This window comes from Tauraco erythrolophus, chromosome 10 (assembly GCF_009769465.1).
Source record: "Tauraco erythrolophus isolate bTauEry1 chromosome 10, bTauEry1.pri, whole genome shotgun sequence".
NCBI lineage: Eukaryota > Metazoa > Chordata > Aves > Musophagiformes > Musophagidae > Tauraco > Tauraco erythrolophus.
In genome coordinates this window covers 20052416-20124504 of record NC_141474.1, presented here as the reverse complement: position 1 = coordinate 20124504, position 72089 = coordinate 20052416, and the positions used below count along the sequence as shown (strand labels likewise).

At 36.7% G+C, this 72089-nt stretch overlaps 1 protein-coding gene across 1 annotated transcript; it reads right to left on the bottom strand.

Annotated features, from left to right (window-relative positions):
* Window positions 1–19957: 19957 nt before the first annotated feature.
* On the bottom strand, window positions 19958–71239 carry TTLL7 (tubulin tyrosine ligase like 7). Its single transcript, XM_086617598.1, is given in 21 exon segments — window positions 19958–20078; window positions 23316–23460; window positions 23463–23488; window positions 27472–27632; window positions 32219–32299; window positions 34063–34197; window positions 37237–37517; window positions 38561–38756; window positions 43732–43818; window positions 44627–44762; window positions 48179–48252; window positions 48338–48485; window positions 48786–48880; window positions 58329–58487; window positions 59342–59506; window positions 62077–62293; window positions 63945–64103; window positions 69129–69196; window positions 69884–70005; window positions 70932–71060; window positions 71215–71239. Coding segments are annotated over 21 exon segments (2730 nt in total).
* Window positions 71240–72089: the final 850 nt, after the last annotated feature.

Sequence of the window (72089 nt, the reverse complement as noted above, 5' to 3'; positions counted from 1 at the left end):
ACACATGCTATAGGATAAGGTAATATTAAGCCCAAGTGTTAAAACGTTAATTTGAGGCAACTAGCTGCCCTCAATAGACAAACAGTAATAAAATAAAATTTAAAAAATAATTAAAAAAAAAGACAGAGAGGTAGTAATTTGAAAATCATCAATTCTCCACAAGAAAAACAGAGGAAGCCTGACCACATGAGACAGGATGTGCAATGAATGGAGGCCATCCTTAGATAGCACTGTAATCTACACAATGAAAGGCTCTTGTCCATAATGCAACATGTGCCACTTAAATAACCAAAGACTTTTTTTTAACCTTGTATTTCACATTTGCTAGACTGGCAGAACCACTTTAACCTAGATGTCTTTCTGTATAATCTTCATTTCTTGTCTGTCCTCTTTTGTTTTTATCTTACATTTTATGTGTGTACAGCTGGTATATAAAGAACCTTAGCCTGAACAGAACTAAAAATCACTGAGAAATCCTCACTGAAAGAGAAATCACTGCATTATAGGATTAGTCTGTTGAAAAAATGTTTTTTTTTCTAAAGCTGAAAAAAACATGGAAACTGACCATGTGTAAAGTCAAGGTCAGCTGCTGCATTCATGAAAAAGACAGACCGGTTTGTGTCATCAAAGAAGAGATTATTAGTTTCTCGGTCCCAGAGTGTCTGCCATTTCACAAATCTTTGATAACCTCATCAGGTGAGATATCTCAAGTCAGTTCATATTTCAAAGAAAAAGCCCTAAAATAATTGCATTGCTAATAATAATAAGGTTTATAAAAACTAGAAAGTTATGCTTTTATCAAAACAAACATTAACATTTTTGAAAGAAATTCTACATGTTCTTATATATTTTAGAGCACTGTTTTTAATCTACACATTTAACACCATACTGCACTTTTGCAAGCATCAAAAATCCCAAATAAGTCAGTTTTTCTTTCTAAACCTTTGCTTCTCTCAAATTTGGATACAAGTTCAGATCCAACTCCCACATAACAGTACATTATATGATTTTTTAAATTATGTAGAACACAAATTTATGGCAAACGAAGTGGTAGTCACATGTATTGCAATGTTGATTACCCGAACCTCAGTTATCCAAAATTCCTGGTGGCTGAAATAAGGTCGTATGCTGCTGTGTCTAACTATCAGGGGAACTTATTTAACGTGATTAACTGAAACCCTGATCCTCTGAATTCATGTTCCCACTGACATTTGGATTATTAAAGCTATAACCACTCTGAAAAATAAAAGGCTAAAAGGAGCTAAGAGGCAAAGACTATTCTAAGGACTCTGTTATTTTAGAAAGCACACCAGGTGCTTACCCAGGCAAGTAGGAAGACAGAGTCCCCCACTTTGAATGGCCAACAGCGTACTCAGACATGATGCTCTAAGGCACAGAAAGGCCCGAGACGAAAGAGTACAAGAGTTACAGTAATATGATTACACGGTTGCATAGTTAAGGAATGTGAAAATCTTGATGGTTCAGTTGCAAGTCTGCTGGTCATCTTGTGTGCGTAATTATTATTGATTTACTTCTTGATAGAATCTCAGAGAAAGCAAGGAAAAAAGATTTGAATGAGAAGATCCAGATGTAAATGCAGATTTTTAAATGATGTTTTCCCTTGGTGTTAATTATTTTAACGGTATTTTTAATTCTGTTTTCTAAGATACAATTTTTTTTTCTTGACTTCAAGTTATCACATGCTCTGCTTTAGCAAAATAAAGCGATCGAGTGCGGAATGGGCACTGAAGGCAAAACCTCAATAAAAGAGCAGCATGCTTTTCAATCTGGCCTTTTAAAACATCCACTATCAGAGGGCTTTGGAGGTTTAAGGGATTAGATACCATGACACATCTGTCAGATTATTATGTAAGAAAACTCTCCTGCTGTTTTCTGTGGGTAGAATGTCTGCTGTGGAATATTTAAAAATAGTTTTCAAAACAAAACCACACAAAATAGGCAATATTTCAGTTGCTTCAAAGTGTGTTTTCATGGGAAAAAAATGATAACTTATTTTTCCTGGCCTAAAAACAAGTTATATTTAGTGCTCTGACTGCAGGCTTGTATTTGAATATGGATTAGCAGAATACAAATGCTTTTACTGTTCACAACAGAGATTATGCAAAAACATCAGGATTTGTATATTGGCCTAACTTAGCTATAATTTACAGTCAGAAGTCACCGACAGCACACAAAGAACAGCAATGAAATATGAAATGATAATTCATGTTACATTTCAGTTATATGCTTAAAAGCATTTTAAATGATGCTGAACTTAGGAAGATTTTCTGTATAAAACAAAAGCTAAAATAATTTCATGAAAATACCTAATATCATCCTACTGCTCACATGCTTTGTTTCACCATCACAGTTACATCTTGTCAGTGGGGTGGCAGCAGTGTCCACATCCTGTTGCTGAAGGCACTGCAGAGCAACGACCAATCTCCAAATTCATATCATACATGGCTGGAAAGCTGCAGCTTCATTAAAATTATTACGAGAAGCAGAAGTCTGAAGCCATCAGCCACCACCAGATGACAATACAGATTTAAACAATTATTATAAGTTCTGTATTGCTCAATTCTGATCTTCAAGTTCTGTAATTCTCATGCCCCCGCTGTGCATTTTTAGATATCTCACCCTTACAGCAGGGGACCAGATGACGCAAGGCTGTTTAGGTGGCAAGAACTAGAGTACACAAACAAATCACAGAAGCAAACACAGCAAGAGTAGAACTGGAAGCTTCTCCTATTCCAATAATTTCTCTCTCTTAGCAGCTGAAATCTACCTTTGCCAGAAATTCCATTACCAACTGCAGAAACCATTTTAGGCTCTGCTTTGCATAGACAGATGAGCAGAAAATAGTTCTCAGTAGATGGAAACTAGAAAGAGGCAGAGTGAAAATCAGCAAAGATCTGGAACTCTACAGATTTGAATGACTAACAAGTATGGCCAAAATATGGAGGAACAGATGGCAGATTATTTTTTTTTTAATAAACACACATACGTATATATATAAAATTGCTCCCAAACCTGACCTTCACAGGAGCACAGTATGACCATCAAAAGCATTCCTTGCTCAAGGATCAACCCTAACTGTTTTTTTAAGCTGACATGATGACAATTTGGAGCAACAGGGCTCTGGTCGTGAGCGCTAGCCCGTTACTCTCAAAGGGTGCAGGCTAAAGCGAGAAACTTGGATGCAGCTGCAGTGTGTATTAGGGCGCTTCCTGACACATGAAGCTCACAGCAGAGCTTACCACTTCAGAAACATCATCTCACATACACAGTAGCCCTCATTTTTTTAACATTTCTCCCACTTTCAGTGAGTGGAAACCTAAAGGCAGCATGTTCTCAGCCACACAAGCTCCTTTCACCAAAACTTCCCACACCTTTTGGTCTAGGACTGGTTGTTTCACTGTTTGCATTCCTGCAAACCAGAGCATCACGAGTGGAAGGTTTCTACTGACAAAAAGAACAGAGCAGCAACCGTCATGAAAATTACAGACCTTGCTCTAAATAAGAATGGTTCAATAACAACATTGCAGATTATATTGACCAATACATAACTTGCTAGTAAAGGAATACTACAAACTTTGTCCGAAAACATTAAGTCCTATTTTGTCTCTGTGTGCACCACTGGCACTCACATGGAAGTCAGTTTAAAATTCATATTGATAAGTCTATATAATTTAATAGTTAAAATACCATTCCTGATTGATTGTGTACATACACAGACAATTACTATGGTGAGTTAAAAGAACAGTCACTTCAATAATTCAACGTTTTTCACAAAAAAAAAAAAAAGTGCCATTCTAGGAGATATCGTTTTTTTTTTAGTCCAGAACTATACAAGAAAATGTAGATTCAGAAATCCATGAGGGACTCTCGTTTAGATGCTTCTTGTGCAAATGCTACTCCCTGAGCTGGGTTCCCTAGCCCGGCTGTATAACCCGTGATAAAAAGAGGGAATACTCTTGTCACATATTGGAAGCCAGAATTAGAAAAGCAAGTTCAGTCTATAAAATCAAGTGATTCATAAAGTCCTAAAGCAGCATTTCCGAATTCAGCTTTTTAAACTACATTAAACACCTCTCATTTGGACAGAATCAGTTTAGCCCTACTCTGCTCAAAATTAGCCAAGATTATTTCGCAAGAGCTCAACCTTTGAAACAGGAGTTTCAGAAATGCTCTATTTCATTCTTGGACATGGAGTATCCAGAGTCCTAAGTCTTGAAAGTTTCAGCAGCCTCAGAATTCTTAGTCTATGCTTCTTTCAAGTGCTTATTTGATCTGAAAATATTTGGAAAAAGGATGATGTGTTGGCTAGAAAACAGAAAAACATATTTTTATTAAACAATCTATTCTTCTAGCATTCTGAATTTAAATATTTTGAGCAAAATTCATGTGTGTGCATGCTGAATTCATGTGATTTGTGTGTGATCGGTAAATATATACAGACATTTTGTCTCATTTACATGCAGTCCCTACATTGAGACTTTGGGCAGCTTATGTAGACATCTCTTCTATCGGGAGTGAAAAACAGGTTCAATCTAATGCTTATGCGCAGCTGGCAAAGAGATGTGAGAGTGGCTCTTCAGGGGCAGAGTCTGCCTGGCACACACAGGGTCACTCTCTGTGCACGGAGGTCTCCGATGAAGAGCTACTTATTCCAACAGACACATCACAACAAACAAACACAGGCTCAAAGCCTCCGGCACAGCCAAATCTTGCTGTATCTTTGCTTAGCTCTCTAGAGCCCAACATACTCTCACTCCCACACCGAGCATCTATCAGAGCTACCCTTTTGTTCTTTGCAGGGAACTTTCACAGAATACTCAACTCTGAAATTAACATCTTTTTATTTTTAAACAGAAGTAAATAGAAGCATATACATTCAAAAATCCAGGCTATAGAAGAACATAATTTTCTTTCCAGTGACCCACACACCTAGCACTTCCTGGCTTCAGCAAGCCTTTCACTGAGGTTTCTAACTATTAAAAACATACTATCATTTGCATTGCCTCTGGCCACATTTAGATTCAAACTCACTCCTATTTTACACACATCTCATGTTTCATTTCTGTTACTATGCATCATCCGCTTTCCTAATAAACATGATGGGATGCTGGTTTTGCTACAGCCATTCTTCACCATCTCCATTTTTCCTGCTGTGTGACCCCCTCCATCCTTCCAAGGGCCTGAAGATATCATTCAGCTGACATTTTGTTGGAACCCCCTTAAGCGAATCCTAGTAAAGCCATTTGGACTACAGGATCTTTTCAAGAGTCTTTGCAGAGTTCGGGACTCGCCTGAGGGCATTCATGCTGTTGAGCTGCAGGGTCCCTGGCACAAGCTGCGCATCAGAGGACCTCCGGCACCACCACCGCCCGAGGGCCCCAGCTCACAGCATGTCCTCCCAAACAGGTCTACTGTGTGCAGTCAGTGTCACTGTACTAAAGAAACATCTATTATTGGGACATTGGAAACAACTGAAAAGTTTACAGTGCTTCGTTTCTACCAGCTTAGCAGAAAAAATAGCTGCAACAAACTTGGATCTGTTTTATTTCAACCTCTAGACGACACAGAAAATAAAACAAGGAGAAAGGAGTCAAATTCTCTCCTGCATACAAGAGGGAGGAGAAAACTGCCCTTTTCAGCCTGGTAGGGGACAGATTTTGTTGCTCATCTCTCCCTTCCCCTTGTCTGCTGCAGTAACAGATACCCTTGTTTCAGTCTACACAGATCCTAGGATGAGATCTAGTGGTGTTCTAAATGAGCTCACAAGACCAACACCTTCACGTCAGCTAAAGACCACAGAGTGTAGTAATATATAGACAGTGTAAACAACCAACTTGCTAGTAACCATTCCCAAGTCCAAGTTACAAGAAATGAGACAGGTTTTGGACACTGCAGATAAGTACTTGCTGGAAAATAACCTGTGCATTACAAATCTCCTGTCCTTTTTTTTTTTTTTTCCGAGATCACATATCTTGAGTTTTGCTTTAAAAAAAATTCACAGTTACTAACTTAAGACGGACATAATATTGAGGAAAGAGACTTCAAGGAACCTCCACATGCTTACCTAAATAAGTATCTTGACATATCTACGTGCATTTAATAGCTTTGGAGCTAAAAGGATTATTTGGCAGAATGAAAACGAATGTAAAATAAAACAATCTCTACGCACTCAGGATGGTTATAATCATTAATACAAAAAAAAAGACATTTCTAGGCTTATAAGATTTTTTTTCAAGTCAATCAAAAATATAGCTGATACCATGCCAAAACATTTAAGAAAACTAAAAATGTTGAGTACATTTTAATGACTTTAGCCGAAGAAAATTCAGGAATGCAGTCTGCTGTTGAAAAAAGTTTCTAAGAGGAAAAAAAGCAGCAATGTTTCAGCAAATATATAAACATGCATTCTAAATGCAATCACAGGGAATGAGGAAACATATTGTACATAAACATCTGAAAGACAAAAATATGATCCATAAAACATATATCATCAATAGCCATAAACCTAACTAATAATTGCACCACATCCATCACATTCAGAGGCAGGTAACATACAGACTCTAAAACAGCGGACAATATGTTCCTGATTACAATGTAAAATGGCCACTTGCCTTAATCACGTACAGCGTGCCTATGCTGCTCTCTTTTGGTGAATGTGCAGTACTGACACAAATTTCTGTGCAACTATTCCAGCTCTTAAAAAATATTTATTTAACTCTAATTCAAAAACTGATCTCACAAATAACCCTTAGCTTCTGATTTTAAATACTTTTTAAAAGCTGATTATTTTTTCATTGTTATTTCAGCTAAGAAATGGCTAATGATGCAAAAGGTTAGCTGCTTTTGTCCCTAGCTCTTTCATGAGGCTGAAGTCTTATATGCTACAGGCTACTTTACCAAAGTGATCAACACCATATCTACATGCACAAAAAACATGTTAATGAAAATATATATGTTGAAAGAGAAGAATAATTTTGGAAAAAAAAAAAAAAGGTTATAAGTTGTTTTGGTTTTTTCAGATGTCAATGGCAGCCGTGCTTTACTGCTCTGGAGGTTAAGGCAGGAAGAACAAAGACCAGCAAACAGTAAAGCATTCACTGTAAATTTCAGTGTCAATACCGTTATTTGTGCATAGTGGCAGAATAAACAGGATATGACTATTAAAACCAACTGATCCATTCACTTCATGCTCTAGCTCATTAAGAGAACCTCATCACTGTTCATACAGAAGAGACCCAGCACAGCATTTTAACACAGCCCTTCCCACTTTGTACTCTACTGCATCTTGCCCTCAGTGGGCATTCCTACCCTCACAAACCACCTGGTTTAAATTCTCTCTTACCTGACACCTTCTCACCAGTGCTATCGTTACATCTTTGTTTTCCTCAGCTGTTGTCCTATTTTGTCTTCTCTGTTACACTGTTTGCGTGTGCATCTGTTGTGCTATAAAAATGTTTAATAATAATCCCTGTCCTTTCCACCTGGGCTGCACAGAACTGCAGTAATAATGTTTATAATCAATTCCATGTGGTAGTTATACAGGGCCAAGTAACCTTCAGGCTATTTCTCATTCGGGGCAAATAATCTAAATTAAAGAGATTAATCCCTAGGGTACGCATGGGTTTACAACTACTAAAGGAGAAAAAATACTTTTCTCTATTCATTTTTGTGAATAAGTCTAATCAACAGAGGACAATCTTCTTAAAATGAGCACCTAAAATAAAGCATTCAAACCTACATGTGTAAAAATAGATGCGAATTATTCTTTATTAACATAGGAAAACATTTACAGTTCTCTTGGATTTCAGTGGCACAAAATGAAATGCTCAGCACCTTTAAATCCCTTCTCTTTTACTAAGATGAATTAATATGTTTTTGGCATATAATTTTAGCCACCATTTGAAAGCTCTGTCCTCCTTTTTCTGTGAACAACAAACAAAGAAATACATAGATTTTGCATAAGCTTAAAAAAAAAAAAAAAGTAGCTACTGAAGAACTTACTGATATTTAGAAAAATCTTATATTTCAAAAAGCTGTTTATCCTGCATGATCCAGATGTACTCACCTAATCTGTAAATCAAAGGAAATCACACCAGGAAGTGAGAGAGTTAAATCTGACAAGCGTTTCTGAACATCTTTAGCTACACAAGTTTCCTCCCAGTTTTTTAGGCAAGTTTTAAATTTCTGCATCCTTACACAGAACACAGCAACAGCAGGAGAATTGTTGTGACCATGCCAATTGATTAGTATTCCCACTACAGCTGCTGCCCCAGGAGTAACTAGAAGATGTTATACTTAATACAGCTATCCTGATGAGAGAAATTTTAAACTAATTATTACACATAAATAGTGAAGAGAGAGATTAATGGAGCCATACTTCAGTCAAATGATTCTGCCACAGTCATGAATGGTAAGAACATAAACTGAGCAATTCATAAACAGCACTACACTTCTAGAGCAGAAATTTAGCTGTTTTAACTAACTGCACTACAGATAGCTTCCCAACACACAACAAAATTAAAACAATACTATATTTCAGGGGAAAGGATATCAGATAAGCTGTAACAACTGAAACCGATATCAAGTGCACCAGAATGAAAATCTGCTTATATGAAAAATTGAAGTTATAACATTATAGAAGACAAAAGATGATTACCAGAGAAATGATCACAGTGCAAAAAACAATTTTAAAATAAGACCTACCTATTGCTTATTTAAAGTATTACCTGCATTAAATAAAAATAACAAAACAAATTACTGATAATTCAAGTTTGAATCAGATATCAAACAAGCACATCTAACCTGAAACTTAAACTGTCCCCAAACCAAAGATGCGAAGAGTTATGGGAAGACTGAGAAACAGCCTCTGCTGCAGCTCTTCTCCAGATCCCTTCCCCTACAGGTGGTTTCAAAACTCTGTCCTGGGGCACCAGTCTGTACACGAGGATGCAGTCACTGGACTACATCTCAGATAAGTAAATGTAAAGAGGAAACATTCAACTCAACCCTAGTATCAAATCACTATGGCTTCAGAGTACCTCAGAGCAAAAACCAAGGAGATGCATGTGCTCAGTGCAAGGACGAATCTTGTGGATCACAGCTCAGGTGTTTTGGTATCTACCCTCGCTGCTCCTATGCTTTCACAGGGTACTCATGCAATTTGCTATACTCCCATAATTCTTTGTTTCTCACTTGAATAGTGCCTGCCAGCACCTCGACAGGGCTGTGCAATCACTTGAATCAGGCAGAAGACAGTGTTGCTCTACAGGAAAACTATAAGAATTCCCACAACTAATTGCAGACAAACATTTTTAGCTTTCTGTGACCTCCTTTGTCTCTTGTGACTGCAACACGTAAGAGCTTGATCTTTCAAACACTGGACACAAGTATAGGTCTAATACTAGCCAACCTGGGAAGAGTCACAGTGACGTCTGCACATCCCACCCCAAGTTTGTAAAATGATTTGTTCCATGAATACCACCAGTGCTGCATCTCTCTGGAAACTAGCCCTGATGAACTGCAATGCAATTTTCAATTTTCTACTCAACACTATTAATTGTCTCTTGATGCCCTGGAAGGACCACCCCGTACAGCTCAACATCTCATCCTCTTTCATTTCTGTCACCACGCAGGCCAGCTCTAAAGAGCAGGACAGAAGCTGTCGCAGCCTGGAGACCAAGGGGAAAGGAAAATTAAGGCTCCCTTCGCTCCTTCAGGTTGGAGCTCTCCGCAGCTGGCAGGATGCAGCCTGTTACATCCACGACCCTTCACAGTTCAGACCAGTTAATACACTATTCTTGATCTGAACCATACCTTAACTGAAAGAATTTCAGTTACAGTTGAGCCCAAACATGAAGAGAAGGCAGAAATTTGCTGGTTACAGTCCCTCGACATAGCTGATATATCTGAGAGCAACTTTCTACCACTGAGGTTTATTAAGGGTCACCCAGACTATTAGCCGTTTAATTTACATCTTACGGAATAAATGCAAGGTTAAATACTAAATCCCAATAACCCATAGTAAGCAGGGGAAAAAAATCCTGAAATATTGAGCTTTAAAAATTCAATTAAAAATATAAATAAATAAATAGCCAATCACTGTTTTTGTAATCATTTTAACTTGATCTTTAAAATCTGCAAGTTGACTTATATCCTACTGCTATGGAATTCAAATCATTTTTTACAGTTGATAAACACTCAAGTTTACTAGTTAATTAATCCTTTTGGATTTTTTTTTCCCCCTCTTTCAATTTTACTGGAGAAAAAGTTTAAGCTTTTAATAGTAAAATGAAGCAGCATTATAAAATTCTTTTACTTGATGTTCTTAATTGCAATTACTGGTTTAAATTAGAGAACTCCTTTGGGGGAACTTGAGAAGAGTTTGGGTTTTTCTTTCCTATCGACAGTAGCAATTAGAAATACTTGGCTTTTCTATACCTCTGATAATCTGCCTTTCTCTCTTCCAAACAACTGCAAGTTTCCCATATCACTAAGATTACATGAATTAGGTTTCCAAGTTAATCCTCAAATTATTTGTGACATACATAGTTCACACAAGTTACACGTTAGTGACATTTTGGACTCCGGAGTAACACTAATATTTTATGTTGCATTATAAAAAGATATTAAAAATGTAACTTTCATGTGATGCCACACAACTCAAAATATCTAGGAAAAGCAAACTGCTTTTAAAAATGAGTAAACTTAAGGATGCCACCTTTAACTTGTATTTTTGTATGTGACAATTACAGGCTTGATCATGAAAGCATTTTTTACTCAGTGCCACTCACTGTGCTTTGAAAAGAAGCCCTTGCATTAACAACTACTCAGCCTGAGAAATATTACAACCCAGTGGAGCTTGACTGAACTCGATTCAAAGCATACAGTTTTTCTAGAAACCATCATGAGAGATTTCCTTGCAGCCTGACAGTCTAACACTGATAGCTCAAACCCATTCACTCTTGCTGCCCAAGCCCATCTCCTCAGCAGCTGGAGTGCCCTCAGCTCTCACAGCCACCCGTTGCTCCCAGGAAGGGACAGTGGGGCAGTTGCAGAGCAGGGCTGGGTTGGTTTGCCTTTGGTTACCCGTGAGGGCAGAGACCACCAACCCTGAAGGACTTGGTGCATGCCTAGTTGTCCTGTAGTTCTTGTAGTTGAATGCTTATCAAACTACTGTCTGACAATATCTGGTTGCACAAATGCTGCTGGCTCTTATATTCCACCTGCTAAAATAACAAGATTAAAAAAAAACAAAAACAACAAAAAAAAACCCACAAAAACTACTTACTTGAGATTAACTTGTAGAAAACTACTGTTATCTTAAGAATTGTTCCTCAGTTAAGCAGGAGTAGAGTTGTTTGTGCCATTTAATTAAAAAGGAAGAGTGTCCACAGGAATTAAAGCTTCCAGATGAAATTTTTACCAGTAACCAATAATTACTGGTACAAAAGGCTGGAATAACTGTTTCTAGACTGCTCTCTCACTTGACCTCGGCAACAAGAAAAATTTAAGCTGGGAAAAAAATCTTTCTCCCTCCCCTAACGATTTTGCAGAAAACAGTAACAATAATAATAGTTGAGAAAAATCATAATCAGTAGTGCAAAAGTAATTCCTTTATTGCCATGGCACCATGAAACCTCAGTCCTTTGTGCTGAAGGGCTTGTGGTTAGAAATTATTTTGCCAGTGTTTTGAACAAGCATATCCTGCAGGCTGAGACAGGCCTCCTTCCTTAGAAAGGAGAATCATTTTTTACAAGCTTGCCCATGCAGACTTACAGAACCCAAGTACAAAGCATCAGCAGGACTGGGGGAAGGCAACGTCCTGCAGATGACAGACTCTGCCTGACGCAGGCCCTGCTATCAGCACCTTTGCTTTTGGAAACACTGGCTACCGCTTGCAGGGTAAATGGTGACATTCCTGACATCTGCTGAGGACCAGAGGTGAGACAGAATGCTGCGTAGGCAGTATGACAGCACGCAATGTGCAGTACATTAGCGCTTTGTCGTATGGCTCAGCTACTTTCAGATTTCCACCTACAGTTCCCAGAATTAGAAATAATCTCAGCACTCAGTAGCCTAAGACCAACACAACCAACCTGTGAGACTATTTCTCCCCACCAGAAGAGCGAAACTTAGTATTAATTTTTATACGGGTATGAACACAAGAAGAGAGCATCGCTAGACTCCAATTACTACACTATATTGAGGAGTGATAGTTCACCAGCAGATGTGCAGTGAAAGCAAAGTTGCTTCTGAAAGATACAATGTTTTCTTTAAAAAGAGTAAAGCACAATGGCACAACACAGTAAAGTACAATTTATTGTTGATTAATAATTACAATGCAGTGCTATACTTCCTGCTGAGACTCTGTAAGCTAAACTGCAACTCAGGTGAGATACAAATTCCTAAATAACAAAAATGCTGACACAACAATATGCATATTAGCATTACTGGATGTTGTTTTATCATTGTTGATACAAAAAAAAAAAAAATACAGTTCTCCTCCTAGAATTGTAGAACAGGTTTTACAGCAGTCAACTAAAATAAAAGTATACACCAATTTTATTTACTTAACTTCACTGTAATGGTCAGTAAAGCTATCCCCACTGTGTTGTTGTAGTCTGTACAGGAGAAAAAAAAAATCACCGTGAAATAGATCCTATCATTCAAAAAGCTCATCTGGGAGCCAAGCTTCTTCCAACCGAGGGTGTTTTTCAAGTAAGAGTAGCCATTCAATTACTTCAGCTTTCTAATCTTATCACTAATAATACATGTAGCTGTGTACTTGGAAGAAGATACATAACAGACAGAGATGTTACAAAGTATACTAACCGGATGGTGTTTGAGCAATTCAAACATTTTCTATGAAAACATTTGCATTCAAACACAGTTAAGAACATACACTAGGATAGTTTGAACACTGATTCACATTAGATGATCATTCACATTGTTATTAAAACTTTTACCTCAAACACAGATTTGTTAACATTTCAAAGTTTTTACGACGCACAACAATCACTGTTTCCTCCACCTGAGCAGGCTAGGGGTGGGGGGAAGAAAAGGAAGAAAAACTGCAAACTTTCACAGTTCAGAAAGAACAGTCGGCCTTAGCGGCACCTTCCTCTACCACGGTAAACAGCCACACTACTCTGACAGCTGTAACGATGCACACAAGCAAGGTACCAACAGCTTGTAAGCTGCTAAGTATCAACCACTGCACTGTACACTGCTTTTCCAAAAAAAAAAATTCTCCTTGCCTATGTTGCCTTATTCACCAATTGTGACCAGTACTGTCATACTCAGCAGCACACCTGCTGAGCAAAGCATTTAGTTTCTCAGTATGTCTAAAGGCATGTCACAGCTGAAGGAAGTTAGGGAGCCATCTCTGGTTCATGTCTCACGTTTCAAAACAAAACCAGAGGATGTGGTGACAGGAGAGGAACACACACTCCGAAACCACTGCAGACAAAAATAAAGGTATGCATAAACTCTACACTTGGTGTGTGACATAGTGAAGTTTAGTCACCCTGACTATAACCCAGCCACACAGCTGCAGGCAATCATGCTGATTAATCTGGCAAATCATCCCACAAATTAAGTAAATTAAAGATTGGAAAGATGCTGTCAGGTCCATCTTCCCAGTGCTGCTAGAAATTATTTTAAGTGCCAGAGGAACTTATTTTTCAACACGCCAGTAAGCTTTGTCCATCGCTTCTGGTTGCATAATGCATTACACTCCAAAGCAACCAACAATGCGACTGAACTTAAACCGCCCCACAGCACGTTTGTCTGGTACTATGTCATTTTCATGCAGCTACTTTATTTATTCTTTATTGATATATTATACAAAAGAAATCAGATGGCTTGAATCCTGCATGATTGCAAAATGAAGCTCAGCCCCACGCACAGCACAAGCCCCGCACAGGAGGGAAGAGGCCGTGTGCCCAACGACCTTACTCAGCAGAATGCCCGCAGTCACCTAACAGGGCTGAACAGAAGAGAGTAGCTGGGCTGGGAGACAGTCCAGCTCTTCCAAGCCTGACATGTCTCTGAAATTGCAGACCATTTATCCACATGGTCAGTTACTAAAAATACTTTTACACTGCACAATGCCCCCTAATTCATTAAGTACCAAAAAAAGCACAGATCTCCACACAGGACAATTTACCCTATTTCTCATTACCAATGCCTAGTTGTTTGACTAATTTACTGCCTTTGTAAGGGATATTGCTTATCAGATATTTTACTAAACAAAACCTGGTACTAGCGAAAGCTGCAACTGTACGTGGCACACGTGTCTGGCAGCACAAGCAATGTCAGAGCTGCAAGGAAGAACCTTCAGCAAGAGCTGAGACCATTCAGCACTCAGCAGAGGTGCCTACGTGCAAGGGCTGCTCGGGGCACAGGTGCACACTCCTGGAAACACAAATGGAGTTCTCACCTTCGTCTGCTCCTGTGCCAGATGCACCACTGTTGAGTATTGCTGAGCCCACTCGTGTGGCATTCGCAGCTGTATTTCTCTCTACAAAGTAAATTAATCCCATCCCTCTTGTGCAATGACAACCAGACTGCTTCTGATACCAGAGCCAGATCAAGAAAATTGTGCACTACATAGAAATTTGCAATACAGGTATTGCATGACATTTTTTTATCTTGAAATGGAAAGCTTCTATTTAGAAAATAGGGTTGTCTATGTCCTTCTGAGAAGCTTCTAAGGCAGACAGTGGATTATGGGGAATTGTGGCAGGAACAACCAAGTGGGTATAATGCTACAGATGGTCAGAGACACTATGCCACTCAGTTAAAATCATACATAGCATTCAATGAAACAGTCTTTTGCTCTACTGCAAAAGAGGAGATCATTTCCCCAAGAACGGGCACAAGGAAAACCTTTAATGCAAAACCTACTCCAGGATATTGCATTTTCTTACCAGATGTCCCAACTTCTCATGGCCATTTCGGGCTCTGCTCTACTTCATGACTGCCACCCTCAGCCTTCAAAGCCACTGCTTTGCAGCAAGTGAACTGCCTGTGCTGCCAAACCCTGCTGCAGCAGCCGGCTGCAGGACAATGCTCAGCAAAACCACGTGGCAGCAGCTGTGAGTAGCTGTTTGATCAGGGCACAGCAGGGAAGGCAGGTATGGGTCACTTCCCTACCCTCTTCTACCCTTCATGATGCTGCTGATAACTCCTGACAGGGGCAGGCACAAAGGTTGACCGACTGCTGTGCAGCCACCTGAGCCAGCATGGCATACCGAGTACATTCTGGGCATCTGTGTCAGCCACCATTTCAGCCGGGTACAGGCTCCGCCTGGCTCTGTGGTGCTCAGAGCAAGCAGGCCTGTTCGGAGGGCACTTTGGGGCCACACACAGCAGTTTTTAACTGTATTTTTTATTATATGAGTAATATTATCTGTGGTGAAAGGCAGGAAGCTCTAAGTTCAGTATTAAGAGTTCTCCTTACTATGCAAACGTTTCCCATAGTAAGTTTCCTAGGTAAATATAAAGAAGAAACAAGGATACTATTTTTAAAAAACAAAAACAAAACAACAAAACCAAAAACATGAATGTATCTGTCTTGCTCCCCCACAAGCAGAATCTTCTGCTGTTCTGTACACGTAAATGGTAAAATTACCCCTAATTTTCTTAAGAGTCCAAAAGTGCTACAGGTATTTACACGCCAACCAAGACTCTTCTACGTTAACATGCAATTTCAACAACGTAGGGAACTGCACAGAGGTGGCTGACAGAGAACAAAGAACACAGACGCAGAACAACAACTAACACATGGGAATTTTGCCACACACAGAATTACAAATGTTTTTAGCAAATGCTAGAGTGAAAGATTTTCCAGTAAGTATACCATTTAACAGCAAATTATTTCCTCCCGAAAATAGGAATAAATGCAACAGCTTCAAGTTAACTGTTTTAACACTGCATGCAAAGCTAACTTGCAAATACTCACATTTGCTAACACCTAAATTAGATGTTATAACTGCCAATGCAATTCCGTCTTTTTACCTGAATACACAGGGAAAGTAAAAACCTGTGAACTTACGGGTTTCCATTTAAAAGTGAATTTGTTCTATACTCCTAACGAACCTAAGGAACATTCAGATGTAATTTAAAAGCTGATGAATTTGTTTGCTTTCTTGTACAGACAATCAACAATCAGAGACTAACTTTCCCGTAACGAGGACGAGACATTCTTTTCCAGACAGAACACTAACCCAAGGCAGAGGTTTACCAAACTAGTATCCTTATGAAGTATTTTAAGCAACATTTCCTTTAACATTACTTCAGCAAAGCAATGCTTTTGAAAATGTATTTTCCTTACGTTTTGGGCCGCGCATGAAGTGTCTGTAAGGTTTCATAACTGGCATTTCTGAGCCCACCCCTTCCCCTGCTCACCCTGCGCTGGCACTGCTGCAGTAAGGACCGGTGCGCAGGGCGGGGAACCGGCACCCACACGGCAGCGGCCGCGCCACAGCACGCTCCGTCTAAGCACCTACTGGGCACATGGGCTCGCCGTAACTGCGCCAGGAGCAACGGGAGGCTATTCCAAGACAGCAGACACGGGGGACAGGCAACTTCTGTGGCGGTGAGCGTTACCCGCAGCCCTGCACCTTGCATTTTCCTGCTGCGGTCAGAAGTTGCCACCACGGCAAGGAAGAGCAGTGCCCGCACCGCCCCGGCGCCTCGCCGCCGCCCCTCCCCAGCCGCCCCTCACCTCCTGCTGCTCCGCGCCGCCCTCCCTCGGAGGCGCCTCCCCGCAGCCAGGCGGCGGCCCGAGGGCCGGAGGGGAGTGCCCGAGCTCGGCACCGGGCTGCCGCCCTCCCGCAGCTGCCGGGCCCCGCTCCCGCCAGCGGGAGGGCGGCAGGAAGGGCAGGCGACGCCCGGCTGGCGGGACGCCGCTCCCTGCGCTTCCAGCCTGCTCTGAACGAAATAATTGTAACAATGTAACGGAAAGTAAAAATCTGCAGCGAAGGGCAATATTATTGACTGACCGCCGGCCAGGAGTCAGTTGCCAGACAAACCTAGCGAGGGAACCGCACCAGCCGCAGCGTTCCTCACGGCGCCGCGAGGAAACCCGCCGCCGCACGCGCGCTCGTGCTCCCGCGCCGGCCCCCGCGGGGTTCGTGAGCCCCAACCCGCACGGCTCCTACGTCACAGCTGCCCAGCGTCTCACTGCCGCGCCCGAAGGCTTCTTTTGACGTTACTCAGATTACCATACACCATTACAAATGCATTTCCTTATTTTATTGGTGTCTTAAATGGGTAAAGACCAACCTATGGTAAAAAAATTATCTATGTTCTTTTCCTTCTAATTGCAACTCTCATACAACTTGGAAATACACTTGAGATCCCGTTGTATCACGACAGGCGTTTAGGAGGTTGGTCACACCTCCACGTTTGATTGTTTTGTTGCTTCCCAAGTAAAGGTTTGATGGTGAGGCTGAGACAAGGGGTCAGCAGATCTGCTGCTCATCAGGCTGAAGGTTCAGCTGTAGTGATGCTTGCAAGAGCCCAAGGCCAGAACTGATTACTATTTAAAGACTCAGTTACAAGGACCACTTATCTGATCGCAAATGAAATGCTTCTCAGAAAGGAGTAGACGCTTCCACCTACAGCACTGTTTAGAGTCGCACTGTAGGTGCAGTCCATAATTCACCCATAGACCATATGCACTTGTTCGGAGAAGCTGGCAGGAAAGTGTAGCATTACATTTATTGAAAATATTGATTCACACATTATTAGGAACACAGTACCACTTTAGGAAATGTTATCAGAAATATGAGTATATTAAGTAATGTCAGACATAAACCAACCATCTGGTCCACTTTTGTACATGCTAAAAGTATTTTTTTTCTAGGTCTGTCCATACCACATAGGTATGGTTAGTAGCCCTCATTCTGCTGGCAGAGTATCCTATACAGATTAACCTGTCCCAGTACTGGCTTCTGAGAATAGAGATCATAATGTAGTTCAAAAGAATAAAAAAAAAAGAAAAACAACAACAACCAAAAAAAAGGCATGTGAACCTACTATCCTGAGGCTGTGTTGAGTCTGGCAAGCTAAGCTGGAAGCTGGTTTTATCCTTATGGCCAAAAGCAGAATATGATGGAAGCTTCCCCCAACAAGAAAGAATTTACAGCTTTTATTAGGTCCTACAGATAACCATAGTATGCTTTATCAGTAGTCACTGTATGGACCAAAAAATATATAGAATTAATGTGAACATACTATATTACTCAACTAGTATTTAAATTAGTGTTACCACAAAAATGAAGAAGACTTTACCACACTAGAAGACTGCTTATATCTGCCTAATCTCAAGAGGTGTCTTTAATTGTTAACAAATCGTCTTGTTATCATATATCCTGCAGTTCTAGAGGCACTACAGCACAGGCATCAAAAATCTGACCTGAATTCCCAGGTTTATATATGCTATGACTAACATTTAAAAAAAAAAAATTATTTCCAGACAAATTCAGTCTCATATCTCTTAAGTCTCTTAAAGCTGTCTTAAATCTCTGGATAGCAAAAACCTCTAATGCTCCTGAGGATAATTAGCCCTCAAATTAGTTTTTTAAGTATACCTGAAATATATCGATAATTTACAAACAAGTTTCAGGGTTATATGATTGGTAAATAAACAAGTCTTTGGTAAATAACGACTACTCTGTTCTTTACTCAGTTAAAAAACTTTATTCATTTTTAAATCTAGATTAACTGATTTTTAAATAATTATTTCTATAATGAATAAGGCTCACATGGCACAATGCTGAGTGGGATGAATGGGTGCATACAGCAAAACCTGAATGACGTTTTCAGGTATCAAACCCTCTTAGTACTAGGTTCCTGCTCTGGCTCATTTTATTTTTGTGCCCTTCAGCCAGGCCCAGGAAGCTGAATCTGAATGAGAGCTTTCTAATGAATTAGATTTCCAACATTTAAAGGTGTCAGCAATCTAGAAAATACTGTCCATTGCCAGGACATATTCTACAGTAGGTACTGGATTGTATGCTAAAAACTACAACAAACCAATTAGTTTAAGGTTGAAATAATACATTACAGCTGCAGTATTTCCTAAAAATGTCGTCTTTATTACTTGTATAGTAAAACAGAAAAACTACGCACTATGCATGCTTGTGCAACTTGGAGATGACTGCCTGCTCCCAAAGGAAACCTAAAGGCAGAAGACATAAGTAATGTGACTGAAAATCTGGTAACAACCACTGGCTTCTATTTTATTACAAGAATCCAATTACAAACTGAATGCCTAAACTGATACTTTTACTTTTTGTGTACCAGATGCCTTCACTTTGGCTAAAAGATACTATACCATGTCCTTTAAGAAAAACAACAGCATTAAATAGATCTTGTAATTTCAGAGGAGAAATAAAAAGACGTCTGCTTTAGATTTGGCTTACAGAGTTTTGGGGATTACATGTCCAAGAAATGATCAGATTATTTTCCATGACTGTTACAGGTTTACTGTTCAACTACAGTTTTTGAATCATCTTCCTTGTTAAAGGATCAATTACATTTGAGACAATAAATAGTATACTTTACAATAAATAATATTCAAGTCAAAGTATTGTACTTACAAAATAATATAACACTGTAATAGGATCTTCAAGATCAATTCCATTTTATATATTCTGCAGCAAAAATAACATTTCTAGTAGGAAGGAATTACTTATAAACCTAGCAAGATCTACACATTCACGTGTGTGTAAACAACTTAACAAGGTTTATTATGTTTACAGAAAAGCTATGCTTTTACAGTAGGTTTTCAGCTAAATGTTATTGTAATATGGTAGTAAATATATAACAGTGCTTATATTTAGCTCCATCACAAATTTTAATTTGAAAAAGAAAATTTAAAAATGGAGTGCTATTATTTACAAAGAACAGCAACTTTCCTTTTGCTTCACAGGTGACTGTATCTGTGTGTGAACAAAATGTTAGGGCGAGGCATTCCAGATGAACTGCAGCTAAAGTTGGACGAGGATGATTTTACGATGAACAGTGAAGGTCCTGGCAATAAACACCTAGAAAGGATATGAAAAATATAGCAGAGTTTACAGGCAAAGTGACATTAAAGAGCGAAAGAATCAGTTGTTCATCAGCCATACCTTATAATCATTGAAAGCAAGAAATTACGTACAATAAATACTACTTATAAAACATAGAGGGCATTAGACACTAGCTAACTCAGGAAACAGATCTCAACTCAGAGGAACTCTTAGAAAAATTTCAACGTGTTGTATAAGGATCAAACATCTTTCCAGACCTATATGTTTAAAGCAAGTAGATACATAAAACAACAGCATCCTGTGTTAACACTACTACCAAAAATTCATAATTCACTCAATGTTCTTTGTTATTATAGTACTATTTATTCAATTTAAACTGGGTAAAACTGCAATTGATGTTAATCAGCTAATAAAAAGTTAAGTTGTAAAAAGAGTTGATTAGGGAAAAAAACAGAAATTTTCAGCTTTGGTTTCCAGCTCATTCCCTAAAAATAGACATGCTATCATCACTACTCTAGTAAAGCAAGAAACACTGATACTACAACCTAGTAAGTCATATTAGCAACCATTTAATTTTAAATTCAGGCAACTATATAGCCTGTATTTTATGTAATACTACAAACAATAATGTATCATATGTCTACATGATGAGTACAGTAAGTGTGCAAAAATAACATCCACACTAAATTGGAATTTCATAACAAATAACACATTGTATAAATTATTGCTCAAAAATTGCTGCATCATTCTAGCAAATCATATTGATTACTGCCAAATAAGTGAAAAGACTAAACCTACTAATCACATGGATAGAGACAGCGTTACACTGTCAATGAGAGACAATCTATATAAGAAAGTGTACACATTTGGTTTGTTTAAGCTTTGAGAAAAACTGTTATTGTTAAAATATTATCACCAATACATTTCTTAAAACCATTTACAAAGTCTGACTTTGTATGGGTTAGTGGTGAGCTTGACAATTCACTATGTCACCAAACTGAGTCCTACCTTTGCTTGACAGTACAGTAAAACACTCTAATGTTTCCCAGAGAACATGTCATGTAATAGACAAGATTATTTAGTAAGCTGTAAGGATACAGCAGTAGATGGATTTTTTTTTAAATTTTGTGACACAGGTAAATTTATCAAAATATGAAAAGTCTAACTTTTTACACAGTTTGATTTTAGCTATTATTTTAAAGAGATTTTAGTATAGTTTTTGAGCTCTCCTATTGTTTTCCTTACGCTTAATTTTGTGAGGAGAAAAATGACATTAATACACATTTACATAGTAGATTTACAGTTAGGAGATAGGATTGAGAACAAATTCGAAAAGTGAAAGAACAACTCTGTGGCTGTTTTCATTATCTTTTTCTCTCTCCCTCTAGAGATAAATTTTCCCACCTAAAAGGAATCTATTTGTAATCTTTGGCAGCTTTAGTTTCACAAACATTTGTTTCATAAACACAAACCAAAAAATTAGTTTACGCTCAGAAAAGCAAAGTTCTTCAAATTAGATTTTATAAAGTCTTGAAAAAATTGACTTCTTGTACATGTATTAAATTATACTCTGATTTCTTTTTGCACTTCACACAATTTACAGAGAATCAAGAAAAGTATTATTGGTAGTGCAGATCCTTATATCATTTAAAAACAGAAACCTAGATGAAAAATGAAATAGTATTGTGGTTCTCCCATTTCTAGAAAAACAGTTCATTACCTTATAATTATGGGGCATAATGGGCAAGAGATTAATATAAAAACTGTAACTTTAATTAGTCAGCGTTTTCATGACACTCCATTGCTGAAGACACACTGATATTTAGGATTAGAGGGCGTAGATTCCTCTAGCCTGTGAAATTTATGAAAAAACTTCCATTCAGCTCCCAAGAAACACAGAAACTGGAAATGCGGAAGTTCTACTGGCCCATCCCTTTCGGTGCTTTCCAAATGCAAGCTTGTTAGCTGCAGTACATTAGAGTAATCCAATCAGTTTGAATAGTTTGTGGTTGATCATAATGAAAAATTTTCTGCAGTATTGACAGTAAAAGCAATAAAAACTTCAAGGTTGAAGATTTTCTAGTCTTTGCTAATCCAGATGGCTTTACCCTACCCCTGCTATAGCTCGATAGATGTTAATATTGAATATGATTTGTTTTGTGGCTAACATACTTCTGCTTTTGCTGCAACCAGACAAATTCAGTTTCTGGTTGGTTTTAAATTACGTTAGAGTGCCTTAAGATCCATATGGCAATAACAAATGGGTTCAGCGTATCAAATAACTAGACTGAGATATAGAGAGTAAGCAATTAAGTCATAAAATAAGCGTAACAGATAATATACCAAAGGTTTGCTTTTCATGTAATATTTAACTCATAAAGCCCTTCTATGAAATAATATCCGTAAGATGTTTTATATAAACAAAGCATTTGTGAGTTTATGTAGATAATAATTCAAATTGTCATTATGGATAGAATTTGGAACCTAAGTAATTTGAAACTTACATTTAATTCTCCACCTGTGACTGTTAAATGGCAGATCATTGACTCCCACAGTTGGAGCATTTTCAGTAATCCCTACACCGACAATAGTATAATCCCTATTGTATCCAGTTGGAGAACTACACCAGCCAACAGAGAATAAGGTAAGTGCCAAATAATTATTTTACTATATGATGCTGTTTTGCAAGGTTTGAAAATATATTTATGGTCTGTAAAATGAAATAATAAAACTTTCAATCTGTAGGTTTTGGAAATCAACTTTGCAAAACTGTGCAATACAGTAAATCAGATGGCACTTACCTGACCCTTGGCTGGAGCTGTGCCCCTATAGCATCCCACTGCGAATGTGAAGCCAGAACTATCATACATGTTAGGATACCTCTAGGAATGCAAATCTGGAATCAGTGACTTTGAGGGATCTGAGAAGGGGAAGAAAGGAAATTTTCAGTTCACTTTATGGAAAGCCTTTGCTGCAGCTACCTGAGCAGCAGGCAATCAAGACTTTACTAAGTGTAGTTTCACACAAAATGCGTATATCAAGTCTTTTAATAGCACTTCGTGAGTGGGCTGGAGAGACTAGAATGACAGAAACTCAGGATCAAGGGAAATGTTGAGGGGTTTGCCTTTTGTTTTTTTAATATATAGTGAACTAGGCTTAAAGAAAAGTGTAGTGGTAGCAACGTAGACTGAAACCTGTCCAAATATTATCCTTTATACTTACAATTTAGGGAGATAATATTGAAATGTATACCTTGTATCATCCCAGTGGGGGGTAATCCCAGCTGGGGATCCTCTTGAATCTGACGAATATTTGTAAACCACTAGCAAGCAGTGTTTACAAAGCTGCACTATTCGTTGGCAACACTGGAGTTGCTCAGGACTCACCACCTCTGTGCTTTACTGAATACGGTTTCCCAAGAGCTCCTGTTATGGAAAAAGACACAACTTCATGTTTTCTGTCACAAATTGCAAGCTGAGAGCTTACAGCTTTATATCAGATTTAACAATAGAGGGACAAGGGCAAAAGCATGACCTCGCCTGTTTACAGGAAAGGTCTATAGTATTTAACAGAAATGCTGGCAGATGCTGATTCCAAAACACAAATTAAGAAGTTAATCTTCATACATGAAATGTCCACAAGCCATTTTTCACTTGGTTTGTTCTCTAAAGCATTTATAGGGCTATTACTTAGGTTTAGCATATAAAGATTTACTGTCATGTAATTGTATGCGTGTCCTACAGCAGGGATAACAAAAAGCACTTACTATTTTTAACAGTCTACTACCTGAATGTGATTGTGATGTGATATTAAAGGAATTAATAAAAGTAATAAATTATTTCTAAATGTCTACCTACACAGCATAATAATACTCTTCTTCTAATTTAAGTACATGACACTAAGAAACAAACACAAAATTCATTTACATGTTATTAGTATATGCTCTGCTTCCTTAATCAAATAATCATATCAGGAGAATTTCTCAGTTTAGTCATTCAAATACTACTTATTATTCCATCTGGTCATACACAATTGGTCTTCTACAATTAAGTGCAACTTGCAAAGTGTATCTATAGAAGCATTCTTTTCTGAAATGCAAATCATCATGCTTTTGTTTTTTTTTCAAAAGCCATTTCTCTTTCCAAAAAACCCACTGAGATCAGCAGTAGATTTCCTAAGCCTGGTGCAGGAAGTTTGTCCTTAAAACAACTTCAAAGAACCAGCAAGCTTACTGCTGCTTAGGGAGATTTTTTAAATTACACTGTATTAGGATGGAATTATGAACATTAATAACTAAAAGATAAGCTGTATGTATAGCTAACTGATTTTTCAGCCTGGCTCCTCAGTCCAGATATGTTCTAGCTAAAATTGTTCAGTCCTACAGAATTTCCACCGCACACATAATTTTCAAGTGACACAAGCATTTCTCATTAATTATTATCCATATAATGAATTGTTTAAGAAATACTATTTATATAAGGCATCAAAACTGTTTCATTTCATAAACAGGATAGTTCTACTACTTGAAGAACAGCTATTGTCTTTAATATATTTTTTTCACTACTGTTTCCTGTCTGGGAACTTTCCACATGTATTTTCACATGGAAACTAATTTATTGTCTTCATTTTTTCCTCATGAATTCATTGATGTTTGGCAGAAAGCAGCAAGATGAAGTTCAACAGATTCACAGTGCTACACATAATTATATTCTAATTCAATTCATAAATCTCAAAAATCTTGTGGAAGAACCTCTCCTGATAAATTCCTAATTGAAGTTCTGGGCTTTGAGGTCTGTGATCCCTTTCCTACAGGGAAGAGGGATTTTATCAATGAAGAATAATATGTGGCCTGCTATAAGTATGGCTGATAATGAAAACAGTGCTATATGGTTACCCTAATAACAAAGATTGAGATTTGGAAATATATACATGAATTTTAAAGAGTTTCCATATAAATGTGCCTGTGCAACCTCCTCCACGTGCTACTCAGATAAAGTTCATACTCCATTACACTGCAGTCAACTGGGATCAGCATACTGTTACCTAAGGAAGCTTAATTTGTTACGCTGTAATTTTAGTTTCCATACATCAGTAAGAAATCATGGAGTCCTCACCAGATCCAGAAAAAGAGTATTATGCTTAATCATGCAGTATTGTCAATTACGACAGATTGCAATCTGTTATTCTTTTTATAACCATATGAAGTCAACTGGTTCTACCAGTTTTCTCTTAATTTTAATTGTTTATTATACAGTAAAACAAATGTAGCTTCCTGAAACCATCTCATCGACATCACGTTTTTTTCACTGAGGTTTTCTTTGTTTCTTTGTTTATTCGTTTTGCTAAAACAGCATATGCCTAGCAAAGCTCTTCTCCCAAGACTTATATCTTACAAACAGTCTAAGTATTATACTTCTTAATATATTTTCACATACTCATGTTTCTGAATTAGCAGATTAATACCCCTTCCCAACATGTTTCCCCAAATTCTACACATGCCCTATGTTTGTTCCAATCTGTTCTTTAAAATGACACAATGAATTCTAAGGAAGAGTAATGAGAAGTTCACCCTCTGCTACAGAGGTGCTGTCATGAGTTCTCTGTTGTGGATTACATGGCAAGAAGGATGCTTGTTAATACTGGGAAGGTACAAACAGCCTTTCTGTTTTCTTCCGTGTATTCTATATTAAGTATATTACATGCAGATTGATCTCTACACATACTGGATATCTGCATATTACTTTTACAGTATTTAGTTAGCAACTCCTCTTGTCAAAGAATTTAGCTCTACTTTGGAGTCAGCTGAGTCTTGTTCTGCATGAATGAAATTATTGCTAGATGAGAAATCCTACTCTTCACTGAACTTTTCTGCTGGCTCAAAGACTCTTCTCGTAAGCCAAGTGAGCAGCAGAGTTGCTCAAAGGTTTTCAACAAAAATAATTCTTTGTAGAGAAAAAAAATCTAAAATTAAATTTTTCATGCATATTAGAAGATTTAGAGACTAAAAGTAAAATTCAAAATAATAACAGCATTATTAAAAAGGAAGGTAATTATAATATTTTATGACAACAAAAATTGAGCTTCGACTCAAGACTTCACACGCCTCTGCTGGCGTGAAGAAAGGACCTTACAGCTGCTGAAGATTATACGAAAAAAATGTTTCAGACTGGAAACACAGAAATCTTTTCTCAGCCTACTTTAACTTTTGGAATGTGCTGCATTCCCAATACCTACCTCTAGCAAATCTTAAGGCTGACATTATCTGCATGTGCCCACTGCCCATCTCAGTGAAAAAAATGTGAAGACTCCTAACTGTTTGCACTACACCAAGCCTTCAGCAATGAGAAGATAATGGTAAAAAAGCAAAAAAAACTGATGACCTTTTGGATACTCTCAGATCCCTCTTCTTGTTATCCATTTTGTTGAGAAACAATGAACAAATGCATTTCATGTATTATCTACATATGACAAATTATTATATGTGAAGAACATATTGAACCTAATTCCTTTGTACATACAATATCCATCAGTATACTATTTGTTGTAGTTCATTTTCAATAAATCTCTTAGAATACCTTATGAAGCCCTCCCATTCTTTATATACATTGTATATACTTACAGATAAAATGTCTTTTTGTATGTAATATATTTTGTATTTAAACATAGGTACTCTTATTTTATGAAGAAATTGGGGAGGAGGGGATTATTTTATATCTATGTCTGATCCTCCAAACCTATCCTTACATGAATGACTGTGATTTCAAAGATTTTGAAGTGTAAGGTATTGAACTTTCAATATATGGCCTGTTCTTTTTTTTTCCCTATAGAAAACTTGTATTTGCTACCCAAATCAAAAACATCTGCTTACCTCAGTGTGGACATTTCCTATTCTACATATACTTAAATTCCCACCAGTGTGGAAAACAGTGAATGTAATCAAGAACAGAAATTTGAACTCATTATTTGTAAATCACAGAACTGACAGTGCATTTGGTATGAGATGTCAGCTGCACTTGTGACTGAATTCTTCCCTTTTAAGTGTTGAGCTCTAATAGGTATGACAATGATTTCTGTTGATGGTAAGTCCACCTTTGACACTTACAGTGGTCTTGTCTCAAAATTGTGCATTGTCCAATGAAAGAGTGACCTAAAGCTCAGATATTTTGAAAACTAGATTTTTTCCTTAGATTATTATATTTGTAAATACATTACTAAATGTCTGGTTCCATTACCGAAAATGGTTGGCCTAGATTATTAGATTTCTAATTATACTATATCTTTAGATGGTTGTAGAACAAGTTCAATGTATTACAGCATTCTCTTGAATGAAAACGAGGAACAAAGTATGCCAGCATTGATTGTAATGGTGATGTTATGAAGGAGACTAAAATAAGAAAAACAGGCCTACCCTGAATTGCAGAAACAGTTCCATAGACCTTGACCATGGCTCCAAAGTAAGCGATTAAATACACGGTTAAAGAGACGGTACAGATGTAAATTTTCAATGTCTGGAGCCTTCCAGACACGCTGTAGAACTGCACGAACACTTGTCTTGACTATATCCAAAACCTGGGAAAGAGTATTCCAAGCAAATCAAAGCAAAGGCATGTTGCAAAACCTAAAACCAACTGTTCGCTGATTCATTGCACACACACACAAACACACACGCAGATGACTGCATAGCTATAAATTCCCACAGATGTCTGTTTCATTTCTGTGCATTAATCAGCACACTTTTATGATACGCTTTTTCTGTCAGTAACATTTTGCAAAGCCAAATCAAAATATTTTATTTTTATTACAGAAAAGTTCATTTCTAATTTTTCAGTCTGTTCAATACTAGCTCATTTAAATAACAAAAAGTTTAAAAAGAAACAAAATGAACACAATTACAGACTAGAAGCAACATAATTAACAACCCAAATGTTATATATTTGAAGACTATCTCTTCTTTTCCCACCCTCTTTTAAATACTGTCTATTTTATAAGAACTAAACATCCTGAAAGGCTACAATCTGCTTTTGGCATAATGTCTGTTTAAGCTCAGTATTACCTTAGATCAAACCATTGTAGTTTACTTTTCATGCAGGAAACAGTGTAGTGAAATCAGTAAGAAAATAATCAGCAAGATATTTAAAATTGCAATGTTTATAGAAATGCAACAGATTTATTACATACGGACTACATTTAAATGCAAGTGTGCAAAGATGTGGGTGAAGAAAACACTAAGCTGCATTCAGTACAGCACCGAGAGTTTTACCCAGTAAGTCTTAGCTACTCAGTGCACACTCACACTTACAGGCAGCCACGCATCCAACTCAACAGAGTTCTCTTGGAAACACCTTTGCACATCCACTGAATTGGGACATGGACGGTGGGATTTATCTTGCCTGCTTTTAAACATCTACATCTTAAGTCAGGCCTCCAGGTTCCCTCCATAATCACTGGAGAGAAACAGACTCCAGAGTGTCTCAGCTTCTGTCTATTTAGATACTATTAATAAAATTACGCATAGTTTTGTGACCAAAGTAGTATTTAGGCCTCACAGTGGCACTCTGTAAAATCTGTCCTAAAACAAGGCTATGGTGCATGTAATCTATTAACAAAAGTGTCAGTTAAATCAACATAATTTCCTGTGAAGGAAACACCCTTAATGTCTCTTTCGCAAAACAGCACCTCGGAAAAAAACAGTTAGCCTCAAGTGTGTGGGGAACCAATACAGGTATTCACTTATTTGGTAAAAGATGTTGCAAATTCTAAGATTTAGAATGTACAAGACTTGCCCAGGAAACTTTCAGATGTGCATGACAAACTGATTCACACTGTTAAACATCTGATTCTCAATGTGGAGCTTTTTCTTTTACTTTAGCGCTCGAAGTTGAAATAAAAAGCTAAGGACTGAGCCTTGCATCTTAGAGAAAGCTTAGACTGCCAGGTAGTCTAGAAAAAAAATTCCTTGCTGTTTTCACTGCATTGATATTGCCAATACACCAGAGAGGAAAACATCTCAGTTAATTGTTCCTAATTTGCAAATATGGCCTCAATCATCCATTTAAAAAAAGAGACATAGCATTGCACAAGAGCTGGAACTTCATGAAACCTACATCCCCATTTTTCTAAGTTAATTTCCCTATTTTGCCTTCATCTTTCTGTTTACTTTAATTTACATCATTTAACATACCCAATTATCTAGGTGTAATAGGACAAGATCCTATGAAAGAGTGTATTCAAAACAAGATGTATAGACCCTCTGGTAATCATCAAAACGCTTTTAAAGAAATTACGTAAAGTGATGTAACACAAAGCAGTCACAACTCCTCCCATAGAAAAATCTCTTTTTCCTAAAAGTCTTGGGAGACTACATGTCATTTTAGTATGTATTGATTTCATCAGTTTACTCTCAACTTGCTTCTAAATGCCTCCTGTACCTCTGCTGTAATGCTGGAATATTAGACACTAAGAATACGAGCAGGCGTTTAGTTTTTCTACACCATATTGAATAATTCTTAAGAAAATATACCTGTCAGAGGTGAACACTGTGAAACCTAGCACATTGCCCAGGTATTTTCTTCTCATGTTTTAGAACTTCCCAGTAAGTATAGTGAAGGGGACTGAATTTCTGGTTTGTATTTCACAAAGTTGCAGAAGGTACCTCTGAGACAGATTCCTTACTTGCATAAATATTCTCCACCTTGAGTTCACTTCTCCTTTAACCACCCCATTGGAATATAAAACATACTTCTTTCAAATCAACAAAAGCTTACACATTTGGCAGTCCTCAACTGCAATGTCATTGTCAAAGTTAATCCGTTTTTATAAACTACCCTTTTAAGAATAACTATCTGATTGCTTGAAGGGATTGAGGTTAAAAGGAGGTGTTTTGTTTTTTTTTAAAAAGGCAAATCATTTTCAGTGCAAGCGAAGATGAAGGGCCCACTACTGCTTCAGGAATTATAAGTCTCCTAAGATGTAAAAGATGTCCTCACAAGACGAGCAAAGAAATCCACATTTCGTTTGTGCAGTTTTTGCTAATAATGATCTGGCATATCAACCTGTATCATCCTGACTTTGTATACATGCCCTTGGTTTTACATGACTGTCAGTCATGTAAAGGTCGGAACCACCCTTATTGTAGGCTTTCTGAAATAATGCTTACAGGAGAAAATTCTGACTAGATTGAAAAGAAAATTTTAAAAAATCCAGACACACACACGTATGTTAAGCCAGATTTCCAAAAGGAGCTTAGGAAGGGCAACTGAAGAATGTATAGTAAACAGCTTCAGTCCCTCAAAGAGTAGATTTATCACTCTCCCTATGGCAATTCCTTCCTACAGTTTTGGGGAATGACCTATGGGGAAGGGTTGAAAGAAACACCTTAACCAGTCTCGTGTGAAAGCCCTTTATCTCAGTTGCAATGATGGGCCCAGTCTGGTGACTTCTTTCCAGGCTTGTGGCATCATAGATTAAAGAAAGCAATTCTAGCAACACATCCCCCACCAATTTCAACTGTCCCAAAGATTCTTTGCTGAGAAATGAGATCTCCATTGCAGCAGCAGTGTGAATTTTGGGCCCTGTTAACTATGTATATATGTATCTATCTCCCTCCCTCCTAGAACTACTTCTTCCATATCACCATTTTCTACAAGCCCTCACTAAGGTTCTCTCTGGTTTTGGGCAAAAGGCTACAACTGCCATATGCACAAGACTGAAAAGACCCATGTGCATGTATAGCGGGATTGCAGCACACTGTCCTGTAATTAAAAAGAAATAAGAGATCATTTTAAGCGAAGGATTATTCAGTAGAACAGCTGCAGATATCAAACAAAAAATGACACAATTTCAGCCCATGAAGTTGGTTGCTCTACTGATTCCTGTCAATGGCACAAGAAATAATTCTGCTAAATTATAGATCTGTGCTGCCATTTGACATGGTTTAAGAATTTTGATTAAGTTATAGAGTCCTACATTTCCAAGTTCTTTAGATTGTCGTGTCTAATTTAGTTTTAGAAAGCTATATGGTCACATATTCCATTTAATATTGGAACTTAACTTGAAGAGTCAAATATATTTCTATCATATGACATCACATTAAATGGACATGTTTTCTTTGTCCAATATGAAAATACAAGCATTTCATGAAATATTCAATAAAATACAATTTGAAAGACTGAAGATCATACTGCTGATTTTATAAAAAGTAAGTTGAGTTGAGGACCTGAAATTGTTCTATAACAATCTACCAATCCTTTCCAATTATAATATTTATCATGTATGCAGCATATTGATTAAGTTACTTTCTTTTATGGTCTATAAAAATAGATTGTGAAACTGAGACACACAGAGTTTAAATGCCTGGAACTGATATGCTAATCCACATAATGTGTCAATGACTGAGGCAGAGAAAGACCCAAAACACTGCTTTAGGGGCACTAAAGTATTAATAATAGATATAATTTCTGCTACATTAAGTTAAATAAATATTGCACTGGAAAGATAATTTTGAATGACGTGACATACAAAAATGACTGACGTACTACAGTATGTCAGTTTTTAAACAGATTAAAAACTCTTTAGACCCTATGCACAACAGTAGATCCTAGATAGCAGATGAGCGAAGACAGAATGGTAAACAAATGTAATTAGTCCTTTGCAAGACTAAACCAGTTAGGTGAACATTATAACAATGTCAATAATCTTTGCTGGGCAGGTCTATTTTTTTATTCAACATGATCTGTTATTGTCCTCAAATAACCAAGTGCAATATAACCAACTGTAATGGAGTTTTAATATGTCTGGTCTGAAATTGCTGACTGGTTTATCCCTTACCAATCAAGTCTGCTGAATCAATACACTTCTAAGAACGCTTGCTAAAAATTAGGTATTCGAGCACTCATCATTTATTTGTCTGCTTTTCTTTCAGTAGACTGATTTTTTAATAAATTGGTTTTGCAATTATATTCCAGGATAATTATGCTTGTTTAAATAGGGAGAAACATAATTTCCTGCACTATATAAATCAATTCATATATACGTTAGCATTAATAGCCAGTATTTTAGCATCTCAGGTCACTCCCAGCTAGTGCTGAACACCAACAGAAGCACTGCTATGCGTCTACTTCAGATGACCTTCAGAAAAGGAAATGTATGTCACTTACTTTTCGTTGCTTTACAGAATCCAGTTTTACCAACCAATAGGATGCCACTTTTGTCTTATGATACTTCCAATTATCCATAATCTGTAGTCATTGCAAAACACAGATAAAAGAGATACACATAAACCCAACTGAAATCTCGCACTTCTTTCATGGACGTTCTTAATGCTAAAAAGTGTAAGCAGCTAAAAGACCTCTGTGAAAATAATTTTTCTCTAAAAGGAATAGAAAAATATTTGCAAATTTATGTGAGGGAATGTTTGCAAAGACGTGCGAAATCTTTCAGTTTAATCCTACCCTCTTTTCCACCTGATTCTGACAGTCATATACTACAAAGCGGGTAGAAACTTGACTAACTCAGCTGGGATTCCTTGAACACAGAAATAAGTTCAGAAATGCATAACAGTTAATCTATCAGAATAGTGAGTTTTTTTCTGAATAAAAGGACATTAGATATACCTTGAAAACATCTTTTCTAATAAATGATCATATAAAAACTGCAATACTCTCCTTTTATGATGTATAAGTGCTCCCAAAATAGCTCAAGCTGTGAACATAAATTTTTATTTTCATTTTGTTATCTTTCTTTTCTGTTCCAGATCTATGACAAGTTCTGCCTCACTGGTATCTAATATACCATTACTTGTTTCCTTCCATGATGAAATATTGTTTCTCATCAGCAACTAGTTAAGGTCAGACAAATTTGTACAAGAATTCAGCAATAATAAAGTGCATTTGTAACCACGCTAACGTTGTATGAGAAAGCACCACTAGATGGAGCACATACACTCTCACACGTACATAAAGGCACTCACATTCTCACACATCTGAGGGAGAAAATTTAATGGAGCATTTTATTTCTGATTCTAACATGAGAAACTAAATATGCTACTTATGAATGCTATCTTCCAGAATCACCAAAATCAATCATCATTGATTTCATTTTTTCACAGTGGAATTTCTTTCCACTGTGATGTAATTGCACAGATCACTAGAGACAAAATCAACGTTTTGAAAGGTCACAGAGCAAAGGGCATTTCTGACCAGATACTGAACTAGATTAATTTTAACACACTGTGGACTGTGCTTACTGTATCAGAATATAGGTGTTAATTTAAATTATTAGATCCCTCCATATCTTTACTAGACTGAGAAAAGAACTTCTATCTTCATTTTTTTCTTTTCCAAGCTGATGTTAGTTTCTTTGCACTAGATATTTAAAAAAGATTTCGATACCATGTATTTTCTGCTTATATATCTGAATATTAGGTGTTGCTTCTTAATTGCCCTTCAGATTGGGCATTGTTTCACATGACTTTGATACCAAATGATGAGGCTCATGACCATGTTGGATGTAAGAGTAAGCTGGCAGACTAGAAGAGCTAAAACGTGACAGGTGTTCTTTGTGACTAGCAAGCTTCCTGTTTGCCTTGCAGCATACCATTCTGAATTCTCTCGTATGCCTATTCAAGAGCAAGTTAAACATGTCAGGATCTGTACTAACAATATCAGATGAAATATAAACTGTTAATGAATTGTAACATTCTTCTTAGCTTACTTAAAAGTTTGAACTTTCTCCACAATGAAAAACTGAGTTTTCCTAACCTTCCTGATTGTTTCTCATATATTTTATAAAGACATAGGAATGTTTTCAGTGTTTCTTTTTTAAGGTCAGAAAGCATGCAAAACTCCAAGCTTTTGAAAATTTTTTAATTATCCTGAGTTATGGAAGTTTTAAAGCCACAGAAGCTCATGAATCATAAATTGAGCTTTCTCACTTTCCTTCATTTTAGTGGCCTAAATAGTAAGTGTCTAGCCGGTAATTCTTCTAATTTATAAATACTTACATCTTCTATAATTAATTCCGATTCTTCATCTGTTTTTCCTGGGAACTTCATTTTCATGTCACTGATAATGAGAAGAGTCTCTTTTGTCAAAGCGACTTCTTGCTCTTTTTTTTTCTGTTGCAGCAAAGACTCACTCTAAAAAACCAATATGAAGCAGAGAAAAATTTCAGGTGTGTCATTAGATCACACTACGAAGATGTTTCTTTGACAAAAATGAATTCTAAATAGGGTGATATAAAATATATTATATATATAATTAGTCATAATATCTAATACATATATTATTATATATTATTATATATCATAAATCTATTATATATATTAGTCATAATATCTAATACATAACTAATATGTATGAGTTTGTATTATACATGTGCCTCATGTACACTATTGCATATGTGCAATACACTCATGTATTACACATATACCTCGTGTAGTTTGTATCACACATCTCATGTACACTAATGTGTCACTATTACTTATAGTTGTCAAGAAATTAAAGAAAAACAGTTTAAATATAAGTTTCTTTGAAACAGAACAAATACATATTTGATATTTATGATGCTCACCATTTACAATATAAACTTGAAATTTAGATAACAGACTTTGAATTTAAGTTCAACATAATGAAAAGAAATTATTAGTTGTAAAGAACTTCCCTTCAGTTTTTCACTGCAATAATTTAACAGAAACTGCCAATTATACGCCATTGTGCCAAGATTTCAGGACATGTTAAAAAGTAAGGACACTTTGCTCCTACTCTGGTCAGTGGGGGTTCTAAAGGTGACTTCCATTGTGCAGGATTTTTTTTAAAATATCAGTGCTTTTTACACCAACATCAACTTTAATCCCTACAGTGTCTGCGGAGGACCACCTCTGGAGGGTTTTGCGGTTTTCTTTAAATCTTAGACACTAGTTAGAAGTATTTCTGTTCCTCTTTCTTTACTTTTGCATATTTTTGCGTTTGCAAGATTAAGTGGCCTTAATTTTATGTTTCTTCAAGAGTGAAACTCAAAATTTTTAGGCATTTCTAAATCTTAGTATTTTGTAAGAACCACAATGCTTGATTAAGGATATTTTTGCTTAAGTAAATGAGATATATTCTCAAGCATAACAAAATATTTTGCTCTATGATATTTAATAATGTGGCTGAAATAATAAGATAGCAAATATTTCCAAATCCACTTTTTTTATAACTGCTACAATAATGCATCTGTAATTCCCAATGGTTAATGACTTATTCTAAACTCAGTTTCCATACCTTTAGTACATTTGGACCTCAGCAGCCTCCAAAAACGGCAATATGCTGCTCTTCTCTAACTTTTTCTTAGTAAGTTACAGTTTTCTTCTTAGTAAGTTACAGTTTATCAATTTAAATTTTATTCTAGCAGTAATATATAGTATATTATTCTTAGTTGCAAAAATAATTATGAACAGAGTTCCATTCACAATAGAGTGCTAAATTATGAGTAATTTTTATCCATTCTGTAAGTAATTTTATTCACATTATTTTAAGAAGTGTGACCTAAGCTCTATCATCCAACATAATTGTTCTGCATATCAAGATCATTTCTGTGGTGGAGCTTTCTCAATGAAAAACAGAGTATGGTTTCTTACTAATGTTAATTTAAGTGAGTAGTCCATTTTTAATGTCAGATGGTAGGAGACTGTTTTTAATCTTTCAGTAATTTGTATTTGATATAGAGTTAATGTGAATAGAAAAATCTATATTAGCCCTGTCTCATTAAACTCTCAGAGTACATCCTGATGATAAAAGGGTACTTTTTAAACTTGAGATAGCTAATGTGATAAAAAATACCTTTAACACATTGTGGTGAAGACACAATCTTAATGTCTTTCCAATTTTATTAGCTGACTTTAAAGATGGAAAACCACATTAAGCAGTATTTCACAAGATGTCAGTACACAATTTTAAAAGGATCCTTTTTATCATTTAGACAAAGCCTTACAGGCAAAACAGACGACGAGCATTCTACCAGACAAAAATTATTATAAGAGATAGTAAATACTATCAAGCAAGTTCATTAGCATTACAAAAGGTTTTCTCACAATGAAAGCTCACCACAACAGAGAAAGGCTGCAAATATGGTTTTGCCCCACCTCCAGATGAATTATTTGGGTGATGAAATATACAGGTCAGGCACTAAAGCATGAATGGAAACGCACTGGCACCAGCACTCAACACAATACTGAATGAGGTCGGGGAATGAACCCAGCAAACATTGCCTAGGGATAAGTGGATATGTGGTCCACCATGCAAACACAAAAGAAGAAACGCGTGGGCTGTGAAGGAGATACCAAAAAGGATCACAGTCTGATCACAAAAAGAAAAAATGTATGGTTCAGAAATACATTGTGAAATTACAACTAACCACACAAGTTCTAAACAGCTAAAAGTGTTTAATCTGATCTATTTATTCTATTAATTATGTAGTCAGACCACTTGAGTCTAAATGCTTGTCTGTCTCAGGGACAGGCTTCAAAACAAAAGTTTTACCTTCATTTTTTTAAAAAAAAAGACGGCTTCTGAGACAGTTATTACAGTGGCAAATCCTAAAGATGACAAGAACTATCTACACATTTTAAATTGCTCACTTTGGAAGTAGAGCTCTACTGCAGTGGTATAGCATACGTGAAATCAGGTACAGTACATTGGAAATTAATTACAGCTTCTTCTACCATGGACATCCATACAAAGTCTTACTAATGTTTTATTTGGTACAATGTGAAGTATGCACTGGTTTTGAAATATTGATGTATTTTTGTTACTGTAAAGATTTTGAAGGTAGGTCCGTCCTTATTTCAGGACCAGCAGTCCCCAGATGAGTCAGACAATCTTTTTAAGAGAGGTAAAACTTTTTCTGTCTTCAAAAAACTATTTAGGACAGCAGGTTTCCCAGTCACAAAAACGCTAAGATTTCTATTCTCACAAAACATGACATCTGTATTGCTGCACCAGAAACACAGAAACATCACAGCTAGCACTCACTGTAGGTCATACACAGGTCTAAAGATCTTATATTCCTGAGTTTCTGTTAAAATAGCATTGATTATAGTACCTCAGGTTTTCTGACACTGGAAAAATTAGTAATGTATTTGTTGAGTTTTAGAGAAATGGAACACATTTTGAATGCAACTGCTGTGTTAACTCACCCCTGAAGAGTTCATCATTCCCAGGCTGGGTGTCTGAGAGACTCTGGCCGAAGATGGGCTGCGATTTAAAGAATGAGATCTGTTCACTGAGGATGCACGCTGGATTTGCAGCGATGCTTTGGCTGAAAAGGGACGTTGCTCAGCTGCTTGTGACTGCATAGTCAATATTGATATTGAACGAGGGCAGCTTACAGAACGCCTTATTGGACCGGTGGATGATGTAGGGGATGAACATGATGGAGATTTTATATTTTTAATCGAAGATTTCCAATTCATTCTACCTGCAGGCAAATTAAATGAACAATGCAATTGGTGATTATTCTTTTAACACCCATTTTTCAGTCTTTGTCATTGTCATTAACAACATACATGACCAACACGTGTGCACATATGTTGTATTATAACGTATGTTGATCAACAACTATATATGTGGCAGTCAGTCATGTCAGATCCCCTAATAATACATACTTCACATACTCTGCAAGAACATTTATTTCTTCCTCATAGTCAACTTTAATCAGGGAGACTCCAGTCCTCTATAACATATCAGATTTATGGCAGAGTGCATATGTCCTATAGGTCAAAAAGTATGTGGTTACTATGTGTGGCTTCCTGACTGTAAGAATATGGGAGCAGGAGAGAAAATTTCCTTGATCGATCCCATATTTGCAGATCTGGTCTCCCTCATCTGCTCCTGCCTAACTGTACAGTTCTTTAATTAAATCTGCTGCTAAATAAAATTTTAGAAGCAGCGTTATACATGTGCAATTACATGATGAAATTCTTCGAGACAATACACTGCTAAAACAAAAAGTAACATGCTGTATCTACCATGTTTGACGGAATATGCTCACGCTAATGCTCCACAGCAAGCAAGAAAACAATCACAGAAAAAAAATCTGTGAAGGGATCCCATCTGGAATGTATTATCTTTTATATGTCTCCAGATATATTTCTTTATCTTTTCTATATTCCAGCAAATTCAACCTTAATAAGACTACTTTTTCTGAGGAAAAAAAATGACAATCTGGTAAAAAAAAAATATCTAAGAGCAAAGAGGAACATTCACATCATTCCCAAGTGTGGCCCAGGTGGCAGGTCAGATATGTTTTTCTCTTTAGTATTCCTGGCAAAAGAATATTATTTTTATTCCTTTTTTAAAATTCATTTTCATTAATTTGGAAAATATTTTAAAGGAGACAAAACAAGCAAATCAGTGTTTAACCCTGGGATACAAATGTTAATACATTCTAAAATACTGAAGCATTTTATATAATTCATCATGAATGCCAGACTTACTTGGAAAAGTGATAATTTACCGTACCTGATCGTTCCAAAGATTTGCATTTATTTTCTTCAAGATCATATGAAACTTTTTTCTCTTTTTTTTCATTGTGATCTTCCTTTTCAGTTTCTTCTCCCGATTCTGACATACTGCTACCGCTATCACAGCTACTATCACTATTGTAGTTCTTAAGTTTTCTTAAGGGCTGTGCACTTTCTGGCATTGAACACAAGGGCTAATGCAAAAACAAACAAACAAAAAAACACACACACACAAAAGAAAAAAAAAAAACCAAAACACAACACCCAAGAAATTAAATTCCTTCATAACCCCAAAAGAACACTTTACTATCACACTAGGTTCCTGATTCGGGCAAGTTCATTTTTACATATTTAAACCCTCCCAAATTAGATTGGAAGTTAATTTTAAAATAAGTGTTTAAATATTTCATTAAATTCACAACACAGCAACCCTAATCTTTCTCAAATGAACAGTAGCATAATACAGTAAGGGGGAAAAATTTATTTTATTTCAAGTATGACGTACACTGCCAGACATATAGAATTATATAGTTTGAAATCATAAATCAAGTGATGTAGAATACCATTCACAATCAGCTTCAATTCCTCACTGATATTTCCAATAACTGAAGCTATGGTTTAACAATGATCAATGTAAAGCAATACATCAGGGAAGTCTGGCTGGTACACTTCTGAAAGAGAAAGTGATTAAACCACATCCTGCAGAAAGCAGAAGCTAGACGAATATAGCAAGCTATGCTAGGTGTTTTTGGTTTCCCATATGCACAAGAGATTCAGTGTCATTAGGTAACTAATCTTATGCTATTACCAAGGATACTGCAAGACAAAAAAACAAAAAGTAGGAGGCAAGAACAGAAACTACAAATGAAAATTTTTCTTCCTCCATCTACCATCAGGCAGACAAGAAAAATGCAATATCCTCCATTATATCTATTATCCTAAGAAGGCTCGTGTTGGTCACTTTTTTTTCCTACAAATTTTCTTTCCAGTAATTCTCAGCTAGAAGAAGCTATGGTGATGGCCTCATCTTGCTGCTTATCGAACGGACTGCATTTAAAACTCAGATTTAAAAAATTAACATCCTAATTTTTGAAAGTGTTTTGGGTCAAAGCGAAATAGAAGAACTCTCATGATGATTTTAAATTGCCCTATTATCTTAGCATAATATAATTCACGAAGATTTATTGTGAAGGGCAATAGCACAAAGCCTCAAAGATACTGTTCCTCCAAGATACACTTGTAGTGTAAGTAAACATATTCTACCTAAACCTCTATTCCAGCCAAGGAAGGAAAGAGATTTCTGCCACTAACTTCAATGCAACAGTATGTTTATGCAAGTTCAAGCTGTTAGACCAGATAAGGAAGAGTTGAAGAAGTATATTCCATTGGGTAAAGCCTTGGCAATTGTTCATATTTCACAAACAATATTTTGATATCTATCTACCTGCCAAAAGGACAAACTAAAGTGCATCAACACTTACTGCTTTCTCAAAAATAGCTCTCCTAATCACAAAATGCTGTGTATCATGGAGATATATGGATCAGACATTCCTGATGAGTTATATAAGGTGTAAGAAACATTTTCAATCAAAACTTACAGGGCCTTTCAGGTAGATCTCATTCCCACTTATGGTATGTTCTTCACGCATTCTACACTAAACAATAAGAACATCCTGACCAAGACTTCACATCAATTAATGAAGAAGAATAAAAAGAGAGGTCAAAGAAATTGCAAAAAGCAATAATGACAAACAATAGTTAGATCCAGATTTAAGCTGACCTCTTAAAATAAGAGATATTTGCTTAGCAATTCTAATCACTTTGATTTTTCCCCTTATGTTAACCTGATTTTTCTTTGATTAAATTCATCTGATTTTATATCAGAAGAATAAAAATAAAAGTAATTGCACATTTCTAAAATATCTGTTATTTTATTCCCTTAGTTCTTTTTCCTGCACAAACAAATGCAATGGAATAAACATGAGTAAACCTTACTGTGTGTAAGGATAAGGTGCCCTCTAGAGGCAACAAATAAACCAGACGTTTCCAGACGTATTTCTCAATCTAAGTGGAATTCAGTAATATTTTTATTGTAGGGAAAAAATGCCTTCATTCTGGGAAATTCTTGACTTGTTTTCTACTTTGAGTTCCTAATCATGTTCACGTAAAAATATGGATATATGTATTTCTATTTATGGAGAAGGACAAGGAGGAAAACACTTCTCTTTCCTAACTATTCCAGCTCTTCTGTATAGAGTTTTCTGAGTCCTGACTGTTCCTTTTTCCAAGAAAGAGAGTGCACCCAAGGGAAAGCATCTGACTTCCTAATAGTAGCTTTTGTTAGCAGGCCCACCACTGACTTTTAAGGGAGGACAGGACTTTATGACCTTCTGACAGAACATTTCGTGTTGGGTAACACGATGTGAAAAGTACTATTCCTTCAGGTTTGCTTTGTCTATCAGATCTTGCATATGTTCCTTTTTCGATACACCAATGGATCTGTATGTGTAGGATTTCATGATTACAAGAAGAGTTTTACAGCTGGATTATTCTCTTACCTGCTGGATTGACAGACAATAGTAAGTTCTACCACCTACCTCACTCACCAGATTTCTATATAGATATATATTTAGAGACTACATATCTGATAGCAGACCCTTTACAAAGAGATGGCCAATCAAAGGCATATTATTAGCCATATGTACCGTATCCCTTACAGGAAAGAGGTGATACTCTTTCGGTGCAAGATACAAGGACCATTTGCAACGGACACCTATTTCAAAGAGAGTGCATAGGGTACTATGCAACCAGGGAAGTCTCCAGTCACATGGCTTCACTGTAGGCATGGTTAAAATAATTGTGAAGTATATCAGGACCCTAAAAAAGATGCAGGAATGCAGATCCTGTACAGCACCAAGTATGCACACTGCAAGGAAAAGAAACAATCTCCTTGGATAAGCTAGTTTCATTGCCTTCCCTTTTGATTTCATTAATTTATTTGGGAAAAAAAAAAAAAAAAAAAAAAAAAGGAGGGAATTTGGTCATACACAATTGTTCCTTTCTCCTGGTGGATGAGAAGCTCAACATGAGCCGGCAATGTGCACTGGCAGCCCAGAAAGCAAACCGTGTCCTGGGCTGCATCAAAAGAAGTGTGGCCAGCAGGTCGAGGGAGATGATTCTGCCCCTCTACTCTGCTCTCGTGAGACCCCACCTGGAATACTGTGTTCAGCTCTGGAGTCCCCAACACAAGAAGGACATGGAGCTGCTGGAGCTGGTCCAGAAGAGGGCCACAAAGATGATCAGAGGGCTGGAGCACCTCTGCTATGAAGACAGGCTGAGAGAGTTGGGGCTGTTCAGCCTGGAGAAGAGAAGGCTCCGGGGTGATCTTATTGCAGCCTTCCAGTACTTAAAGGAGGCCTACAGGAAAGCTGGAGAGGGACTTTTTACAAGCACATGTAGTGATAGGACAAGGGGCAATGGCTTTAAATTGAAAGAGGGCAGATTTAGATTAGATATAAGGAAGAAATTTTTCACTCAGAGGGTGGTGAGGCACTGGAACAGGTTGCCCAGAGAAGTTGTAGATGTCCCATCCCTGGAAGTGTTCAAGGCCAGGTTGGATGGGGCTTTGGGTAACCTGGTGTAGTGAAGGGTGTCCCTGCCCAAGGCAGAGGGGTTGGAACTAGATGATCTTTGAGGTCCCTTCCAACCCTAACCATTCTGTGATTCTATAAGTGCAAAAAATATTGTACTAGTAGAGCAACTTGTAAGCTACGGAATCCATACATCTGCTATAAAAGATCATGTCATATAGTCTCACTCACAAATTGATCTAACTTCATCTTAAAACTAATTAAGAGTGGTTTCTCAGTTTGGGCTCAGTGCTCTATTAAATGTTTACAGCCTCCAGCTTGGGAACGGCTTGTGTGCAGCCAGTGCAGAGATAGTATAGATCAAGTCTGTGTGCATGCAGTCAACCAGATAGATGCCCTCTGAGGGCTGCTGGCAAAAGACAGGCTGCTGGAAAAAGGAAAAAGTGTGACTGAGACATTGGAACTTGAATTAAGTGACCCCATGTTAAAGAACTGAAAACAAAACCTCACGGAAAATAATCCCTGAAGAATGTGAGTTTAGTGTGTTGCCACAACTGACTGGATTTTTCTTGCTCTTCTTTAAATGAATCCACCACTGTTAAAGCACTAGCTCACAAAATCCCCATTTTGTAATGCGGTTCCTGCAAATCTATCTTAATACCAGATTGGGTATGCAGATCCTCTTTCCAGTATGCACGCTTGTAATAAGATGTAGCTCTTTGGATTCTTGCACATACATAAATACTCCTGCAAGCTCAGGACAATTGTCAGCATTCATTTTGTACAGAAATCCCCAGATTCGTACACCATGTTGTCAGAAACATAAAATGCCATAAAAAATTGGCACGCATCCGTAAACAAATCCATCAGAGCTCAGGAACAAAAATGTAGGCTCCTCTAAGCAGACGTGACCTAAAATGTTTCCAGGATATAAGAAACATGCTTATTTTAGCCAAGCCCAAACTATTTATCTTTACTGGCTTACAGAGATATGCAGTGTATTTAAGGCAAAGACTTGCCTGAACTACGCACACAACTAGAAAGCATTAAGCTAAAAATAATATACATTCACTTTAAAAGCAGATTTTGGATACAGAAGAGGCTCCAAGATATACTGTACAACCCTTTTAGCAAGTAAGCAAGCTACAGATACATCATAATCATAATTAATCCTTTGAGCTTCCATAGTGCATTTTATCCCACGATCTCAAAATTCCTCAGTGCCACTAATCAATTAAAGATGAAAGCATTCTTTTGAGATAGGTTATGGATATAAAAATAATTTCACACACTGAAATCAAGCAATCTCTTGTTCAACAGTTGTTGCCATGCACAATTCTTCAAAAAAGCTTAGAAAGGAAAAGAAAGATCTCATTTCCAGTTAAAATTTTAATGGGATTTACTTGGACAAATGGTAGTTATGCTACGCTTCATACTTGGGGAAAAAAAAAAAAAAAGGCTAATGGCAGTCTGAGGAAGAAAACTTCCACCAGATCAACTAACTAAATTCCCCACTTAAAATTCTCAGACTACCTCTCTACAGAGTGAAATAAAAAATTCATATCTAAAAGTCAAATACCTTAGGTCCTCGCTGCCTGCTGCATTTTCCCATTAGCTTTTCATCATCTATTTCACACTGCTCCAGAAGATCCAAAATGTCCTCCTCCTAGAAATGGCAATTTCACTACAATTAATTCAAAGCAGGACATATCCTGTCCTTCCAAAATTTAAGCACCAAGTGGTAGGAATTTGGAATCACTTCGATTACTAATTCCTGCAATAAGACTAAGATTCCCTCCACAGGAGGATATCAAAGTATTTCTTCTGATGCATGCATCACTGCTTGCAATCAACATGAAATTGAAAGTTAAAATCAAATCTTAACATTTACTGAAGATAAAAGTCTGAAGAAAGAGTTTAAAAAAGATTCCTGTAAAACTGCTGGATGATGTCAACTACAAAGATGGGAAATTATTTCTCAGATTTTAAATTAAGTCACGTTAATTGGTTATTTTAAATATAGCTATTTTGCTACTGTCTCTGACTACATAAGCAGGCAATCAGGCAGAGTTTTTGGATGCCTTAAACTAGTGGAGCTGGTTTTATATCTCTCATTCCAATCCATACAAGTGGATGAATAGGCTGGGGACATTACTGGAGGAAGAAGGAGGCAATTACCAGCTCAAAAACAGTTTCTGCCAACCTCTGGTTTGGCCAGGGGTAAGGCTGAGGATCAGGGAAATGGTAAAGTAGCTTAAAGCCATCTAGCCTGTCTCCACCCTGGGTCCACTGCTGTTCATCCAGATTCAAGGATCTGGCCCACAAGCTGCACAGAGAATAATAATAAAATGATGGAAACATTATCAAATGCTATTTATTAGCCATCACACATGCTTATCGTGAAACTAATCCAAAAAGGTCATGAATTCCAAGACAAATAACTCCTAAAGCCAATATGTCTTGTGCTTCAGTACCTTCATTCTTTTTAAAGGGTTATTCATTTCCCGCTGAAGTGAAGCTGCTCTCCCAGCAAGAAACGTCTGGAAAGCAGCAGCTAACAAACTCTCATATTTTTCAAGTAACGTCTTATCATCAGGAGGGTAAATTCGCCTAAAATAGGGGGGAAAAATGAGTTTAAGATAGAATTGGAGCTACTTATCAAACTAGGAACAAAAGAAATGCATCTAATTCACAGTGTCTTCTATAATGCATATGCATCCCATCTATAATAATTATACAATATCATATCATAAAACATATACTCTGAACATTGCTCTCTAAATCTAACTCGGTGAACACATTCATGTTTAAACCAGCAATTATCCAGTCAAAAGAAATACCATGCAGGCCACTCCAGAGATACACCAAAACTCAGTTCTGCAGTACTCTGAAATTTCAGTGGGCATGAATGATGCATGCAGGTGCGAACAATTCATGAAATATTAACAAAATATTGCGTGTAAAATTCAGAGCCACAAAATAATTTGTAGTAGCTTGCAATTGCTTTGAGTTAACGGGCATGATGTAAATTAAAGATTGAATATGTACTGCACTTGAATGCTAAATCCTCCAAAATAATGAACAGGAAGAAATAGATACTATAAGAAAAAAAAAAAAATCTGGTACATGGATGTAAAGGGTGACTCTGATTTTTCCATTAGATCAGATATGCCATTATTCTCTAAAATCACAGGTAAGGAGATCATGACAATATGAGAAGCAGGACTTGGTGATTTATTCATGATCATCAATCAACAATGGGCTTTGAAGAAAACTACTCCAATCTATTTGTCATGAATGCCTGAAACACAGACAGAAATTATGAAGGTGGAAGACTAATTTCTAATATATTGTAAGGAGTAATCCATAAGTTAATTCTGACTGCACTGTGCAAAGCATAGGTACAATTTATATATTGACTGGCATTATGTGACTTTTATGTTTTTATAGATCTTTTGTGAACTTTTTACAAGACCTTTTTTCCTTCTTCCTTTTCAATCTTTTCCTTCTTGAAAAGGTACATTTCATGATGATTCTGTTGCAATGCAATGAAAAGGATGGTTATGATCCCATTAGGCTCAGGGCAGTTCTACAGCAAACTGAAGGTGGTTCCAGTTTGCATAAAATACCTGTAGGAGCTCCAATCTAGTTGCAGTCAACACTTTTTAATGGTGTTGATTCTACTGCTGAAAAAGTGCCACAGAACAACACTTTGAAGAACGGACATTCATTTTAATACATGTAGAAATATACTGCAGCTAAAGGCCATTTCAAAGTTGTATATAGTTTTCAGTTCCTCATGAATTCAGAAATACTTGAAAGCATAGCTCCTACTTTGACCCCAGGACTCCTACTGGAATCAGTGGGCTAGTTGTGCTTGCCAGTACTTGACTAAGCCAATTGCTGAACTGACATCCATAGATTAAATCAAGCCTGCTGAGGGTGACTGAGGTTTCTCTGGGACTCAGAAGGCAATATTAATCCATGCAGCAATACTAGCACCCAAAATTTCCATGATTCTATGGCAAAGCCTGAGAGAAGTTACTCCTGCTCTGCAGGAGAACGTCACAAGCAGAAAGTACTGCATAATGCTCAGAGAAATTTCTCTCCATCTCTAGCCAAAATTCCTTTACTTCTCAGGCTCTGCTGGTTCTTCAGTCTTTTTGCAAACACATGGTAATAAGAAAACAGAAAGCTATTCTGCTCTTTTACATGTGCACATTCCTCATGAAACGACACTTCATTTTCTTAAGGAAAAAAAAATAATTTATTTTTATTGATTTACATTAACCAAAAAGCTAATTAAAGATAACATTTGGCTCATTCTCAGTTGAGAACTGAATAAGCAATCTAAAATACGATCAGTTAAAAAGTTAGATTTTAAATTTACCAAAAAGCAAAACGTATGAAAGCATCCTGATGTTTCTCTTTATTATAGTCTAAGAAACATCAAAGTAACTGCTTCATTGTGAGTTTTTTCTATGTACTAGTTCAGCTCCACACATGCCAAAAAAAGATGTATTTAAAACTGGGAATGTTACAAAGTAAGGCTTTTTGTAAGCAAAATGTTAATTCATCAAAAATGAAAATTTGACAGAAACATCTATCTGTTTAAAGAAGAACTTTACTAGGAATTACAGAACATCTGCTCAAAAAAAGCAGAGATAAACAACAGCAGTAAAAGCATTCTGACTAATTCAGAACAAAAAGATGTGAACTTAGACCTCCCACATCCTGGATGAATGTTATAAAGAGCAGCCAATTACTCCCATCATCTCTTTCTAGCCGTATTTCGCTCCCTTTCACCAAATATTCATAGCCCTTGCTTTCACTTTTCATTGAAGCAAATATCAAGACATAATAACAACAATAAGAACATGATAAAACAAAATTCTTACTTTCTAGTCAATGGCTATTATAACCAACAACTTAAAGCTTCCTTTTCAACGGATTTTACCAAAGAATCTGAAGATACTTACATTTATGCCTGCTAAGATCCAAATTTAAAGTGCAGAAATATGAATCATAGAATCATAGAATGGTTAGGGCTGGAAGGGACCTTCAAAGGTCATCTAGTCCAACCCCCCTGCAAGGAACAGGGATATCTACAACTAGATCAGGTTGCTCAGGGCCTCGTCCAACCGGGCCTTGAACGTCTCCAGGGATGGAGCATCCACCACCTCTCTGGGCAACCTGTTCCAGTGTTCTACAACTCTCATGGTAAAAAATTTTTTCCTAATATCCAATCTGAATCTACCTCCCTCTATTTTAAAACCATTACCCCTTGTCCTATCACAACAGGCCCTCCTGAACAGCCTCTCCCCATCTTTCCTGTAGGCCCCCTTGAGGTACTGGAAGACCGCTATAAGGTCACCCCGGAGCCTCCTCTTCTCCAGGCTGAACAGCCCCAACTCTTTCAGCCTGTCCTCATAGGAAAGGTGCTCCAGCCCTCTTATCATCTTCGTGGCCCTCCTCTGGACCCTCTCCAACTGGTCCATGTCCTTCTTATGTTGGGGGCTATTCAATCAAAAATGCCATTCAATCAAAAATGATGGAAGCACCAATAAAGTTTCTGAACTTTTGGCAAACTTCATAGATAACATTCAGATTTGATTTTTTTAGGGCAATACTCCAATTTAATTTTTTAATAGGGGAATACTCACACACTTCTATTGCCCATCCCTAGAGATAAGAATCATCATATGTGGTTATAGAACAGATTCATAATGATAGTCCTGGTTCTTGGTATACTGAATATGAACAATCACGTCTTTCAAGCAAATGTCTTGCAAAAACACTAGAGTGAATGATGTCATATGAATTCCTAAGTGAATGCAAAAATTTGAAATCAAAATAAGAACTATCTGAAAAAAGAAAACCTTTACTACCTGGTGTACATGCATATATTTTCTATAAATGCCTACGCATTTTTTGGCAGGAAATTATCATCTACTGCAAACACTTGTTTCTATTATTCCTAAAGAATGCACCAAATACTTCCTACTAATACAGTCAAAATTAGTTACCTGTAGTTCCCCATGTGTCTATTTTCATGCTCTTCTTTGGAAATCTGTTTACGTACTTGTGCAAGTCTTTCCTTCTACAAATCAAGGAAAAAAAAAAGACAATTAAAACAAAGAGAGCATAAGCCATGGGCAAGAAACAGCACATTGTTTCCTTCCTACCAATTCTTCTTTTCTCCTTTCCAGTGTGTGGCGCTGCTTCTCCCAGTCTGAGGAACCTGGCAACAGTTTTTTCATTGAACCTTGACCATACAGTCTTCTTTGAGCCTCAGCCTTCTGTTGAGCTAAATTTCTCCTTTTATCACTTGTCCTGAAACACAGATGATATTAAGATATGTCAGTCCAATGCAGCTAACATGATTTGCACTTTCATTTCAAGTATATCATCTGTATTTTCCAGTCAGTCATGTACAGTCTATGATACGAAATTAGAATTGAAACGTTAAGGAGTTTTTAAAAAATATTAACTTTTATGGCTACAATATTTTCACACTTTAAGGTGTACTGTAATGACTGTACTATAATTTAATGAACAAAAAAAAAACTCAGAAAACAAACAAACAAAAAATTAAAGCAACAGAAAGAGAGTCAGAAAAAAGGACAAGTTTACCGTATGTTGAGAAGCTTTAATGCATTTAGCAGAACACCTTTTTTTACATCATAGTCTATTTTTTGATCAGTTCCAAAGCTTGGGGCACGATTAATCTGAAAAAATGAGATACAGAAGATTCAGGAATGTTGGGGTTCACTAGAAACACATCTATTGTAACAGGCTTTGAAGAAACCATTCTTTCAAACATAGCAGAGATTAAGATAACACATGTCAAGAAACACATTTCTGGATTTATTTAAAAAAAAAAAAAAAAAAAGCACTGAGTATCACAGATACTGGGAGCCAAGAGATGTACCTTCCAGCCACCGGGTTATCCAGACACTTACAATCAATGCCATTCAAGTATTGGCACTGTGAATCCAGTCTAACCTATTCTTGGTTGCCGCCATCAGAAAATTTACCATGCAAAGTGCTATTAAACCTGTTATAACAGACTATGTGCCATCCTACGGTAGTCCAGCATGAGAAGAGCTAAACTCTTTCCTAGTTCCCAGTCTGAAAACACCTTTGAATACTTCTCTAAAAAGCAGCAATATGAGGACAGAAAGAGACTCTAATTCAAGGTCTTCTCAAGTATATTTAAATAACTATCCAGATACACTTTATGGCAATGCCTAGAGATCTAAGTTACTAAATCAGTACATAGTGTGAAAACATAAAATAATTAAGTCTCAGTAGCAAAAAGCTTATAAGCTAAGTACAAGATAAGAGATTAAAAATGTGACCATAAATACAGAGGAACGAGGGAAATGCAGCTGGGAATCAGTAAGACTAAATCACACACCTAACAGCCAGGAGTCTCAATCAACCACCATATAACCACTGCCAAGCTTTGGAGCCCCTACAGAACATCATCAGCTTTCAGAAAGCTTTGAGGAGAAATAATGAAGTAGCTGCATCATTTCTCGGAACACTTTCCAGGCTGGTATAAAAATTTATACATGAGCAATAGGTGCTAATAAGAGGCAGGAATCTCACCTTCATAATGAATGAGTAGTGCTGGTTACAGAGAAGGGACCGATACTAAAGAGCTTCAGAAGTGAAAACTAATACCTTGTGTCCCATGCAAATAAGAACCACAAAAGTGGTTCATTAAAATTGTGTTTTAACACTTTAGATATATTAGAGCATCTCAAAGCCTCTACAGTTGTGGGACAGAACTATTCTGGCTGGTGAGCCACCAACTGTCCTGTTGCTGAGTCCCAGCTGCCCCATCACTTATGCTTATAGCCGAAGGGTACCTTTTGGCTTTGAGAATCAGCTTGTTTGCTGGTTTTGCAGACAGGTTGGCAAAGTGAGCCATGAAATCTGATGTTGAAAGAAAAATCACGAAATTCAGCAGAAATAGTAAAAAGTATATACATATTCTTTTTTTGGAAGACTGTCATCCAAATATTTAATTGACCAACCTACTTAGACTGACCTATTTCTCCTATCACATCACAAAGGCTAATTATTTTTATTCTATATTGTGATAGTACAAACATTTATTGATATTCTTTTTTTTTTTGAAAAAAAAAAAGTGAATGTTCCACTTCTAGCTAAGCAAACATGTCAACATTCAAAGAAACAAACACAAGGATTAAAATCTAGTTCTCCAACATATCATTGGAGAATACTGGTAGCTGACAAGACCACAGACACATTGCATCTCATTTTCAACACGAAGTTTAAACAAAACTCTTTAGCTAGAACTGCATTGATTAAATACAGTTGATAATTGAAGCTGGAAATATTCTGATTTTGAAATATCATATTGTCTAATGCAGGAAAGATTTATGTATGTTTGTAAACACACATATGAAGATCCAAAGAGATCTTCAGAGATCATACAGAGCCTTAAAAAAAATCAAGTCTCAACTCCTTATTCAGGAGAAATATTAGGTATTGAACAAAATTATATTCTGTACTACGTATTGATTTTTCTTACTCCATATGAACATGTGGCCACTAACAATCTTCTTTGAAGTAATGCTTTTACATGCATTAAAAACAGGTGAACAGACAAACATATTTATTAAAACTTCCAACAAATTAATTTCTAATTTTTTATGTATACTGAATTCTTAAACCTAGTGACACTGCAGTTAGTTATGAGGACTTATTTGGAACATGTGAAATGCTATGTCTGTCGAATACTGAATGCCTAGAGATGCACAGGCACATGCTTACACAGCATTGAAGCATCCAACTTGAGAGCATACGAAAGTGCACACTGTTGTGTTTATATTTGGGTTAAGTATTTCCTAGATTTACAATAATTTGAAGTATAATATTGGGCATAAATTCTGCCTTAATAAAAATGTTATAAATACGTGTTACTTATGTTGAGCTTCAGTGAAAATTAAGACCATGAAAAGTGTAAAATAATTTAAATAATAGTTTCTCTCCTACATGCTGAATTTTGCTAAATATCTGCACCCGGCACTTCTGAACAAACAGAACCATACTGACTGTGTTTACTAAGTAGAAAATTAAAGTGGGGTTAGGAAAGATATAAGAAGGCATTTGAAATGCTATTATGAAGGAAAACGCTATTATGAGATATTACACAACCATTCCACACTACGGTTTCTGTCACTTTAATGCAGTCATTTAAAAACTGAAAAGCTACGGCATTCATAGTTAAAACTGGAGCACTGCTGTATCACCGCATTCTCAGTTTTTTTCACATACCATTTATGACTAATGTTTGAAATCCCAACCCTACAGTGACCTCAGTCCTGAAGAGTAAACAGAGGTGCAGTAAAAACAGCAATCCAGTTCTGGATAGCTATTGCAAACTTGGCTTGGTGCAATACGTTTCAGGTAGCAGTAGATGCAGGTCCAGTACAAAGAAAATCCGAGCAACCAGGTACATCAGAAAGTTAATATGTAGAAAGCAGGTATGAATTTAAAGTTCATTAGCTATTCCACAGTAACTGTCTATGTAGAGTCATAGAATCGCTTAGGTTGGAAGAGACCTTGAAGATCATCGAATCCAACCGTTAACTTAGCACTGCCAAGTTCACCACTAAACCATAGTCCTAAGCACCACATCTACACGTCTTTTAAATACCTCCGGGGATGGTATCTCCACCACTTCCTCGGGCAGCCTATTCCAATGCTTGACAATTCTTTCAATAAAGACATTTCTCCTAATATCCAATCTAAATCGCTCCTGGCACAACTTGAGGCCATTTCCTCTTGTCCTATTGCTTGTTACTTGGGAGAAGAGACCAACGCCCACCTCACTACAACCTCACAGTATTTGAGGTGCAGCCTCACTAGTGTTGAGTACAGGGGGACAATCACTTCCCTAGACCTGCTGGCCACACTATTTCTGATACAAGCCAGGATGCTATTGGTCTTCTTAGCCACCTGGGCACATGGCTGGCTCATATTCTGCTGGCTCTGGGGTGATCTTATAGCAGTCTTCCAGTACCTGAAGGGGGCCTACAAGAAAGCTGGAGAGGGACTTTTTACAAGGGCATGTAGTGACTGGACAAGGGGCCATGGCTTTAAACTGAAAGAGGGGAGATTTCAATCAGATATAAGGAAGACATTTTTACAGCCTTTGTATATACTTGAACTGCCTCTTGATTTAGAATGACTGTGTGTAAGGATGCTTCACTAACGAACTTTTCTGTTCCTCTATCCTATGTATCTCCCTTCTCCCAACAGAAACGTCAAGAGGCAGTCTTAACAGCTGACCTTAAATTTCAGCTAAAACGTTTGCTTATCACTAAATGTAGATGGAACTATGGGAAGTATAAAAATGCGGAATGTCTTCCAGAGTTGCTACTCAAATCTTCAGAACCTGAGCATAAGTGTCTGATGTGCAAAACCATTCATACTCTTGAGGTAAGATGCAAGAATAATAAAGTCACAAAACAAAGGGTTTAATCCACAAATAACACTTTTAGAGCAGAAAAACCTTCTTCAATACCAGAAAAATTAAACAACAAAAAAAAAAAAGCAGCAGATAATCTAATCTACAGAGCATACAGGTAAAACGCTCCCTGCAAAGACCACAACTAACTAAATTGGCTACCGCAACATTTTACAGTTTCACCACACAATACCTTTTCAATGCTCCACTCAGTTGTTCTCAGAGGTAACTAATGCCTTCTTCCTTAACAGTGTCTTCATATTATAGATTACCTGGGACCTCACTCAAAGGAATAAAATAACTACATGCTTGATCTAGTTGAATTACTTCCATGATCAGCGCTACTCTTAAACTAGCAGCTATCTGGTTGAATCTACCCATGATTGATCCTATAACACTAGTTCTGGAGCTATGGCAGTGTCGTACATTAGGTTTCTTTGGAGAAACTATCTTCAAAACCATACCATTTTCTTCTTCACCAAGACATGGGATAAATTTCAGCCTAGCATTTCACCTCTTTACCAAAACAGTCAAAGAGTGCATTCTCACCTCCCACTGCTGCAGCCTATTAGTATGGAGTAGGAAGAGAAATTTTCCCGTCACACATATCTATTGAGAAGACCTTTCAAATATAAAGAGAGATTACATAAATGGCTTTATAAACCTAAAATCAATTGAATAAAATATTACATCCTTTCAATAACAGGGATTTAATCTCTGTTCAATCTGTAGGACAGCATGAATGTTTTGGAAAGGATTTCATTCTTTATTAAAGTGATTGAGATTGCTAACGATAGAATTCAAAAAGCAAAAGAAATTTATAAGCCATAAAAACCCTATTACAGAGAATTCTGATAGTGGCTATCATTGAGCAGAGCCTTGATTAGATACAATCATGAAGTTCATTCTAATCACTCATTTCTAAACTTCACAAATTGTGAGAGTGCCAACTGCCTTTTTCTTAGCTTAAGTGTAAGGCTGGTTTTCCACGGCAGTTTAAACTAATACAAATCCAAACTGTCATACTCTGCCTACTTCATTGTCTTGGCACTGAGGTTCACAGAGAGTGAGGAAGGGGATCCAAATGACCCATGTGAAGATTGAACTCATCAAAAAATATTTTCCATTGGTCCTTGATCATCTCAGGAAGGAATCCTACAAGTACTAGTGTTATCACAGGGAATGGGGCAGAGAGCACACCTTCAACAAAGGAAAAGGGCGGAGATCTCAGAGCCAGTACATTGATCAGTTTTAGCATCACAGAACTGCCTCATACAGGTGCGGTTTCACATTTTACCTAGTTTGGTGCAACTGCAGACTGCCACAAAGGTCTGGTGCTGCCTCTCTCTTAATCCTGCCTTCATGTCATTTCCCACTTCCTCGCACCACATCAAGTGTTGTGCAGTTCCTGCGTGAGGAAGTTCTGCAAGCTGACTGAGTGTAAAAATATGGTTTGCTTGGAACAATAAATCCGATGTTCATCCAAAACAGCAATAAAAAACATCTCATCCAATAGACATGACCACCAGATAGAGGCAAGTTGCTAGATCAACTCTTTGGGCAACTGCTCCAGTAACACCATATTATATGTTAAAGCAAACTGCACTCTTTTTAACTCTTTATTCACTGGAAGAGTGCGAAGAGTAGGAGTTACACTTAAGGCAAATAATGAGCCTGTTAAAACCAAGTGCGCTTAGTGGATTCACTGCTACTCTTTGAGAGCAAAGAGAGCCCATGGACAAGCATCAGAAAGCAGAAAGAGCCAGCAGGAGAAAGAGCCCCAAAACCAGCTCTCCAAGGCAACAGAGGGAGAGGCTGTCTGGGCACAAGAATCACTGAAAAAGAGTCATCTTTGTTATAAATAAAAAAAAAAATAAAAAGAAAGAATTGAACCAGAGAGCTAGATGAGTAGTCTCATCAGTTGCTCTTCCTAATGGTAACTGGAAAGGTTCTAAAGGTTCCAAACACTGCTAATCTCTTGAGTCAAGAGATTTACAGCATTTTTTACATACATGTATGTGTATGTATAAACTCATCACATATCTGAAATGCTGACCTTGCTGAAGGACATGGAAGGGCAGCATTAATGGCACTCTGTGCCCACCTAACTGATCATTAATGCCTATGTGCCCCCTCTAAGTTAACACTGCCTCATTGACTGTTGTAGAAGTGCTTTGTGAAACAGATTCAGTTTCTAAATAGATCATTGCCATGAACCTGCAGGTCCAGTTAGCCAACATCACTGTAAGTGCATGTTGACTCATGCTCAACACTGAGAGAGACAAAGTGTGACTGAATCTGGTTTATTTTGCTGGAGGTTGGTCATTTTCCACAAGCCACATTGCTGGTTGAGATGCAGAACTTGATCTCAAACAAAAAAAGATTACGTTTATGTAGCAGCTTTATGAAAATTGTATCACAGAAACAATTCAAGTGCCAATGAAATGTGATGAGATACATTTGAAATGTATTTCCACATGGCTGTAGTCTAAGTAGTACAAGAAATACAAATATCATTACTCTATATATTCAGCTGTTTGATATCTGCATATCATTTTACTTATGTAAGGGATTAAATACTGCCTGGAAAAAAGTGTCTTGTTTTGTCAAATGTCTTCATGGCTGAGAATCTTGAGAAGCCTTGGGCAAAACCATTATTTTCAGAAAATTTTTCCCTTAAAATATCTCTTAAAAGACAGTACTGTCCCTTATTTTATGTGACTATCCCTTGCTTCCAGACAAGAAATATGGTTGCTGACTAATCTGTAAGACAGTACTGTAGTAATCTTGATAACATCGCAGCGATACTGTCACAATAGATATTCATAATAACTGGATGGCAAAGCATTGTATATGCATCTGTTGGCTGAGAGACAATTATTTAGAGTTCAATGACCCAAGAACCAGGACGTATACATGACTAGGTTGTGTTAATATAACATTAGCAATTTTATCAGGAAGGCACATCTTGAAGATTGTTGACAAAAACAGGATTGTATGAGGGGCCCCAAAAGCATAAGCAAATGATGACAACAAAGACCTTGAAAATCCAGAGACTCTGAGATATAGACCAATCACAGTGGTCAAGCAGCGTTCACTACAGGAATGCAGCCTTGTGAACTAGATAACACTGGATCTAGGGATAACAAAAAGAACACAGAGCAGAATCCAGGAAATGTAGACAAACCACTTATGGTAAAACCTGGAGATAATGCAAAATTGCTGGCCAGTGAACAAACAGCCAGTAAGTGGATGGTGGCAGCAAATGAATAAAAATAACCCTAAGTGAAGCTAAGAGTGAAGAGGAAGAAATAACATGTTCTGCCTGGTGAAGAACACAAGACACTGACAACTTGCTATAACCACTTAGCCATCTTTTTTTCGGAGAAGTAGCCCTCTCCCGCCCCTTGTTAGCCTTTGGACCTCCAGGGGCACAGGCAGGGTACGTGTAACACAAGAGAAAGGAGTAGATACCAGAAAGCTTGTGTATGTGAGCTTTAACTACTTTTTTAATAGGAATTAGCAGTAGTTGGATACTTTGGCCTAAGATGTCCAAAGTAATTTTAATTGGACTGATAACAAAGTTTTGAGTAGATTTTGCTAGTTCAGTTACACTAAATAATACATTTGTAGATCTGTATATAAGGTGAGTTTCTCTCACCCACATAAATCACTAGGGAAGCTGGGTACCCTACACTTGAGGCAGTTATTAAAATGTGACCTTTTTCTCCAATGATTACAACTTTGTGATCCTAACTGGATATAATGAGGTTGAGTAAGGCTGGGGTCCACCCAATAACTTCGACTATATCATTTTCCTATTTACGTAAAATAACCTAGCCTGGAAATCTTGGTCAAAAAGAGGAAAACTGAATGTTCTGGGAACCAAAGGGAGATCTAGGTAGTTGCTGCTACTCAGAAAGGATGGAAGCTGCTGGGACTGCACAGATGCTTGCCAGAAACATTTGGTGCCACAAGATGGCAATCACGTATTTCCCACAGCCCTCACTTCAGTAGAAGGTTCCGGAAGTTCAGTAGCCTCAAGCAGCAGGAAAGCTACATCGCAAAAAGACAATATAAACAAAAGCCGTCTCAGGAAAGCAGAGTCATTATAATATTGCACAATTTATTTCTTATAATAGTTTATTATGCTATCTTTATAATCAAAAGGCTACATGAGGTATGGAAACATTAAACTAGATTTACTAACCCAATCCTATTTTGGCAATTTTCCCATAACACTGCAAACACTGGGGCCTTGTGATTAGTACCAGAGCAGCATTTACTACTTTATGAGATCCCTCCTCACAAGGAGTCTGGGACAGTATGATTCTCCTCTGAGATCCATTATCATAAATGGCGAATCAAACCCCCTAAAATCTCCATACTGCTCAAAACCATCCAGGGAGATAGAAGAGTGTCCTTCAGAATGGATTCACTACACGGGTTGAGTCACCATATCTCACAGAAGAGGTCTGTAACCACTTGCTACAAGGTTGGATGAAATGCATACACAGACCAACTTCAGTCTGTACTTAAACATCTACATACACTTATACGCAAGCTACAGGTAACCTATAGATGATAATCCAGAAGCATAGAGCTAAATCAAAGTAGGCTTTGCTCAAAAAAAAAAAAAAAAACACAGAGGACGTCAATGTAGTACAGACTAAGTTCATGTCATGTGCTGCTTTTGGCTAGCACATCAAAGCCACCAAATACATCTATGTCTGCATGGCAAGAGTGAAGGAATTTTATTTTTCTAATTAAAATAATACTGAACTCCTGAGACAATAAGCATGACAAAACAACTGTTGATAGTATTAATGGCCTGAGAACAAGGTTGTAATTCAGTAAAACAATTGTGTACATTTTGCTCATCAGTAACCAAATCATACTCATGATTTATTGTCAATAGACAGATTTTTAATACATTTTGTTTTTTTCCTCCAGCTGTACAGTCTCCCGACCAGTTAACAAAATGATGTAAAACAACCTGAAAAAAGACAACTGAGCTTCATCTGTATGTTATTATTAATGTAATTAAAGAGACACAATAGACAAACCTCAGACATTCCTGGTTGAAAATGTGCACGAGCACCACTTAAGCTTAACTGTACCACTAACATATTAAGAGGAGAAAAGTTTCTTCCAGTCCATTCACAGCAATTGTTTGACAGCATTTGATGTATACTGGATTAGTTTCCTCTGTTTATGTGAGTGCTTTTAAAAGTCACAGGAGAGAAAAAGAACACACATCCCCCCAAAAAAGAAAACTAAGACCATACATTCACGAAAGTTGCCAGAGTCATATTATGGAGCCATACTCATGAAGGAAATCTATGCAGCACGCCATTGCTATAAACAAGGTCCTTCAGCTACAATGAAAACTGAATTAACATCACATTTCTCATTACAACTTTCAAAACATCTGAAATACAACATTTTTCCAGGAAGACAATTACTTTTACCTGAGACTCCAAAAATCACTGCCAGGCAGTGTTTCCATGAGGATGCTCCAGAAAAAGCATCATCTATATACTCAACAACAGTACTTCCTGCAATGCACAGATTTTCTTTGGAAGTTTTCTTACATAGATATGGATTCAGCTGGGGCTTAGCTACTTTACTGTTAAAAATTTGCTTTACATTTGTTTAAAGAGGTTTACCTCTAGGAGCCATGGTTTTAGTTTTCTGTCCAGCAGAATATCAAATCCCAGGACTTCAAAGCAGACACTGTCACTTCCTGGTGCTTGCCCTGGCCTGCACATGCGATAAGCATGAAGAACATGTGGCTCTGCAACTATGAGAGTCTTCACTACTAACTCCTGTAGGGATTTTTTTCAGAAAAATTCATCAGGAGAGAAGACACCAGTACATATTGAACTAAAGTGTTTCATACTTTAATCTTACAAATTCTATTAAAGCATCTAGTAAAAAATGATTTAAAATACCGAGTAGATGGTCTATAATAAATAAACTATTGCTATGGAGTAACATATATTTTTTAATATAGCTATAGAGTATGTTGCTATATTTTCCATAGTACATATGTACTTTAAGGTATGTAACAACTTAAATACTAAAGGCATATTGGGAACAAAGTATAGTATAGCCAATCTTCACCCATTTCATTTTGCAATATAATTTTCAATAAATATTCTCAGAATCATACATACAGATGATGCCTAAGCTCTAACAATCTTAGGCCTATTCCTCACCTAAAGATGTCTGCAGTATAACTAGATGATCTTTAAGGTCCCTTCCAATCCAAATCATTCTATGATAACCACTAACTTCAATGGCACAGGTTCAAGTACACAGATATATGCAACACTGACTACAATTTTGTAAATATTCATATATAAAATTCACTTTATAATCTAGAAAAGTCTCCAAAAATTTAAATGGTTCCTTTGTATCATATTACTTATGTGAATAACTGTTTGAAAGGGCTTCTGTTCTGTTTAACATTAAATGTATAATCAAACCCAGAATTTAGACTTTTAAAAAACGTAATCATCATTTATAGTATGTCCTTTGTAGCATGCATTGCTGAGAATTTGGATTAATAAAGTTTCAAAAATCATTCTGGATTCCAGTAAAGTGAACGGCAGAAACAATTAATTTTCTAGGAATATGCATACACAAAATAAAGAAAAGCGTATTAGTTTTATCTTACTGAAATATCACTCCAGAATTTGGAGACATCAAGATTATTTGTTTCTAGAAACTCAGTAAACCATTTTATGGAGCGTTTGCTTCCTTTGTCTTCTGTTTCATCCCGTTCAAAGTGTTCATTATGTTTATTGACAGAGTAGTTAGTCAGATGCATATACAATTGACTCTAAAACAAAAAAGAGAGAAAAGACATCAAAAAAAACCTTAAATACAATTCTAGTACAGTTAATTTAAAATAATTAAAAGAAAAAAAAAGTTAAGTCAATAATGACATAGTCAAATAGTTCATATTTGCAAATACACTATGTGCAGATTTAGTGTTTCTGATTCTGGAGATTTCATCTACTGAATGTTCTAGCCTTCTTATAACAAAACCTGTGCTCATATTTAAGCCAGTTGCAGTCAACTAATCTACCACTCAACATCAGGTTAGGTAATATAATGCATATGCCATTTTTACAGGCCTGTATGTCAACAACTACTTTAAAAAGTGAAAAGCAATTATCATAACTTACAGAATGATTATATTCCACAAGAAGCAAACAATAAAGATGGTATTTTGAAGTGCTACTTTGGAAGTGCTAAAAAACACTCTGGCATCTGTTTCACAGACAATCCCACATTTCAGTTTTCACTGTAGATTATTTATGACAAATGTCCTCATGATAGTGATACTTTAAAATATTTTTTACATATAAACTCATCTGTCATGTTGATATCTGCCAAAATTGCTCGTTTTTGACTGGCTTGTAGCCATATATCAGAGGGAGGTAAATTTCAAGATACACATGACATAAATGAGTGAGTGCTATAGTTCCTTTATGGAGCAAAACATCACCAGCAATAGATTCATGTTATCAGTTGCATTTGAAAAAAAAAAAAAAATTATCTTTACAAGGCCAATTCATAAATCATGATTTATATGTTTACATTTTCTCCCAGTATAGATATTAATCCAGTTTTCTACCTACACTACCATGGTGACTGTCCTCATCACAGCAACAGTTCTCTGTCATGTTTGATTCCTTACTTGAGTGTAGTTGAAGTTCTAAGATGACTATAAGCCTTCTGTTCCAATTCCTTTTTGATAATATAGCCAATAGATAACACAAGCCTTCTGCTGTGACTTATCTCACTGTACTTACTTATGTTTAAAAAAACCTTCATGAAATTAACAAAACCAATCAACTTGGCTAGTTGACAATAGGCTAGTTAACAATATATTGTATTAGCGCTACAAGTAATGAACTTCTCCCATGGCTTCCAATTACTGCTTTGAGAATCATTCTGAAATCGACTGTTTATGACTCGTTATAAATGTCATTCTTCCATGAAATTCAAATTATTTCAGACAAAAGCAATTATTTTTCAGAATACAAATAAAAATGAAAGTGTTTTTAGAACACTTGTTAAACATCTGAACTAATCTTTAGTCTGAAGTTATCTGGAACAATGCCACTGTGGAACAACATCATCCAAAGAACTCTGCCATTAGTGATAAGCCAGGTTATTTCATGCAATAGACAAACTACAACATGAACAGTTGTGAGAACACAGAAACAACTGCCTGTTCTGTTTATCCACTCAGAGCATATTTCAGTGCTGCTAATGCTGAGATTAGTAACAATAAAAAAATATTAAAAACAAATTATTCCAAATGTAATATTGGAACTCTTCCAAACCTACCATTTGTACTGGGCTCCAAATTATACCTGTGTTCTTCAAAGGAGCACTAAGAGACAGTCACAATTTTAAGTGACAAGTAGGGAAAAAAGCTCTCCATGTGTTGTCTATCGCATAATTACGCTGAAGCAGCTCTAACAGTATATGGTGTGGAAAAGGAAAGATACAGTAGCAAAAGAGTACAGAGTAAGGTATAAGAATCTCAAATCTACTGGTACCTCCCAATGTTTCAAATCTACTTTCTTAACAGACATCTGCATTTTGGTCTGTGCCAGAAGAGAGGGGTGACACCTCTCAACAGGGGAAGATGCTATGCAGTGAACAGGATTGAAGTGTCCAAAACCTTCAGCAGGTCCCTTACCATTTCTTGGTTCTTTGCAAGTTTATAGGCAGCCCTGCTGTATCATCCTGAAGTTGTCAAGTACATACTCCTTTCCCTGCTGAAGCAATCACTGAAAAACAGCATCAGAAGCAGATTCCCTCATGTTCAGGGACTGCAGTGACCACTCTTATGCAATGGTCTTTATATTGCTGATTTTCTGTTTTCTGCATAGGTTCTCGACACAATGGCTGAAATATAACAGGATCCTCAGTAGAAGCTCCAAACTTCAGGGACGTTAAACATTGATAAGCAGGAGAAAAATCTTATCCTCCTCCCTATTCCACCCCAAACTGAGTCTCAGATAAATATAAAAGCAATGTAACTGTTCTTCAAGTGATTTTCTTTACTTCATTTTTTCTGGGTTGAATGTCAATAATTGACATCTCGTGCTTTCTCTTAGGAAATATTTAAACTCTTTAGTATATATACACGTAAAGTCATGTAAAATTTTATACATAAGCAATAATATGGCTATATTTGTGATTTTGATAGAAAAGAAAATTAAATATCTGTCATTTTAATTTCTTCTCTTCAATGACAATGCAAAAATTCAGCCAGATGAATACTAAATTAAATCTCATGTCACAATTTATTTTATTTACCTCCTCCAAACACTACAGAGGTAAAATTCTACATGCATAAGCAATAAATTAGAACGAACTCCAACTTACCAAATTTGAGTCACTGGGGGGATGATACTTTTCTGTGCCCATTCTCACCAGTCCATCATGATATAAAAATACTTTTAATGGATCACAGGATGTTACAAGTATATAAACACGTAAATCAAATTTGTAGCCTTCCATAAGAAATGGTTTGTCAAGATATTCCTGAACAATCAAGTGATCCTGAGCTTGTAACTTTTCTCCATTTCTTATTAAAGAGATCCTGTTAAAAACAGAAGTTATTTTAAAAACATGGAACTTTGACATTACTCTTTGAAATAGATCTTCATGGTCACCCAGCCAGGTAGTCAGGCTAAAGTCTACCTGGAGAAAGAGACTTATTTTCTGATTTGTAGGGTAGAGAAAAAGTTCCATTCTCTTACATAGCTTTTGGTTTCACGTCCTTTATGGTGCTTCACTGGATGAAAAAAAGGCAATGAGCCATTTCAAAATAACTTTCTGCTTTCTTTGATTCAACAATTTGTAATAATGGCTTCTCTCTACACTTAGAAATTGTCTGGCAGAATGACCAGTCTCAAGCTTTTGTGATTACTCTTCCCCAAGCAGCTCTAAAAATAGGCTTCCAGTCTGTCTATGTTACAACTTCTGCCCAAGATACAGATTACCAAGAACTTTCAGTGCTAACCTGACTCAGTGATGATGTTTGCAAAGTAGGACACTTCAGTACAACTAAGAATGGCATAGATTAAGCTCAGTATTTGTGCATTCCAGTTTCCCCACATCAGAATGAGAAATGGTTTATATACAGACTGCAAACTGACAGTCCCTAACTACACAGAGTTTTAAACAGCTGTAACAGCTAATATTTTTCAGTATATCATTATTAATCTGAATTCCCATAGCTTTGTTGCCTTAGTCTTGCCCTCTATTATTTATGATACATTTCAGTGTTGTGGTACCAAACACTCCTAATATACTGAAGTACTTTCCAGGCATTTCTCTGAAATATGCTGCTATCTTTCCCTTCAGCTTATATTTGCCCTTATCAAGAGGACTGAAAAGGAAATGGAAAAAGTTTGGAGGCTTTACTTTTACAGTAATTTTGATATATTTTTAATAACTAAGAGCTTTACTATACTGTATAATCCAAATTGATATTAAAAGCAATAAAAGCTAAAATTGAAATATCTAAAAACAAGAACCGAGTTAAGAATGAAATTGCAATATTTATCTCATTGTTTTTTACTGTGCAGTCCTGTCACAGGCAAAACCATTTCAGCTCAACTGCAGGTCGCAGTCTCTTCAGGAGTGTCCCTCCTCTAACATGGGTGTCACCTCCTTCCAAGAGTGCACCTCCAGTCACATCCTCAACAGTGTCTGCTCTGCTTCTCCTACACCTCACAGTTGACACTCTTAAATACGTTTGTGCTTCTCTGACAGGCTGAAGTTTTGGCACGCAATGGAGTGACTGAATGGGTTTCAGAGCTGTGGAAGATCCTGACGTTCTCCCACACTTGACACCTCTGCAGCCCCCAACCACCAAAACCCTGCCATTTATGCCCGATACAATCTCACCTCCAAAATCTAAGCACAACAGATTAATAAATACATTCTTTCGATAAATTCACAATAAAAGTAATCCTGATCTTAAGAATTATTTGAGCATCATGAGAAAATGCATTCTCCAATTACACCACCACATTCAGAAAAACATGAAAATACCACTTCCGTTTAGTTTTATATTTAAGCTGTTTCTGCTTGTTAAGCCTTTTTCCATTACATGAACTTTCTTATACTGACCATACAACTTTAATTACAAACTTCTTATTAATACACAGCTTCTGTTAATGTTGTACATATCACTGGATTTCACCTTTAAAGGGTTAGAAGACTGAAGTTAACACGCAACTTACCCATGTCCCATTGCACCGTTAGCCGGTTTGACTATGAAAGTTTTCTGTCTGCGTTTCTTCTTCAATTCTTTCACATAGTTCTGAAACTGTGTGTATTCTGCAGGAAAGATCCATGTTCGAGGAATAAAACTGTACTCCTGAGGCTGAGTCTTGATCATTCTGAAAAAAAAGTGTAATAGATTTAAAATCTTTTAACTACTGTGATGCATCGATCCTTAAGATTAAAAAGCATTTATAATAATGTGACAATGAAACTTTTTTAGCAAAATGCTGTAATATGAAACCAGATTTCTGCAGTTAATTTAAGAATAGTTAAGCTCTATAACATATTCATATGTTTACTTCAAGAAAAACAAAAGTAGACTATCTTGTGCATTCTTGCTTATTATCGTATCATATTTGCTTATTATGTTTCTGGCATCCATCTCATTTCTTGGCATCCATCTTACTCCTGTCATAGTTTTTGTTCAGTTACTCAGATGACTTAATGCTTCCTATTCTTAGAAATATTAAACTTACAATAGACCATGTGATTATAGATCTTTTCCTACCTAATAGACTCCTGGATTCCTCTTTTTATTATTTTTTTTCCCCATTAGGAGGGGTGGGGATATTTGGCAAGCTTCATATTGGTATGTATTTGGGGAAGTATGAGGATCAACACACACAAAAAAAGAGGACCTAGGATATTTAGAGTTTCTTCATGGGTGCAAAAAACATTAATAACAAGGACTGAATTTAAAATTAAATGGATGCAATTTAAGAAGAGGTTTTTGTTTCTCTTTAGTCTTTTGAAGGAATTTCAAAAGTAAGAAATTGTAGTAAATATACTTTGACATAGGGCAAGCAACTGCTCACGCATTTCCAATATAGGGCAAAACACTGAAGCTTGAATTTGTGTTTGGTACCAGCATACGGTTATTGAGATTCTGCGAACACCTTATTTAGTCAAAAGAAAGTAAAGAAATGCAAAGCAAGGCGGAGGGGTGGAGGGGCAGGAAATAGAAGAACTAAAACAAAAATAAGGTTAAGACATCTTAGGGAACAATCTCTGAAACGGAATCTGGTTAAAGGATGCAGCAAGGTCCTGATCTCCATGCTTTCATAGCTGTGGCAGCTGAGATAGTGAGCATATCTCATTTTATAGCTCTGTTGTCTGAATGCAGAAAAGACAAATAGAAGAGAAAAAATAGTAGAGAATTCAGTTAGTTGAAGCTCCCATTACCCAAAGCTGTGTATCTGGCAGACAGGAAGCATATACGCACACCAGACTGGCAGTATGGGCTAGATACATATGGGTTAGCTTTAATACTGGTTAACAGCCAAGTTACAGGAGCAATGTGGACTTGTTGGTACTATGCAGACTAGTATACCACAGCTCCCAGCAGAATAAATTTAATCTTTGCTAATAGATTTTATTCTATACTAATAAATACCAGAATACTGATGCAGCTAGCTTGTTTCAAGTAGTCAGAATGTCTGAAGCTTCATACATAACCTCATATGAAATTAGTTTGGATAACACAAAACTACTCTGTAACATAGAGCGGACACGTCTAAAATATAAATATCCACAGACTGACAGAAAGTGACTGGTTGTATAAAAAGAAATTAACTGACATAGGAAGTTCCTCAACTTTGATCTTTTTTTAAAAATGGCACTACGATAAACTGTAATACTTTTAAATTAATTACAGATTTAGGTATGCTTTTATAATGGAAATGAATAGTATTAGGATAACTTAAAGATAAGAGAAACTTACGATATCATTTCAATTTTTCATTTGTACTATGAGCCTACATAATACTCCTAATGCAGCATAAGATAATTTTTAAGTGGCTCAAATACTAATGGAAAAAACAGAGCTGCCAACCACATCTGTAAGGCTAGGACTGTGGCCAAGTCCTGCTGGTATAATAGATAGACTGTCACCAAATTGTTTAGCCAACAAACACTCTGCAGAAACCACAATAGCTATAGTAGTCTTGAAGTACTGCATGAGGTTCAGTGCTTCTGCAGCTTCAATGTAACTATTATGTTTACAAATCTGGTTTATATTTACAAATGTCGTTACCTTACTAACTGAATAGCTTACCTAGGCAAGTAAACTATTATCCGATTTTTAGGTAAAAAGCAATTTCTGTCTTAGTTTCCATCCCTCTCCAAATTATTTATAATATGCATCCTGAAGTGCTACATGATAGAGACTTGCCATTTAACTTCCTCATAAGTTTCAATACACATGCTCCCTACTCAATGAAAATAACTTTTTGGTATTCGAGATATATTAATACTCTTTTGTGACTGCAAGTACATCAGTTCTATATGCCTTTTTCTATCTTATGTATAACTGGATAGACTACAAACACTTAATAACATGAAGCAGAATACTTAACCATTGTTTACAAGTTCTAGCGCTCACTAAAACTTTCAACAAAAGAATTCAGTTCTGTTCTTTCCCTGCTTGGCCCTATTCAGAAATAGCTTAGGAACATCATCAAGTAGCTTGCAGAATCAAGACCTATTCCACTACAATAGCCCTATTTTCCAGCACATCTGCTATCTGCTACGGTGGGTAACCACTTCTTCAATGTGCTGCTCTATCCTTTAGCCTTTGCAGTCCTTAAAAGGAGGTCTGAGAATTAAACAGCAAATTATTGTTCTTCTGAGTGCTATTTTAGCTCACGGATGCAGTCAGACTGTGCTCGTGTTTCTCAGAGTGCTTTCTGTGCAAAAGAATCAAAGTTGTTGAACAAAACATAGGTTACTAAAGACATGACTTGTCAGTCTAATAACACAGGTTCCACTGTCTAGTTTTAAAGATCCTCTGGCTTTTCAGGTATGAAACAAGGTTAGTGGGTAGGTATGGATGAGAATGATTCTTCAGTTCACAAACCTTTAAATGTCAACAGCAAAGGTGCTGCAAAAAAGACCATCTTGTACACGGGTCTGTTCCCCTTCCCAGTCATCCTGTACACCTTCTCCATCACTTACTGTATTCATTCTGTCACCACACTTACTCTTCACATGAGGAGGTCTCATCTAAGAGACCATTTACAGAAATTAATATCTAGTTGGCCATACAATAGCACCTCTTCTTTTTTTCTCCTTTCTGTGTTCTGTGAAAACAATGCTCTTACCTCCATTTGTTCTCAATTACATGCTTCTATCTGTCCCATTCCTCTGTGTCCCTACACTTTCTTTGCTGGGTTATCTTCTTTCGTATTACACATGCTACATATTACACCATTCCCTTCCACCCTTCTGCATGTGAAAACCACATTGTCCTGTGATCCAGAGTGTCTGGATATTGGCTGTAAGAGGAAACCCTGAAGCGCAATTCCTCCTGAAGAGCATTTGCAGAGGCCAGTAGATTTGTTCTTTTTCTCCATTCCCAACAGCTTGCATAAAATGGTAGGGTGAGATCAATATAACAACAGAAGTAAAAGTAGAAGAAAAAGAAAAAGAAGAGTCTACACTTCACCAATTCTCAGCAGTTTCACTACTGCTGAGTACCGTTTTGTACTCTCAACGGTACAAAACCCACAGCTATTCTGTATGATTAAGTACCAGGAATAGAAGACTGCATACAGCAGAAAAGCAAGAGAATAGAATTAGTGTTTCTACACTATCCCATTCAAATAAATTTTAAGATAGAACTGCAGCCATTGGGAACAAAATCTTCCACTCTACAGACAAGAGACTGGCCAACCATGTATCGCAACTGACGTGTGATTTCACATACATGTGATTTCGCATACATTTCACAAGCAGTCTCAAGGCATATCATTTTGATTTTTATAAATTATGAGTACTAAGCATTGACTTGTGAGGCTAGCACTGCAAAATCAGACTGATTAAAACTCTGCTACATCTACTATATTAAGTCACAACATAGATATGTATGAGTCAGAATTAGTGTATCAGAAATTACTCCCATCTTATCTATAATATGTACAATCTGCATTGAGTACCTTTAAACTGTGTTTCAAACTCAGAATTCAGTAGGTTGAGAAAGGTATGGTCAGGCTGTATTTGAAAATAACGTGCATGATAACAAGAGCCTTTTGTCCATTTTGCACATTTTTTTTTAAAAAATCACAGAACTGTAGCAATACACAGGGATAACACTGTCTATCAAGCTGACCAATGTTGATCACTGCTTCCAAGACATCTCCAAATAGCCGCTTGCCTCCATGTGCTATCTCTATATGTTTTTACTTAGAGTTAATTCTGGAAGGGGCAGTGAAAAGTGCTTGTATAGCATGTACTGACACAAGAGTTCTGGCTCACACGTAGGGCATGTAGACACCACAGCAATGCATGTAATATTTGCATCATAATAGTTGCATACATCGTAAATGCTATGTGTTGTAGTTACAAAACAGAAAAGGAAGTAAAGAAAGAGAGAGAGGAGATAGTGCATTAATTACATTAATATATGAAAACAAGTTCTGTACTGGTAACAGGAAATGCAGCGTAGGTAACATCGGGGGCCAAAAGATTAACTCTACTAGTAATTGCTCTTTAAACTAATTTAGACTAGAAGAACCAAAATATTCACACATATTTCTCCCTAAACTTTTCCTTATTACCAGGCTGTTGCATCACTATTTAGTATTGTTTTCTGACAGGCCTTACTCACAGATTCTCAGATGGGGTAATTCCTCAGAACCCAGTTATTCCACTAGAGTGAGGAGAATTTATAACTGAAACAAATGAGTCCCTCATAAGACTTATTTCTTATATAAACAGTAAGATGTGCTTCATGTTTAAAATTTGATATACACAAAAATACAGTCATTAATTATTTTAAACAAATAATATCCATCCACATACTACTTATTTCTTCTGTTCTACTATTACAGAATATACGCCTGGGTGCATCACGTATTAGGTGTACTATACAATAATTGAAGGCTCTCCTACATTCTGCAATGCGTAGACAGAGAACTGAACCCACATCATTTTCCACTGAATTCAGAGAGATTCAGTAGTCCACTCTGATGCTACAGATCCAGGACCAAAGCCAAAGCTATTAAGGAACTTTGGATACTATTCTCAGTCCTCTCATAGCCTTTTCATTTAGTGAAAATAAACAAAACCTCACAAGCAATAATTCAGCATTGTACTGCATTAAATACTATGGCCGAAAAACTTCTTAATGTTAAAAGAAAGATTACTTAGTCATGTTTCTTGCCAGAAAATCCTTTCTGCAGATCTCTCCCATTCCTGGAAAATGGTTGATTCTCTGACGAAGAAGAAAAATAGAAAGTTAGTTGGTACCTTTTAGTTTTCCTGGCATACCTAATACGATCATTGAACACGTTCAACTGCATGCTCAGGCAAACATGGTGTTACATATCAATTATTTAAGATAATATCTTACATTATACGTGTTCTTAGCAATACTAATGATACTGTAAGCTGTCTTCTCCATCAGCATGAGTATGCCCATTGTTTTCACTTCAGATGTGAAAGGAGACTATCATACTGTTATTCACAAAGCTATCTGGGAACAGAGAATGCTATCACAAAGTAATGGTAAAAAAATTTATTTATTCACAGAAACTGTGGAGGGAGCTCTGCTTGTTAACCTACTGCTTAAAAGCTTATGAGAAACTTATAAATGATGGTTTGCATCTTCTTTCAAACTCTGATCATTCACAACACTCAACTGGCAGACAAAAGCATGAAAGAACAGCCCCAAATATTTAAACACCAGATTCCAAGTGGTATGCACAAATAACTCTGGAAAACAGAATAGGATTTTAAAAATATGTAGTAGTACAGCCATATTGCAGTCTGGTTGGTAATGTTTTGTGAGTTTTTTTCCCCTCTCCATACAAATGCAACTGACCAAAAGCGACACATTACTGAACACTTCAGAGTGAAGCAGTTTACTGAAACATGTCAGAAATCCTAACTACCACTCTACCTGATAGTTCCGAAGTTCAGCAATCTTTTCTTGTTGCACAGCAGAATCACTCCATATAAGATTAGCTGTTTCATCTTCATCACGTGTTTTCACAAATCCCATCTCTCGTATTACTACACGTACTACGGAGAAATCACATATTTGAGGATTATTTTGAATCTCTAAAATAGATTCATTTTCAAAGTTGAAAAAAAATCAATTAAGATTTTAATTGATTTGTCTGAGAACAATGTTACCATGCAAGCTATTATTTATCTTGCAATATTTTCATCAGTCTATTGCAATCCTGTCATTACAATATAAATAGCACCTTGTACTGAAGCTGGAATCAGAGCACAACCACTGATGGGAACTCTAAAGAGCTTCAGGGCATTCTATAATCATCTAGTAGAAGCTCACTTGTACGGCTTTTAGACTTAATCTCGGGTATCACATATGTCAATTTTAAAACAGTGACGACTATAAGTCTCACTGCAGACAGAGGACAAGAATGCCTCCTTAGCCAAAGTACAGTAGCTACAAAAGCAAATACATACATTATTTTAACATATTTAAAAAAAAAAATAAAGATGAAAGACTGATTGTGTGCCAGGCATAACTCAGGTTCTAAGAGAAAAGATTTTTCTGAAGTAGTCTTAAGCATCAAAATACAAAACATTAGCAGATTTTATTGAGAAATCTCTGTATAATAATTAAAGTATTTAACATTAAATTTACACTGTTCATCTTTTAAGGCTTTAAGCAAACTTCCAAACACATACGTAATTGATAATTAGAGGGTTTCTCCCCAGCCTTTTTGATTAAGTTTTTTTATTAAGTTTTTACATTTCAAGGCCCTTCCCTGAGTAACAAATGAGGAATAAAAGGTGCACAGTGTTCAAAGCTATCAATTCAATGTTACAAAAAAACCCAAAGGTTTCTTACAAAAGAAAATCCTTTGGAAACAACTCATTGTCAGCTTGATGCAAAGTCTTAATTCACCCCATTAGTTAGTAATTCACTCACTTCAATGGCTATTTGGATGAAAACAAAATATGTAGCTTCCTACCAATTTCATATTTTGTGCCAGCGACATTTGCAGTGATGACTCCATTCTTCTTCTTTCTGACTTTTCTTTTAATTGTGCTTTGATAGGGTAGTTCCGAACTCAAAGTCAGAGGAGCAGTTCCACGGTTATCTTCGAAAAATAATGTCATAACTGTCAACATCTTTATATCTCAAATAAAGTATACAAATGAACTAAAAATACAAGAATTCATTTTGTTGCAACTTAGAGGTACAAGCATACCAAATAATTAATAGGTTATATTAAAAATCTAAGACTAGCATACCTCCCTCATTAGGCAAGGATGGCATTATAACCTAGGATAGTGCAGAAGCAGAGCTCAAATTCCTTTCCAAGTTCTCTGAAAACGATGGAGCTGTCAAAGCCAAATTACTTAAAGTTCCAGTCATATCATTTCAGTCTCCAGTTGCTGCAAATACTAGCTCTGGAATGGATAGATATGTGTGTTAAAAAAATACAAGAGACTTTGTTACAGAGAAATTCTGAAAAAATATAAACAGCAGAAAACTAAATACAGAAATGTTTTTAATAACAAGTCAAAAATCATGCTTATTTTAAAAGATTGATCAATTTATTGTAAATACACAACTTTACTCACTACAATTCAATTGTTTTGTTTCTGGGAAAAATAATTTTGCAGCATTAATTTTCAAAATGAGATTATATTACCTCGTCTTCTTATTTTCATTTGTTTATGGGAGATATTGGCCATGAAAATGGGTATCACTGAATTCAATCAATACTGCAAACTTTTATCTCCACAAATCTCACTGAATTTATAGCAATTTTAAACCATATTTTAATTAAAAATTTAAAATCAGACACACTGTATTATTTGTTTTCAGGTACCAAATGGGAAATAACTGAAATCACCTTAATAATCTTCTTCATTTTTCAACATTTTTTAAAGCGATTGTCCAATAATCATTTGGTAGCACATGGCTGCAGTTTCATGACCACTTCATGACACAACGGACAACTTCAAAGAAACTTTGGGTTGGCAAGTATCTAAATTGTCAGTTTCTAAAATGAGTAATTATTTGCATAAAATGCTCTTTTTCATGTCTATACTGAAGCAAAATTTCAAACTTTTTGTCTATGAATATACTACCATGTGAAAATCCCGCATAGTAAAAAGTT